The following is a 60,948-nucleotide window of genomic DNA, read 5'->3' on the forward strand; positions in this document are numbered from 1 at the left end:
GACAGAATAGGTACCCCTTTCATATACCTTCGACAGAAAATGGTATCTCCTAAGGGGGCCTTAACAAACCTACAGAAGGTTTACTACATCTTTTTTCTTAATTTTTCACTCAACCAAAACCAAAAAGTGAATAATCTCAAAATGCTTTTAAAAATAAACCATTTGTTCAGTGGGTCTGTTAGAGATATCTTGAAAGGCCCATTCAATACCTAAAGATATTTTTCCCTTCCCTATTGTAAACTATTACTTATGAAATCCCTACCCTTTTATATACCTAGAGCCTAAAAAAGGTACCCCTTTCAGGCAGAGCCTCATGACCCATATAGTACACTACAGGGAGGAATTCCTCCCCCCCCCCCCAGAATAATCTACTCCACTGACTTACCTGTCTGTCCTTGGACACTAGTTCAGTGTCACAGACACACACAGATTTAACATGCTCTGTTAAAAATCCATCTGTGAATTCTGTGAAGGTTGTGTCACCGTAAACTGCTGCCTCGTACATCAAAAACTTCCTCACATTCTCTTTTATAACACCTGGGCGAGCCGTGCTATAAACAGAAAGAAAGCTACTTCACAAACATGATCATTTATCATTTGTTTTCATATAAGCTTACTGTAGGCTTTATAAACGACAAAGGGGTATAAGATATATACACTGTCGTAAAACAGGGATACAGAGAGGATATTTAAAATTAAGTAAGCAAAAGCTGTAAGAAAAAAATAATACAAACTAAGATAAGGCTTATGATTAAATAACCAATAAACTTGTTCTACACAAAATGAAAGGACGTGGAATTGAATTTCTACTCACCTACAAGGATCTTGGAGAACTTCAACATGGTAAGTTAGAGGAGCTTGCAAAGGAAGAGCCTCTGAGAGATCGTGGACTTGCTCCATAACGTTAATTAGATCTTGTGAGTTTTTCTATTGTTCTTAACACAATGTACATCTTCAAATTTCAAACATATACAGCGAAAATTGTTCTTCGAGCGTTCAAATTTTTGCGCCAAGAGGAAATGAGCCCATGATAAAAACCAGCGGCTACTGTCAAAACTTACAGGCGTAAATCTGAAAAGCATTCCGTTTGGCCAGCGGTTAAACAAAATGGAATAAGCGCTAACGATTACTGCGCAGTTTCCGTTTCCGGAAGTTCCGCGCCATATTTTGAACGGAATAGTTTGCAGTGAAAACATGACTCTTCCTTCGGAAAAAGTACAGGAACTCAAGCAAATCATTCACAGCCATCTGTCGCAAATGAACGTGCATTCTAGAATTAAGGAATACGTAGACGAATCGTTTAGAGGCGAAGATCCAGAGAGCTCGGGAATTGACGAAGCGGGGTTGCTCAATGCATTGAAAGAACGAGGGATCGTTGATGATGTGATGAATACGCTAAAATTCGAAGGTCTTGAGAGAGAACCAAGGCGATCAAAAGATAGAAGGAGGACGGACGCTGTCGAAGAAATACCCACAAGAGGTAATGCAATGTTAAAATTTACGCACATAACCGACGACATAATCTTAAACCGGCTTGTACCGCTTGTTGCTTTGTATAAACAAACAACCCGTTCCCTTCGCAAATTTTACAGTACATGAAATAGCTTTGTTAATTTTCCTTTCTGACACCACTTTTAACGGCTAATCCATGTCCTTTCATGTTACCGCCGACACAAAAATGTACTTAGTAAATAATAATGATCATGTTTATTTAAATACAAATTGTGTTTTTGTTTGCACATCATTTTAATTTTTTTTGTTAAGGATTTAGTTTTATCTTATGAAGAAGGCTGAAGTTCTTGGTGCTTTGGGTAGAATATGCAATCGGTCAGATGAAGGAAAGTGGTGGGGATTGCATTAAAAAAGCATTTTGAAGAATAGGACAAACAGAAATATGCAACTCCGTTTTCACTCCTCGAATTCTCCCAATCCTCTTACTTAATCTTTTTTACTACCCCCCCCCCCCTCCTACTTTTTATACCTGCTTATACCCAGTTTTATAGTGGCATTGTTCATTCATGTCATTCATTTTATGAAATTGAAAGTATTATTTTTTGGTATGTTGCAGTTGGAGTGGATCCTACCAAGCGTTACCTATATCTACAGGTGCTTGGAGGAAAAGCATTTTTGGAGCATCTACAGGATCCTGAACCCTTGCCAGGAAAAGTTACATCCACATTTACTTTATATGTTCACTTTAAAGGACAACGATTTAGGTCCAGGCCTGTTCCTTGTGCCTGTGAACCAGACATAAATGAAGGTAAATCTAATATTGATTTTTAGCCAAAATGTCACATCTTCATCACTGGTTGCTTACAGTGCTATTGACTTAAATCCATTTTGTGTACCATGATGATAAGAAGCATTTCCACTCCCCCCTGAAGGAGTAAAAGTCTGCTTTTGAACATTTTTTGGCCCATCTGACTGGAGCTTTCGCAGTTTCGGTAGGTGTGTCCTGCCCAAGAACGCAACATAATGACCACAGCCAGGGCTCAAATGTGGAACACTTGATCCGGAGTCCAGTGCACTAACCATTAGGCCACCGCATTTAAAGAAAATTGAGGAACAGAGTAAGCCAAAAAAAAAAATCAGAAAGACAAGCATGTTCTCACAGGGGGCTCTCCTGTGAGATCTTTCTACCCAGACCGCAATCGGTTTACTCTGCTCCCTGATTTTTTCTCTCCATATCCCACATTGGAGCCTTTTGACAGGTTGTGAATTGTCTTGCCCAAGAACACATTACAAAAATAACTGATTCAGAAGTGAATCAAGCTCTTACTTTGGATCTTTGAATGGGCAGCCTTTACCCTTAAAAAAGCCTGCTGTTGAGCCAAGTGGCTCATCAAGACAAAGCTCATCTGGTTCCTGAAGCATGAAACGACTAGGAGTATTTTACTCACCCCATGGCCTAGTAGATGGGATGCTTGTCGACTGCTAGGGTTACCACCAGCAGTAAATTCGCTGGTACCCATTTATACACCTCTAGGGGTGGAGAGAGGCACTATGAGTGTAAAGTGTCTTGCCTGAGAACACAAGGCAGTGCCTTGACCTGAGCTTAAACCCAGACCAGTTGATCCGGAGTCTGGTGCACTAAACATTAGGCCACCGTGCCACCCATAACCATTACCTTTAGGCTACTTGGACATCATCTCCTGCAAGCACTGACATTCATCTTCTTCCATAGGGTTTTTATTGGAGCTGCAGAAAGATGGTGGCAAAATGGCTGACTCAGCGACTCTCTTATCGTTATCAGATCACATTCATCTAGTTCTTATTAAGACAGATCCTGCAGGTGACACAACATTGATTGGTTCACATTTTCTCACATGGCGAGATATCCTGTCTTCAACAACTGGACGACTGGCATGTCCTGTTGAAATTAATGGTGTAGGAGCTGAGGCTAAAGTACCCATGGGAATATTAGAAATAAAATTAGAAATAATTCCGAGATTGAGTCAGGTAAATGAACACTGTATCTTACATCGCCGTGTCTATTTGTGTTATTTATTTATATGGATTTTACTTTGAATTCCTGGTAGTTTCATGCTAGACTCAGGAGTCCTTGATGGACAGTCCCAACAGGTTTTTTAGGATATATGGCATATGTCATCATTATCGTTATCATCATCATCATCTTTTTTTCCCTTTCACTACCTGGCCTGGGAGATAGGCCAAACCTTGACCAAAAGACTACAAATAGACTCAAAGAAATACATACCGGTATTCAAATTTAATACACCTGCAAACTGACAACCTAGATACAGGATTCTATTCCTTGAAGCTTGGTGGGAAATAAATTTAAGTAAAAAAGTCATGTTCTCTTCTACAAAAGTGGAGGTTTGGGGTAAAATAATGTATGCGTAGGAAGTAATTTGATGGAAAAAGAATTATACAGATCTTTCTTCAAAATTCCATTCCAACATGTAATTTACATTTAACATGTACAGTCAATCTCTTCAAAATGGACGCCAAAGGGCCAGAGCTGAGTGTCCTTACAGTGTTCTCCCTAGGTATTTAAGGCCAGGCGGGCCGCCTAGCTTGATTCACAGTAAAATTGTTGCCGCCTGGCTTAAAATTGAAGATAAAATGCAACGTAACCTTAATTTGAAATGTGGATCTGGGAATTCCTATCCATGAGCAAAATTAATAAGAAATCACTTAATATTATAATGAAGTCGACGAAACTGACTGGTGTTTTTTTTACTGAATTTTCTCACCATTAATACGATTATAAAAGTGATTTATCCTCGCATTAATATGTTCAGAACTGTGATGCATTTGTTTTGTTGGATAGCAGCTATCTTTATCAAATTGTCATAGGAACACAACAGCAGTTTAAGCATGTTAAGGTGTTGTACGCAGGAAACTGAACGAAATTCCAGCGTTCCTGGAAAGTATGGTGAACTCAGTCGACTTGGGTTGCTCCAACCCTCCAAGTTTATTTTTTTCCTTAGTGGCCATTTGGCCACCAACTACTCAAGTTTTGGTCGCCAGTGAAACACTTTAGTCGCCAAATTAAGCTGATGCTTTCAATCATTCCTCTCAATTTTAGTCGCCAGGCTGGCGACCTTGGTTCAAATGTAGTTGCCAGCTCCAAAATTTTAGTCGCCATGGCGACTGAAATGGTCTTTACTTGGTGGGTTGTGCTCGGAACAGTAACAAAAAGCTTCTTAAAGCCTGACGCAAAGTAAATAAGTTCATTTCTTACTCTGGAAAAGAGACAAAAGAGCGATAGTAACGTGGGGGAACAAGTTCCATGAATCAGGTTTTGATAGTTGAAAATCACACTCAGAATACCCCCTGGCCTTCCCAAAATCCTAGGGAGAACACTGCCTTATTATGGAGATGTTTATAAGAAGAGTTTTGACTGTATAACATGTACAAGCCTGCATGCAGACATTTCCTATTTCATTCCTGCTGCCAAAAGGAAATGAGAAGTGTGCATGTAGGCTATCCTATTGCAAGACATGATACATCATGTTTGTAAGAAATATATGCTCCAGTCTACTATAAAACAAGCATGTGTTTAAAATTTCAGATCTTAACCAAAGATGTAATAGCAGCACAAGTCAACTTGGAACACTCCAGAATAGCTGAAAGAGAAAGACTTTTCTTGGTGTATGCAAAACAGTGGTGGAGAGAATTTCTACAGATTCGTTCATCTCATAGTAACAGACTCGTTAAGATATTTGCTCAAGATGAATGTGGTACAAATCGTCCAGTGTGCTCATTTGTTTGTCCTCTTCGTGCGGGACGATTGCTTGATAGTCCTAGACAAGCTGCGAGGTTTGTTAGCTTGCTGGGTTATGAACATGCACCGTCAGTTGGTGGTGGAAAGGCAGAGATGTGGAGCAGTTTGCATGCATTTCTGTGCAAAGGAAAAGGGGTAAGTATAATGTTTGAGGAAAAAAAGTGAATGTGATGGAAGTCTAAAATAGGAATTCCCCTACCAGAAGCCAGGCATTACAGAATTATCCAGGGATGAAGCTACTTGTAACAGCTGGCTGCCAGCTTATTTCACTGGCTGTACATTAGCAGATCTTTTTACCCTTTTAAATTTCACTAGAAAATGAAAATAGGAAAATTTTGCTGGTATAAAGAACAGAACAGGCGGCTGGGCTTGTTAATGAGCCGGCTTGGTTTTTTCTTAGCTACATCCCACGATTTGTGGCTGTGAATTCCACTGTCTTATCATTCTTTACCACAGCTGCTGAGAGACAGCTCATTGTAGTCTTGAAAACAAAATAATATATCTGACAAGTACATTGCACTTATTCTGCACTGTATACTGCGATACACTGTACTATTTTACATAGCTATTTTTGACCATTTAGTTCTAAACCCCATCCTTGAGAAAAGTATCAAGCTAAAAGTGGGGGGGGGAGGGTACAACACATGTTGCTTCGTTCTTAATAGCTTAACGCTTTAACGTCTTCATTGTCCTGAGAATGTTATCAAGTCGACCTCACTGTCAACCAAAAACCTTTCTAACTTACTCCTTCCACAATGTGGTAATCTTAAACTGGACTTTTTTGACAAAAGACAAATTTTTTGACATTATTACTTCAAGGACTGTGAAGACCATGCAGTTCTGCTGTGTAGTCTGTTGCTGGGCTTTGGTCTCAATGCGTATGTCTGTGTGGGCACCAAGGCTAAAGGTGCGGCCCACACTTGGGTCATGACAATCAGCCCCGAGGGAGAAGTCGCATTTTGGGAGAGTTTAACGGCACACAGGTATTGTACACGTTTCTTTATTTGTTGAGGGTATTATAGCTGTTTCTGCCTTTCACAGAAGTTCTAAAGATTCAATTTGTAGAGCTACTGTAATAAGCAAACGCATGTAACGCAATGAACCACTGGGGAGTTGAGGTAACTCATGTAGCCCACACGAAGCACACTAAAACACGGAAGCCACATAACGATTGTTTTTTTGCTCTGCTCCGGATTGATTGAAAACTTAGGTTTGCTCTAATTGGTTTAAGCACATTGCATATGCTTAACACGTGCATCCTTTTGACCAATTACATAGCTTAGCAAATACAAGGCCAAAGTGTTCATTGAAAACCGTTCTTTCGAACTTAACTCAGCGAAACCAATGATGTAAGTAGCGAAATAAAAGGAATATATTGATTAGCATTTGATTTGACAGGTATGCGCATCGTCCAATAAACCCAGATGACCCTCCTGCCCTGAAGCAGTCACGCCCTGAACACCCTTACAGAACAGTAGGATGTGTATTCAATCATCGCTCATTCTACGCCAACAGTCAGGTCAGAATGAAAGCTATCCGAAACTCATAAGGGTATTCTGGGGTAATGCTCGATTCCTTTTGGGTGGAAGAACAAAAACTAATACGATGTAGTAGGAAAGTTTGAAAACTGATGTCTGTGGCTACCACGGTTATGGAACAAGTATTATTTCCGAGCAATTTAGGCGGAGGGGTTAAGTACACACGATTGGAAAATCTTGCGCGTAATCTTTCCGCGCACCCTCCAAACTATGCGCTTGTATTTGCCTGTACATGTCCTTGTATCCGACATTTGTCAAGACTGAGCACCGTGATATTAATTGGATGTTTATTGTTTTTAGCCAACAGATTCCGTTGAGGTTTGTCAATTTGAGCTTCAGAATGAGACGCGGTGGAAGAGTATGAGTGAAGAAGCTATACGATCAGTGTGTGGACCTAAACTACTGGTAAGAGTTTTACACTTGCTTTTCCACTCCTTTAGGACAGAGTTTCAACATGGTTTATACGGGTACCATATCTTCTCGATTAAACGCCGGGTACCGAATAAACGTCGTGTCTTCAAGCTAGAGTTGAAAATAGGCCTCTCAGGTATTAGTTTAAGGCATAATAAGCTGTAGGTATACTAGAAAGATATATGTTTGTCAAAAATAATGAATAAAAACCATTGCTAAATGAAAACCGGGCTCGAATAAACTGCAAGAGTCAAATAAACGCCGGGTCAACCAGGCTAAGTTTAAAATAAACGCCGGGGGCGTTTAATCGAGAAAATACGGTATGTGCCGCTGGATTTCAATTTAAGTCTTTAGTGTGAGTTGGGGTAGCAATTTGAGGGGTTTTTTGTCTGAGGCAGGGTAGGGGTTCCTTGTTCCCAACGGAGCATCGCTACCCAATCTTTTTCCCCCGCCCGGGACCGGAGATCAGCACACCAAACATTAGGTCGTTTATTCTCTAATCTTTGTTGCTTGTTCCCAGATAAAATTAGGCTTTTTTTAATTCATTTTCGTTCGTTGCATGTTCGTGACGTTTGCCTGTCGTTTCCAGTGGGAGCTATTTTGCCAAAACAAAGAATCTGAATTTTCAGAGTACGTGTCATTTTAACGTCGTTAACGCAATGCATCTGTCTTTTCACTGCAGCCAAGTGGTCCAGTTTTCCCTCCTCTATATCCGCCCAGTGTGGACTCGGCCCTAGTTAGTAATGACATGGAGCATGAGCTGAGAAGCCTGGTGACGGATCATAGAAGGGTAAAGTAATCAACAGTTTATGCTATGTGTGGACTAAACATTGCCGATTGTTTGCGTAAAATTCCATACACGTGAAATGATTCAGAGATAAGAAAAATATACCCCTTTGGCGTTTTTCAACTTCCTTGACAGAGCGGACTAAGCTATAGGGAATGCAGGGATGGCGCAGTAGTGAGAGTGCTCGCCTCCCACCAATATGGCCTGGGTTCGATTCCCGGACCCGGCGTCAAATGAGGGCTGAGTTTGTTGTTGATTCTCATGATTGCCCCTCCGGCTTCTCCGGTTTTCCTCCTTCCACAAAACCAACACTTCTAAATTCCAGATCGATCTGGAACAGTGGACAAAGATCCACTCTGTGGAAGTGCCGCTGCAAATTCCCATCATTTATTTTAATTCATTTATTTTGATTTACTATAGAGTTTTCATTTGATTTTATTCCTAGGATCTTGGCTTAAACACTACTTGGGATGACGAGTTAAGTTATATTCTAACCCCAGCGCTTGCTGCGTATGAATTAGAGCACAGTACAGGAGTTTCCGCCGGAAATGAAGAGTTCCAACAAGCCATCAGAAGAGCAATCCCTGACGGGCATACCTTCAAAGGGTTTCCTATCCAATTTGTACATCGCAATGCAAGACGGGCTTTTGCCACATGTCTTAGGTAAGTAGTGTTTGATTGACAGCTTAAATGCAGGAATAACGAAGCCCGTGCAAAGTTTGATGGAAACCGAGCAAAAGTTAAAAACTCGAGCCTGACATTTTAAAATTTGCCCGTATTATAATCCATTTCCGTCTTTGTCATCGTTAGTCATCCTTGCTTCCTAAAGACTGCTTTTCACTCACTCGAAACGAAGTCGGAGTCGAGACGTAATCAGAAGCGCAGAGTGTTACGATCTAGTGAAAATCAAACCGATGAAGTAATAACGAGTTTGCGATTCCGCTTAGAGCGGTTTTCACTTGAGTGTCGAAAGTTAATTGCGTTTGCTTTGGTTTTGCATTGCTACGCTTAGTGATTGGTTTAAAAATCTCGCTCCACTTTCTCAGCCAATCAGAAGTAAAACCAAAACCAATCGTGACTCGCGCGCGCACGTTTTCCCGCGCTTCGTGCCGGCTACATGTATTTGCTTTGAGTTTTGATTGGTTCACTGAATTGTCTGTGTTTTTTGTGATTGGCTAAAGTAATTACTTTGGTTTTGGTTTTGGTTTTGGTTTTGGTTTTGGTTTTTCGACACTCAATTGAAAACTGCTCTATGACTCCATCGCTTATGATCCAATGAAAACTAGAATGGTCGGCCTGAGAACTAGCATTATAATTGGTTTGTTCTTCCGCTTCTGCTTGCAACTCCGACAGACAATCTAGTTTTTACTGGATCATAAACGACGAAGACATAAGCGGAATCGGCAGAAAATGAAACGTTCTGATTCTTCCGACTCCGATTCCGTCACACTGTTCTACCATAATTGAATCATTATTTTTGGGTTTCCTTTGACCTCAGTGTGTTCCTGGTTCGAATATTTAAGAGTACTGTGACAGAGTAATTTTTTATTCGTGCACTCTCCCTGTATGAATTGCGCGCTCTTTGAGAGCTGACTCTTATTTTTATGTTTGTCATTTCCAGGTCTCCAGTGTGTGAAGAGATCATTTGCTGCCGAGGAGATCACGTGAGGTTGGCAGTTCGGGTCCGAGTATTCACCTACCCTGAGAGCGCGTGCGCAGTATGGATCATGTTTGCTGTCAGATATCGGTCAATTTTGTAAACAATAATTATTTGTTTTTTCTATTATATCTTGTACTATAGTCTTTATCACAGAATTCAAGACCCTAAGAGCCCTGAATGGGGAACAAGGCTACTATTAATTAAGTTTAGGGATTCTTGTTCTCTTCTTTTTTCCATAAGGTTCATTTAAGTCTATTTCAGTCGAGGAAGGTGGATGGCTTAACGGCGGTTTTTGTAACTTTTAGCGGCAAGAAATATTACTACTTTTCTGGATGATAAAAAAAAAATAAAAATAAAAAATTTTTTTTTTTTTTTTTTTTGTGTTGGGGAGAACCCCCCATAACCCCCACCCCCCCCTGCCAGTCCATCGCTGTTAACCATTTGCTCAGTATTTTGCCAGGTTTTCCCCAAAGTTTCCCCGTACGGTACGGTACTACTTTCTCGCGTTGGGAGCTGCGGTGGCCTAATGGTCATAGGCCTGATCAAAGGTTTGCTTAAAGGCCCGGCAAAACGAGAAAACATGTTTCCATAATTGTTTCCTCTTTTTGCCACGATTCCATGCTGCGCGGAAACACGGAACGTTTCTGTCGTGTTGCAGACTGCAGACTGTAAGCAAAATAGCACCATCTTATTCGCCCCAAACGTAAACCATAAGGCGCTGTCTAAGCTGTGCAACAAAGAAGGTGGATTTCTGAGTATTTCCCACCAAATTATGCTACAAATTCTATCATTATCTTTGCTTGGCTGCGATCAGACTAATTTTTTTTCCGCGCTCTTGTGTACTCTACGCGGGTTAGACAAAAAATAAGGCTAAACATAATTAAGTGTCTACATTTTTTCGCGCGGCCGACGTTAAGGGAAAACAAGGACTCGAAAAAAATTTCTGACCAAAGTGTCTGCGTAAGTTTTGGTGCGACCCACGTGAAACGTAAACAAGTACACGGAAAAATAGGCCTGATCGAAGGTTTGCTTAAAGGCTCGCCGGCAAAACGAGAAAACATGTTTCCATAATTGTTTCCTCGTTTTGCCACGGTTCCATGCTGCACGGAAACACGGAATGTTTCTGCCGTGTTGCAGAAACAAATGTTGCTTCTTGGAGACAAAAATTGACGCTGGAAACAATGCTCTCCGTATGGCAAAACTGGATAACATGCGCCCGCTACGAGCGTTTCTGGAAACACATTTCCTCGTTTTGCTAGACCTTAAGTTATGACGTTTGCAATCCGTTTTCCGTCTTCCCCGAAGGCTTTCTTGGTTTTCTGCTATTTTTTCTTATCATTTAAAGCCATTCTTTTGAGATTTTGTTCCATTTGAAGAAAATTGTGTAAGTATCACAAAATCGACAAAATTAACGTGACTTATAAAATCCCTCGAAGTGGTGTAATTTCTATTTTCATGTTATTGTAAATAGTTAATACAAATAAAAAACGAAATTTCAGTAAACATGTGGACGTGTGCTATTTACGAACGTCCAAATATTGATAGCGCAATGAAACGTGATCTTTTCAATTAGAAATTAGAAAGCATTGTCGCTCTTATCTATTTAACAAGATTTTGACATCAGTTGGCTTTCCAACATTTTTAGCCAATCACAATGCAAATTACTGCAAGTGGATTTTCTTGTCTGACGTCTGCGGAAAAAGCTAAAGCACGTTCAACTTTTACCCCAGAAGCAATTTATTTTACGCGCGTAAATCATTTTGCCAGTTATACTTCACCTTTAAAAGTAAAAAACGTTTGGAATTTATCCACCAACTGTAAGTTTTATAAAACGATTTTCTTGGGATATTTCCATTCACATTTCAATTTAATGATATGCATATATATCTGCAGGTAATAAGTATGTCATTCTTCACGTCATGTGTCAAATTGAACATTATCGAAGAAGTGCAGAGGAACTAGACTTACAACAATTCCGTTAATTATTACGGTCGGTCACATTTCGGTCAATTTTTTACCCATAAACGCTCGTTATTTCCCACGATCGACTACCTTTTGGAGTTTTCAAACTTGATTTTCTTTATTTAAATAAAAATTCTAGAGCACAACCACTTGAAATGTCTAACAAAAGCAAGAACAAACTTGTATATTTTGTATATATTTTTTACAATGAAAAGCGTTGTTTTGTTCACAGTACTGCGAGTAAGAGTCGAATGGAATTTAACCCTTTCCCCTCAAGAACCCCCGAAAATAAGCACCCCCAAAAACTGATCTCAAACGGAAAAATGCTTCCAATCAACCCTCGTCTACCGAATAAAAGCCCATAACATTATATTCAGATTCAGATCAGTATGTCTTCTTCCAGGCGTTTATATAGTTCCCCCGAATACAAGCCTCCTTTGTACTGCTTGGGTTTGTGTTTTATTTTTTTTCGGAGTATAATCAGAGACTTGTAATGTTCACTTAGCGCAATGTGAATTTTGGAGTGTGGATTGAAACTTGTTACGATGTATCAAACGTTAACCGTTTTTTCTTTCTTTTTGCCTTTGCCTTTGCCGTTTGATGGTCTGACTAATTAGAATTTGCTATTTTACCATTTGACAAAAGTAAACATGCTAAATTTGGTATGGAAATGAAAACTTAGCTGAAGTCAAAACATCCTCGTTCAACATTTGAATATTTATGTTACATGGGTTCCTTTTGTGCTGAATGTTTTCTTAAAGGCAGGTGTCAGCGATACAGCTTGGAAACGGGCGACATCGTGAAATAAAAATTTGTCTCGAATTCGGCAGTCAGTAAATAATTTAAAATTGGAGTTATATGCCGAAAGCAGTTACTCGTAGAAAAAAAGGCAAGTTCATTTCACACCAAATAAAAATTAATGTCCTTCAATATAATTCGGGTATAGACTGTAATATTTAGTCCTCGTTAAAGGTCTGTCGGTAAATGAAGTAATTTTTCATTAACTCGAAATGCTGTTTTTATGACGTATCACGTGATAAAATAGTATTTTTGTTTACTATATATATGAGGAAGTTCAGCGGGTGGTCTTTTATCATGCCTTTTCATTAATTCCTTAACTTCACTTTAACTTGAAAATATCAGACGTCTGATACGAAAAAATTCGAACACATCACCGAACTGTAAACAACACGAAATGCTGCTATCGAGTGAAGAAGCGCTTGCTTTCGCCGGGGTTCTCTTGTTCATTTTCTGTTTTGGCCTGGTGGGAAATGTTTTAGTTTGTTTAGCTATTTACTGCGACAGAGATCTCCGTCGACAGCATTCGAACTATTTTCTTTTTAACCTCGCGGTAACAGATCTATTAACCGTCATATTTGTAATACCGTTCTGCGCCGCTGCGCTGATACAAGAGAACTGGCGTTTTGGCGACGCCTGGTGTCAAGCCACGGCTTTTGTGTACTACAGCTTGGCGATCGTTGGCCTTGAAAGCCTAGCGTTTATAAGCTGGGATCGTTTTTATGCCATCATCCATCCGCTCAAGTACAGGGCGAACGTAACTTCGAAAAGGATTTGCACCGCCATCGCTATAAGTTGGGTCTGGGCGATTATTTTTACAATCCCTTGCGCTGTATTAGGTTGGTTCAGATACGGACAGTACGAGTCAATGTGTACGTATAACTTCACCGGGACGGGAGATAAGTGGAAAACGCGGGTGATAATTTACAGTATTCTTACGATTGTGCTGTGTATCACGATACCGTCGGGGGTGATTCTGTTCTGCTATCTTCGAATTATTTCTGTTGTGAGACGTCAAGGAAGGCGAGTTGACACCATCACTTCAAGAGAAACACCGAATGTTAATTCCAGGCGTCATGCATGGAGAAACTACTACAGATTTAAAGGTCTCCGGACAATAACTTTAGTAATAGTTTTATTCATTCTTTCGTGGATTCCCTTCAGTGTAACACGACTTATAAAAACGATAACATGGAATCATGAAATCATTCCAGCCGTAGTGGACACATTCGCTACTGTGCTATCATTGTTCAGCACTGCCGCTAATCCTGTAGCGTACAGCTTGTTCAGAAAAGACTTCCGAAGAGCATTCAAAAGACTTCTTCAGCAAGCGTGTTGTTGTTGCAAACTAGGAACAGACCAAAATGAAATAGGTAGGGTGGAGTAGAAAATTATCTCTAATGCAGTGACATTTATCATGTTTGTTGACTTTTGATAAATTATAGCAAATTGTAAATCAGCAACTGAAAATGAGCTTTTCGTAGACGAAATAAAAAAAAAGACATTTTTTCCTGTTACGCACGCGAGTTAAATTGAACAGCTGGTTGAACCGTAGTTTTCTAAGCTCGTCAAACAAACCGACGTTCAAGCCAGTGTAAGGCTAAATAAAGGGTTTGCCCTCAAGCATACAAAACCGTTTTTAATTTTTACGGTGATAAGAACAGACACGTTTAATTATAACTGCTGCTATAAAACTTCAATTCTCTTTTGAAGTTTGTGTAGAAGCGAGAACTTCATAGGTTTTTAACGCCTTTTTTGTCGTAACGTACAACAATCGTCCTTCGTCAAAAACAGATCATTCTTTGCCTTCGCTCCGATTAAAAGCTGGTGTCGATGGAACGTTTGGAAATTTAGTACAGTTTATTTTGCTTTTTCCAGTGCTTGCGGAAATATTGTGCAATTTGTGCTCATCTCAAAATTTCACACGGTTAAGTCAAGATAAAATAGTGTTTGATGAGGAGACAAAGAACTTGTCGATATTAGTCTGTGTAGTTTGTTTTTCTTTTCAAATATCAAAATGTGCAATTATAACGTGAAATTAAACTGGCCCAGCAAGGTGTCCTTGAAGCTTTTACAATGGTTTGTTTTCAGTTTTTATTAATTTAAAATCTACTAGTATGAGATATACATCTCGGAAAAGAGCACATTACTTATTCAAATTACTTGAACAAAGTTTACTATTTGTCTGTGGCGATCAGTAGACTTAATAACATTTTACTCTGATGAAGGTGGACAGAGGCCACAGAAAATTTAGTGACTTAAAAGTAAGATCAGATGAATCATTCTAGTTATATGAACGAAGTTTGTTTCGTTCTTGTAAATTACAAGCTGTATTTTTAATTAACATTAAAATTGACGAAAGGCTGAAGATGCGATCCCTCATTTTCTGGGCATATTCACGGTTTTTACCGAAGAACATTAAAAATTTCGCTGTGCCTTAATAGAGCGCTGATTGGCTACTCAGACTCGGAATATCCTTTGCTATTCACCTCCGAGCAACGCGCGGGAGAAAATTGGTAATCTTTTTAGGGAAAACTAGTCAAAAATAATTCTTTCGAGCTATATTATCTCACTAAACAACTATTCACCTCAGTGTCGGTGGCTAGTGGTGATCAATAGTTGTTAACTTTTCATCTCCGAGCAACGCGCGCACGAAACTTGTAATCGTTTCAGGAATAAATTAGACAAAAATCATCCTTTCGGGTTATTTTATCTCACTTTTCGGTGGCTTGTGGTGAATATTTACCTCGCCGGGTAAATATCCACCACTTCCACTTCGGTGAATAGTTGTTAATTTATCTTTAATACCCACCGACACTGACCTCGATGTTAATAGTTGTTTTAGTATATTCTAAAACAGTGAGATAAAATAGCCCGAAAGAATGACTTTTGACTAGTTCTTCTCCTTTAAAGATTACCTTTCCTTTAAAACGGAACAAAACAAACACTATGAGAAAGAAAGATGTCCGTTACCTTTGTATGATTGTTGATGACTTCTAAGCGAATGTGGGAATCCTCTCGAAAATGAGAAGCTCCGGTGAGAAGAGAACTAAATAATGTTTGCTCAATCGATCTGACTGAGTTTCTCATCGATCGCCAAAACCGCCGTGTTTACGATCATTTCTAATGCCTTGAGAACCATCTCTTGAAAATATTTTCGGTCCAAAAGCCTTGGTAGTTAATTTGAAAAATTCCCAGTGTTTAAAATATCTAGGACTTGAACGAGTTTCTTTCAAATCAAAGAAATTTTCATTCAGCAAAAGCGGCCATGTTTACTTGCCTGGATGTCAAAGGTGGCATGGCTAAGTAACCAAGCCTTCAAAGCTATAATCACCTCGCGCGGGGTGAATATAGCCTCATAAGCCGAGCTTCTCGACCAATCAGAATGCTTCAATTCTTATAATCACCTCTGAAATTATACTAATAGGCCTTATGCGCGATAACGCCATATGCTCAAAATTCACCACCAAGCCTCGTTTGTGCGAATTATTCCTAACCTTCACGTAGTTTTCACGTGGGCATTCTTTTAATCTGTGCTGCTTTGGGAATTCGTACATGATAGAATTTACAAGTTTGCACTTCAGAAGCGAGGCTTGGTGGTGAAACTAGCCAGTCTGACGTGAACATGCATAACAAAGGATATTCCGAGTTTGAGTAGCCAAACAGCGCGCGCCAAAAACGCTATCCACTGTTTTAGTATATTCTAATAGACCATAATAGACCGCATGCAAAGTTCAGAACGTTTTTTAAAAAGAAATTAAAATAAGAAGAAACTTAGCAAGCAGCAAAAAAACCGTGGACGAAGATCCTGCTATTCCTGTCGGGAGATTGGATCTTTAAGTTAAGGGTCCACAATAAATCTAATCAACACAAAGGGAAACAAGGGTCTAGAAACCCGCCAATGTTGCGAACACATCTTGATAAACATGCCAAAAATATTCTCTCTTTTAAAAGGTAAGATGTTTAAGCTGTCTAAGAACAGCAAAAGTATTTTCAAAAACCCACTCGATTTCTTAGATTAACAGAGATTGGAACAGGCTACGACGAATCACTTCAAAACGAAGGTTTTCTATCATACGAAACCTCGAGTCGAGGCGCGCAATGCATTCCGGTCGACAGAGAGTCTCTAAATGAAAGTTCATATGATGAAATAACTGAAAATACCAATAATTTGCTTTGACATTGAATTTTGTTGCTATATTTAGGACAACAAAATGGTCATTTTGCTGCCGCGAGCGGCCATTTTTGTTTCCATCATGCAAGCAAGGCTATGACATTGCATTAGACAAGGAGTGGAAGATGAGTCAATATACATGTAAACAGCGATAAAAAAAAGTGAAAGCGAGTCGTCTCTCGTGCTAGAAACCGAGTCAGATGGAAAACCTCAAGACTACTGCATAGCTGATAAAACGAGTATAACATTTGTTTACATTATTTTCTTATGCCGCTTCTAAGGCTGTCGTCAACTCTAATAATTGGCATTTGACAAGTACCATGAATTTGGGATTGCAGGAGAAGCATGTACCCCCATATATAGAGGGTTTCAAATTGAAAATTAAAAATAAATATCAAATAAAAAATACGTTTCCACAAAAAAGAATGATTTAATAACATTTTATAAATGACAGAAATTTTTCTGCTCAAATTAATTAATTACTTGCTTGTGTAATTATGTTTGTATTCCTAATTGTAACTGTAAAACTACTGTACTAGCTAGTACAACTGCGAATAAGTATTGTTGATTAAATATCAAGTCAATAACAACAAAGTTTCTGTAATTTTTTAAAAAAATATTACCTTATAATTAACTAATAACTAGCATTGTCGGTTAGTTACTAATAACGGCAATTACGCGGCTGTTTTAGCTACTTTTTTTTCTTTTTTTTTTTGCAATTTTGAATTTATAATGAATACAGTCAACTCTCTCATAAACGGACACCATCGGGACCGGCTCCAACTGTCCGCCTTAGAGAGGTGTCCGTCTTATAGGGAGTTTTGTTACAGTACAATGACTGAAAAACGGCAGGGACGGGACTAACACAAGGTGGCGGTCTTAAGAGGTGTCCGTCTTATAGAGGTGTCCGTTAAAAGAGAGTTGACTGTTGTACACAGGCTGAGAAATGTAATTATGAGGGTCCTCCAGAAAACACTGAGTATACTTCTGATTTTTTAATTATATGCAATGTCCCATTTTTTTCAATCACAATGCCTTGATACATCCCTGGTATAATTTTTGTCTCCAGTTCCCAGGCAATTTTGTTTGATTCCAGGCAAAAAAATGCCCTGTCCTCTTTAAACAGTTTTTAATGGAGATTTTACTGGTTTACCCCTTCAACATTCAGACTAGTAACATTTGTTGAGTTAGGATCAGTTGTGAATAAAATAAACTAAAACTGACCATGCATGCAAAAGATGTAGAATAGCCTAGGATTCTTGGGTATGGCATTGGTGTCTCAGGGTCTGTTTAAACTAGAGTGTTTCCTGGGAAGAACCTGTTTCATGGCACAACTAGTTCTCAGTTCATTTACAGCCTGTAAACTGCGCCACTGTTCCCTAAGGTGGAGGTTTTCAGTCACTAGTTAGTGGACAAACTCTTTTAGTAGCTTTAGCTGGGATGCTTGGAAGTATGAAACCTGCATATTTGGTGGCAGAAATGAGGCTGTTCTATGCCATTTATTATTTCTAATATCAAAACACTCCACAGCACCCTGGTATGAGGTTTCATTTTCTCCTCCAAACACATAAATCATGTCATTTATACTCACAGCCCTACCAGCAGCTCTAGGACAACCAGTACTAGACACCAGGCTCCACTCATTTGTACTTGGCTCAAATATCTCACAGGAAGGTTCAATAATTGTATCCGTCATGTCACCAAATCCTCCAACAACAACAATTTTCTCACCAGCTGTGGCAGCAGCAGCAAACCGTCGAACTTTGGACATATTTGAAACCTTGGCCCACTGGCCAGTTAATGGATTGTAGCGCTCCACACTGTTTTGACAAACTTCACCATTATGACCAGCAATGACATAAATATGATCTTGCAGTACAACTGCACTGTGACTAGCACGGCCAGTTTCCATTGATGCTACTTGCCTCCATTTATCAAAGATAGGACTGTATATTTGAACATCATGCCAAGAACCCTCTCCACCGATCACATAAAGCTCTTCATTAAAAGCTGTGACTGAACAGTCTTTTACATTTAGTTTTTTATCATAGGAGCTCCATTTATTTAGTTTTGGGTTAAAACAGTACATTTTTGCAGAGTTTTTCCCACCCAGTACGTACAAGAGTCCACCACACACTGCGGCTCCATGATGACTACGAGGGTGAGGCATCATGGGTAGGGACAACCATGTCATGGTAGAGGGTACAAAACAGTTCATATCCATTTTTAAACGTTCCTCACTTTCTCCACCTGTGAGCACCACCACATGCTCATATTTATCTAAAGACAAACGGGGTTTCAGTGGCATGTCTTGGAAGCGGTCTGGGAACAGACAGAAATCCAGTGCATTAATTACTACCCTCATGCAAGTGGGGTCCTTACTGACCAACTCTTCATCGATAATTTTTCGTAGTCTGAACTTTGTCATTGAGAACAGTCTTACACATTTCAGTAGTTCAGGAAGTAAACACTCCCTTGATGGCAGATCATGTTTAACCCAAGCAATCACTGAATTATATACTTCCTCTTCTTCAGACACATTTATCTCGTCCATGGAAATCAGTTCTTTGACTTTCTCTGAATCAAGCCCTCTGAAATCTTCAGATTTCGTGACTGCAACGAAGTTTTCCAATTTATAAGTAGCTGCAGCTTGCTTTAGTGACTCACAGTTATACTGAGAAGCAAACGATTCTAAAGCCAAGCAATTTGAAGCATTAATTGAGCCCTTCAGGAAAAGTGACGCTCTCGTTTTCAAACTTGGAATGATCAAGTAGTCTGCGATCATTACCAAGTCTTGTGCGTTAGCAGAATCGATGCTTACTTTACCAGTGTAAATAAATTCAAGGACATCGCTAATCGTCGTCGATTTTGCTTCCTGTAATTCCACAACATTGCTTTCCGTTTCCTTCATTTGACTGGTAAACATAGCCCAGAAGTAAGGGCTTGCAGCAGATAGAACACATTTGTGGGCAGTGAAGTCTTGTCCCTGAGCTCGGATAGTTGTATCGCAGAGAATGTTCGTTTCTTTAAGTTCGTTTAGTTTATGAAGCAACTCGTCTCTGAAATCATCGTAAATCGTCTCATTCTCTTGCTTGTCGTCCTCACTATGCACGCAGTTGTCCATCTTTCCTTCTCTTCGATCTGATCAACACGCTTCTGGGAGAGTAGGTGCTTCATGTATGAGGACGCATTTTATACCTATGCGAGGTAATGTCACGCAATCTAGTAGTCGGTAACGTATCAGTCAGAAGATCGAAATGTCCCGGAAAATGTCCCGGAAAAAGGAGTTGCATAGTGTAAGATGTTATGCACCTAACAATGTTAAGGCGCAGATGGGGAGGGGAGGGGAAGGCCGGGTATAGGTGAAGGGGATTTTCTGTTTAAATGCTCCACCCCAGCACAAGGATGGCCAAAAGAATAAAATCCAAAAAACTCCACTACGGACAAATATTGCTGTCAAATCCCTCGTCTGCGCCTGTCCTCCACCGTTGAGGTCAAACATTGACGGGTGCGGTAAGGCGATGAAATTTTAAGAGGTCTTAAGAAGGGATAAAAAAAAGTTTTGGATCACCACCATTCGTGTAATGAACATAAAGCTTTTGAATTACTTAAAACGCGATCGGAATATTTGCATTTAACCTTCTAAGTTAATCGGTGGATAAACGGCGTTCAGGTATTCAAGAAATCCAAGATGTAACCGGCATCGAGCTATAAATAGATATCAAGAAATCCATCAGTTCAATAGGCCATTTTCAAAAATACCATAATACTCTTTGTTGTCCCTCCAAAATTTTGCATAATCATTGTTTTCAAGGGGTGTCGAATGGTAAACACGAGACTTTGCGAGACGGCCATCCTCAGAGACCCAGGGGCAGTTAGTCGGGACGACGGGATTTTCGGGCGAAAGTTTAAAACAAGCTTGGGAGAGCCCCTGGGCACTTTCTTTTTCCGAACCAGTTCCAGAAGCGTTTGACTCCTTCCTTCTGATTGGGCAGAAAAACAGTTTTTCTGGCCAATCAGCAAGGATGACCAGCTGAGCGGCTCTGACGCCTTCTTACACGAAGTTCTGGCAAAAATTTTTTACTCTTACAGAAGCCTCTTTACAACACTTAAAAGTACAATTATATTTAGTGACCCCCCCTTACAGACCATTTTTTTTTGGCTTGCCCCCCCTTTAAAGCCAAATTTTTTTGGATGGCCCCCCCTCAATTCCCACCAGCCCCCCCCCCCCCATCTCATAAAAAATGAACCGTCCCTTACACGAAGTTGTTTTCCTCATAGACTCGTCGTGGTTGCGTCCGTGCATCGGATGATTTTACGTGGAGAGTGTCAGAAAAGAATAAGCCTTACACGACTTCCAGTTTTATACTGTTAGTTGCGAGTAAACAACAATTCTTATTATTTTTCCTTGATTGTTAAACGACTTCTGAAACTTTCCACGGTGTGGGTGTCTTCGTTGCACGGGCCACGCAATAGCGAACATATCGCTGACGACACCTATTGTTATTTTGTTGCCAGCTTGACTATTAAAACAAAGGGTTTTTTGTTTGATTTGTTGGATATTTAAATAACCAAAACAAAACTTATAAACAGTGTAGAAAGTGGTGCATCGCTTATATAGCTATAAAAACTCATTTGTTTGCTTGCGCTATGCCACAGTTTGCAAATTCCCAGGCCTCATTGTTTTGTTGTTGTTGTTTTTTTTTTATCTGAGGCTCTCCACGTAAAATTATCCGATGGACGGGCTAATTCTAAACAACCACGACGATTCTATGAGGAAAACAACTTCGTGTAAGAAGGCGTCAGAGCCGCTCAGCTGGTCATCCTCGCTGATTGGCCAGAAAAACTGTTTTTCTGGCCAATCAGAAGGAAGGAGTTCAAACACTTCTGGAACTACAACACCTATGTAAAATGGTTGACACACTGGTCAGAACAAGCTATTAAAAATCAAATTATAGCAACTCCTAAAACATCGACTAAATTATCTAATCCCTACTCCCTCCATCTGGTTTAATGTTGCTACAAAACACAGATTTTAGGTGAGCTTCAAAACATTCTCGTCCATGCTGAAGTATGCTTATGATAAACATCTACTGTGAAAAGACTTACTTCAACACTTCAACGCATATCAGTCGAGTTTCAAGCTCATTCTTGTTCCCCAGATTCACTTGTCTCTCTTAGCCAGTGAAAGCTATGCATGGAAAACAAGTGATATGTTCATGATTTGATTGGCTACATTTTAACAATTAAGGGAGTTTCAAATCAAGCCAATCAAATCAACCATTTCAAACTCTAGTATAACAAAGGGAATTTAAAATGGCTCAATTGACTGGCTGTTCCTTTTGTAAAATCCAGCCAATCAAATCATGTGTCTCCAGAGCCTCTTGCTTCTCGTTAATTCTTGTGCACAGGCTTTACCAGCTAAGAGGGGCAAGTGGCTCTGGGAATGAGAATGAGCTTCAAACTGGAATATATATATGAGTAACTGCAAAGTAATAAGTGTTGAAATAAGTCTTTTGGCAGTAGATGTAAATCAAAAGCATATAATTTTCAGTATTTTGCCATCATCCTTAATTTAATTCTTATAAGGCCAGAAACCCATGCGCGCGCACAGCGTTTGAATATCCATTTTGCTTAGTACCATCTTTGGAAACAAGAATTTGTACGTGAATGCTTTACACACGCAACATAATTTTTGGTTTTGCGGTAAGTTGCTTGAATTTCGACCTAAACGCCGTAAATTTCTTACAGAAACTAAAGAAATATATTAAGTGTATCGAAGCGAAGTTCTCCAGATTACTTCAAGAAGATGAAACAGTAGAATTTAACCAAATTTAACTTTATTCAACCAAGCTTGGTTTAAAACAAGATTACGCCATCGAGCGCGAGCTTTTCCAAATATGGTACTTAGTGTAAACGAATGTGCAAACGCTTTGTACAATGCCAATCATAGGGAATTACACGTTTCAACCCTTACGGGTTTCTGATAAGGCGCAAAATTGTTGTGAATATGCTCTAATCATCCATGTAACTTAACCACACAACTACTGTAGAACAGTGTTCTTTTAGTTTGTAAATTAAATCATAGAGTTTTAAAATCCGTGTGGAATTTGCAGCACGAATGATTAGTTCCCAGTTCTTTCTAAGCCTACCCAATACAGTGGCTAGCAAACGTGAGTAAATATCCCACCCCTCCCAGGGAGAGGTTTTTTCAGTAACTAGCTAAAGCGATATACTTTTTTGGTAATTTCAACAAAGATGCTTGTAGTGATGAACAATGATTTGGCATATTGGCCATTTCATGCCATTTATTGCTCCTTATATCAAAACACTCCACTGTAGCCAAGCATTCTTCTTCATCTTCTCCTCCAAATAAGTAAATCATGTCGTTTATACTCACAGCACTACCACAAGCACGGGGGACACCAGGAATAGACACCAGGCTCCACTGATTTGTATTCAATTCAAAGACTTCACAGGACGGTTCTATGGTTAAACGTGACATGTCACCAAATCCTCCAACAGCAACAATTCTCTCACCAGCTGTGGCAGCAGCAGCAGACCTTCGGACTTTAGAGATACTTGAAACCTTATTCCATTGACCAGATAATGGATTATAACACTCCACACTGTTTAGACAAACTTCACCATTATGACCAGCAATTACATAAATATGATCTTGCAGCACAACTGCACTATGATCAGCGCGACGAGATTCCATCGGTGCTGCTTGCCTCCATTCATCACGAACAGGGTTGAATATTTGAACATCATGCCAAGAACCTTCTCCACCAATCACATACAGTTCTTCATTAAAACATGTAACTGAAAAGTCTCTTAGATTTAATGTAATGTCATGAGAGCTCCATTTATTTTGATTTGGGTTAAAGATACACATTGAATGTGAGTTATTCCCATCAAATTTCTCACCCAATACGTACAAGAGTCCGCCACACACTGCTGCCGCACCACATTCAGTGGCATAGGAAGGCATCATGGGTAGGAATCCCCATGTCATGGTGGAGGGTACGAAACACATGGTGTCCTTTAAGATATCCTCAGAGTTTGATCCACCAGTAATCACCACCACACGCTCATATTTATCTAAAGACAAACGAGGTTTAAGTGGCATTTCTCTGAAGCGATCTGGAAACAGACAGCAATCCAGTGCATTAATTACCACCTTTGTGCAAGTAAGGTCCTTACTGACTAACTCTTCATTGAGAATTTTTCGCAGAGTGTACTTCGACATTGAGAATAGTCGTACACATTTCAGTAGTTCAGGAAGTAGACACTCCCTTGATGGCAGATCATGTTTAACCCAAGCAATCACTGCCTGGTATACTTCCTCTTCTTCAGACACATCTATCTCGTCCATGCAAATCAGTTCTTTGAGCTTCTCGAAATCAAGCATTCTGAAAACTTCGGATTTCGTGAATGCAACGAAGTTTTTAAATTTGTAAGTGACTGCAGCTTGCTTTAGTGACTCACAGTTATACTGAGAAGCGAACGATTCTAAAGCCAAGCAATTGGAAGCATTGATTGAGCCCTGCAGGAAAAGTGACGCTTTCGTTTTCAAACTTGGAATGATCAAGTAGTCCGCGATCATTATCAAGTCTTGTGCGTTGGAGGAATCGATGCTTGCTTTACCAGTGTAAATAAATTCAAGGACATCGCTAATCGTCGATGATTTTGCCTCCTGTAACTCCACAACATTGCTTTCCGTTTCCTTCATTTGACTGGTAAACATAGCTCGGAAGTACGCGCTTGCAGCAGATAGAACACATTTGTGGGCAGTGAAGTCCTGTCCCTGAGCTCGGATAGTCGTATCACAGAGAATGTTCGTTTCTCTAAGATCGTTTAGTTTATGAAGCAACTCATCTTTAAAATCCTCGTTAATCATCGTATGCTCTTGATTGTCGTGCGCCCCACTCACGTAGTTGTCCATCTCTCCTTCTCTTTGCACTTTGCAGCACGGCAAGGCAAGGTAGGTACTTCATGTATGAGGTCACATTTTATATCTAAGCGGGAACTTGTCACGCAATCTAGTAACGATGCTGATCGAAATATATCGCCGAATGGAGTTGCGTTGCCTCTTGCATTAATAGTCATACGTGTCATTTAAAGATGAATTACAGTCCGTACTGCGCAATCTCGGCTGCAATGTTTATGTGAGCCTCACAAACAAAGCAAAACTAAAAATTACGTGACAAACTTACCTGTTTCTTCATTATTAACGCCAGATATCCTTGCAGAACAAATAATAACAAGTACAAGAACCTTGACGCTATTTCAAACCGACGTTTCAGCTCATCGGAAATTCTTGAACGATGCGAACTGTAATGGCGGACTAAAAAACTTCATGTATGCTGTCAACGAAGTGTAACGTTTCAACGAATTCAAAACAAAAACGAAAACAATCCCCGAGTCTGCGCAGTACGGACTGGAAATCAGCTTTAAATAAGCGCGGAGATGTTATTAGTCTGTTCCAGGCGTTCGGCTTGTGGGGATTAGTGCAAAGAACAGCAAGTTAGAAAAATGCGAGGGGTTTGGGGCGAGGGAAAGAAACTGTTGCGCTGCGTCAGTGGCCAATGGCATTTAATTACCTACTGTGAGTTGATAAAGCAATTTTATCATGCAGCAAAATTCTCGAATCGAATCCGATTGGCTCTTATGCCCTATTTTTCACCAAATTGGAGCGCATGCAGCTATAAAAGTGTCCAATAACAAAGTATTCAAGGTTTGCGTGCTGCACAAATGCATACTTCTTTATTTGGTTCCTATATGTGACTAAATAGTCCTCGATATTCCTAAAATGTTCAGATCCAAAAATGGCTTTTTGTCTGAGTGATGATAACCTGTCAACAGGCTTCACTTTGTCTATAATTTTCCTCAAATTTACCCTACCAACCCCTTGAATAGTTGCTCCCTTCGAAGTAATTGCCTCCCTCGAATAATCACCCCTCCCCTCTATTTACCTCTCCTCTCATTCACCCCCTCCCCGTCAAATTAAAAATTTACAACTGGTATCAAGAATGACTCAAGCTCTGACAACAAGGATATTGACACTGAAAAAAAGTCAATTCAGTGTACTTGATGTGATTATTTTATTAACAAATGGAATAACAAAAGAATGTAATAATGGGTCTACTGTACAGTATGATGGGGAGCAATCCACCGTATGGAAGAATTGTGGGTAAATGTACCAAACGTCATCTTTTTTGGTACAGTGGATTAGTGACTACTTAGCAAATATTTGAAACTGCACTCTATTTGCAAAAGTTTTCATTGCTTTATACTACTTGAAGTACAATGTTCAATGAGGATATTCAAAGTAAGTTAGCAAGGGAACAATTGAAGGGGTGGAGACTTCAGGAAGTGACTCTTTTTTACCTTTTTTAGGGGAGTTTGTAGGCAAGTGAGCTTAGGACTGGGATTATATGGCATCTTAAGCATAATCCAGTTGCTGCAAGGTGGGACAAAGTGATAAATCAGATGCTATATACTGGGTAGCCGGACTTTTTTCCAAGAGCATTCATTCTCATTGGCTTCTTTGAGGTCAGTGGGTAACACTGCTCATTTAGAGATTTCTTTAAATTTTAGCCTTTTCAGCCTTACGTGTCGTGGTGAATAGGAAAATAGAAATTATGAGAGCCTAGAAATGGCTGTTTCCAATTTCCAACAAGCATCCTTGTTGTCCGAGGGAGGCTCTGCCCGAAAGGGGTACCTTTTTCAGGCTTCAGGAATTTAAAATACCATTTCGAACACATGCAATTTATGGCTGTATTATTTCCATTTATTAAGCGATACTAGAATATGACAAGAAAACGTCATGTTTTAAATCTATACCATGACTTTCAGGTATATGAAAGGGTGCCTTTTTTCATTAAAAGGTAAACGAAAGGCGTACAATTTCTGGTAAAATGGTATATAAAAGGGTAAAGGGTAAGAGCTCGGGGCGGAGCCTCCCCGTACAAAACTTTTTTGGGTACCCCCCGGGCATCCTTGTCACTCCTCTTCTGTATCATGGGTGTCCTTCAAGCCCTTTCCCACCCATCCACCCTCACAAGACCCCCTAAGATGCCCAACCAACCGCAGAGTGTGTATAACCAGACCCAAGAGAGTATCCAAACATAAGAAAAATTACTGTTCCTAACACAAGTTGTTCATGAGCATTAAGGTTTGAGAAAACAACAGTCTCTCTCAATAAATATTTCTCCCTGCTAAAGAGAGGTCAGAGATAAGGCTGAAAATTCCGTACTAGTAATGTTACTCAGTAGAGTGTGTCTCAGATTAGTTGTTACTTGCATGCTATAAATTACCAAATAGACACTACATAAATATTTCTGTCCCCGTCAGTTATGAAATTTACTAGCCGAGACGGTAACGAGTTTCTCCATAATGATGTTCCAAACATGGAGCATTGCTTTTTACCAATAAGTATGGAATTTTTGGGGCTTGAATCTCAGACACCTTTGGAGCATGCAGGAGAGATGCCTGTTTGCACACTACAACAGGTCAATAACAGTTAGTTGGCTTGCTTCCTTATCAACCCAGCTCTCTTCTCCCCTCAGGGTGAAGGCATTAAATCACAGGTCAATAACTGTATTCACTGTGTGCATGTACTTTTTGGGCAGAAGCACAAGTGATGCTTGAAGGCAGTAAAGTCGCTGCGGCATCACACTGACTTCTTTCCATTCATTTTCTTTAGCACTGTAGCACTCCACACTATTCAGTTTATACTGTTCGTGGTTGGCATTCTCTCCTCCAAACAAGTAAACACAACCTTTAAAGCTAACTATGCCACAGGCAGCACAAGGAACATTGGGACTAGGCACCAGACTCCATTGATTTAAATCTGGATCAAACAATTCACAAGAAGCTTCTATATTTTCAAAGCGCATGTCACTGAAACCTCCAACAACAAGAATTTTCCCACAAATGGTGGCTGCAGCAGCATACCTACGAGGATGGGTAATGTCAGGAATCTTGTCCCATTTGTCACTTGTTGGGTTATAGCGCTCGACACTTGTGTGAAAGTGCCCTCTATTGTCATTCCCAGCAATAATATAAATATGGTCTTCCTGGACAACAGCACAGTGAGCAGTGCGACCGTACTCCATCAATGTTACTGCCTTCCATTCAGAAAAGACTGGATCAAATCTGTCCACATTGTGTAGGTGACCCTCTCCACCTATAACATACAGCTTCTCCCTGAAGGTGACCACACAACAGTGACTACGAGGGGGAAATTGGTTGGTTATGGAACTCCATTTGTTTTGTTTGGGATAAAAACAACATATTGGGGCTGGCTGTGCCCCACCCAGCATATACAACTGTCCACCACAAACATCAGCACCATGTCGGTACTGTGGCAAAGGCATCTTGGGCAGCGTCAGCCATTGCATTGTTGAAAGCACAAATGCAAAAGTTGTCTGAGAGGGTTGCTCCTTTTCATATCCACCAGTAAGGACTACTGCATGCTCATATTTCTGTAAAGACAAACGAGGTTTATGTGCTACATTGTGAAATCTATCTGGAAAAATAACAAAGTCCAGACCACCGAGTACAACACTCAAACATGTGTGGTTTTTTGTGACCAATTCTTCTTCCTCAGAAATCTTTCGTAGACTATACTTTGACATTGAGAATAGTCTCACACAATTCAAGAGCTCTGGGAAAAAACACTCTCTTGATGCCAGGTCATGTTTAACCCATGTGATGACTGCTTCATAAACGTGTTCCTCTTGAGACACATTTAATGAATGATTTGCCACTAATCGGATCCTGTGTTTTGCGTGGAGGATTCTGGGATCGCTAGGGGGCAAACATTGCAAGTCGCTAGAAGAAAATGTATGGCGAAAAGTTGTTTTGACGCTCAAAAATACGATTTTGGAGGGAGATCAACGCTTTTTCACCAGTATTTTACCAGAAATGGATTTGGGCAATGTTGGTACGTTGAAAGTGTTAGGTTTTGTTTGAATAACCGTGAGATATGCGATAAAATCTACCGCTTTTATGAAGGTTTACATGTATTGTGAAATAGACATCGCGTATTAAACTGGGGTCTCAAAATATTATAAAATTGGTATTAGCTCAATAAAGCCCTTTCAGTAGTTGAATAATATTTAACGTTTGCACAAGCTGTAAATTTATTAGTCGCGTCTTTTATAAACAAATAATTAGTATGGCTTCGTAATATTAAAGGTGACAGACATTCACAGCCTCCTACGATCGTGACTTTTATAAATTTCCCAATCGCTTTTGGATTTGGTCGTTTATTAAATCTTTTTTGTTTATTACTAGTTTATAACGGGAACTATATCCTGTCAGCTGTATTATTAAGAAGTGTTTTAAGTTGAGTAGAGCCCTATCAATGTCGCCAGCAAATGTGTAGAGTTCGAAGGTCTGCGTAGTTCCCCGGTAGTACATTTTTACACCTCTGCACTGTATTTATTGTTATATGAACTTTATGTATTGGCTATTGGAACTGTTGTGATTTATCTTGGCTCATTTATATTTGCAAAATGTGCTTTAAATTTGTTCTGGAAGGACAAGATCGTAAATTTTCCGTGGGGATGTTGATTAGTACAGTGTTGCGTGAATGTGTTGCTTCGTATCGCGGATGACATGTTTATTTTTGTTTAGCCAGAGGCTGCTAAGCTTTACTTCGAGAAAGATATGACCTTGTTTTAGAGCCGGCCATGCTCATGGCAAATCATCTTTCTTATTCTTGGGCGGGTAGAGTCTTAAAATTCCATCGCAAGGACGAATCTTTTGCCTCTCTGGGTACCTTCGATAGTTATCACATACCGCACAATGATGACAGTGATCGCTACCGGCCGGGCATATTACTAAAATTATTTGTATAACTTAGCATAGAAATAATCCTGTACACGCGTAAATGCAACCCAAAAGGCTTTATTACAAATTTCCTCCCGATATATACCTAACTTATAATACTTCGAAACCATTTTGAGATGTCAATTTCAAAATAAACCTTACGAAAGCAAGGAGGTTTATCGGTAAACTTGATCACATATTTCACGGTTATTCAAACAAAAACTTACACTTTCGAGTATCAACAATGCCCAAATCCATTCCTGATAAAATACTCGCGAAAAAGCGTTGATCTCTCTTCAAAATGGTATTTTTAAATGTCAAAACAACTTTTCGCCATACATTTTCTTCTAGCGACTTGCAATGTTTGCCCCCTAGCGATCCCAGAATCCTCCACGCAAAACACAGGATCCGATTAGTGGCAAATCATTCATTCGTCTTTGCAAAGCAGTTTCTTGACCTTTTCAAACTCAAGTGACTTGAAATCATCTGCCTTCACCACAGCAGTAAAATTCTGAGATTGATATGCAATTGCAGCTTGTTCTAGCGACTCGCAATGATACTGGGAAGCAAACGACTCCAAAACGAAGCAATTTGATGCATTGATTGATTTCTCCAAGAATTGTGACGCTCTTGATTTTAAACTTGGAATGATCAAGTAGTCTGATGCCACGATCAGGTCTCGTGCGGTGGAGAAGTTAACCTTTGCTTCACCAGTATACATGAACTGAAGAACCTGTTTGAATGCCTCACCTTTGATCTCCTTCAGCTCTATGACACTTCTCTCGTCGACCTTGTTTTGTTGGAACTGACTCGCAAACAAAGCTCGGAAGTACGGACTTGCAGCGGATAAAACACAACGGTGGGCGGCAAATTCCTGTTCTTGAGCTCGAAGAGTTGTATCGCACAAAGTGTTCGATTGTCTAAACTCGTTTAATTTGTGGAGCAAGACGTCTTTGAAATTCGGGTCAATCAGTTCGGTTTCTGCCTCATCCATCATGGCGACTTGAGCCCGAAAGGCCGAAACGACAGCCGAGGAGTACTAGAAACTAAAGCGGAAGGGATGCCCAGTTTCAGGTCGTCACGCAACGCTCCCTCCCACCTAAATAACAGACTGTCACACAAACCAACGTATCCAAGGGATCCTTTAGATGCGGCAAAGTCCGCTGCGTTACTTTCCCCTACATTACCGACGGCCGTACCAACTACACTTTTTCTGCTACTGGAGAGACTAGACCCATCCCTAATCATATCGACTGTGACTCCAAAAACCTCATCTACATGGTACACTGTCGACGTTGTAACAAACAATATATAGGAGAGACCAAAAGACGACTTAAACACCGCTTTAACGAGCACCGACGACCAGTAGACAGACCCACCCCCCCCCGGGGGGGTACTTCCTATAATGGCCTATACGGGGAGGCTCCGCCCGGAAGGGGGACCTTTTTCAGGCTTCAGGTAAATAAAAGGGTAGGGATTTCACGAGTTTTATATGAAGGGGTATGGAAATCTGTCATTTGGCTTTAATTAAAATATTTTGAACAGACGCAATTTATGGCTGTATTATTTTAATTTATTAAGCGCTACATAAAAATGACAAGAAAACGTCCTATTTTAAGTCCACGCCATGTCTCTTAGGTATATGAAAGGGGTACCTTTTTTCAGTTAAAGGTATACGAAAGGGGTACAATTTCTGTCAAAAATGGTATATAAAAGGGTAAGGGGTTAGAACTTGGAGCGGAGCCTCCCCGTATAAAACTTTTTTGAGTACCCCCCCCCCCCCCGGGACCCACCCCCAACTCCAGACCAACTGCGGTTTCAGACCGTTTTCTTTCCGACGACCATTCGCCTAACGACATAGAACTTATTCTACTAGAACGCATACATTCATCTCGTGACGCTATACGCAAAGCTAGGGAAGCGTATCTTATCGAGAGGGGTCAAACCTTAGAACCTAAGGGCATAAACAGAAGCCCAGAAGAGAAGGAATTTAATACAGCATATTATGTATTTAGAGTATCACCGTTTGTTTTACCTTATCTTGTAATTATAATCCTATTTTGTTTTCCGTTAGTTCTATTTCAACGGTTATTTTTGAATTGTAATCTTATTATCTTTAGCCTAGGTTGTTTAAACTGTAAAGATTTTTATTTAGTTGTTCATTCCCTGATGAAGTCAGGCCATGCCTGACGAAATATTGGAAGAAAATATACAAGTTCAATTCCTCTACCGTACGGTCAGCCTTTCTGTTTTTTAATTTGTTCGTATTTGCCATCATGTTTTACGAGCTGCAACCGCTCTATTAAATCCCCCTTTCCCTCCCCCACCAATCCGTCCCCTCTATTTACAAGCACCTCTAAAAAGTTATTGAAGATTTACTGTAGTCCTCAGTTTTCCTCGTGTCACGTGACACGTTACACAATGGGGTGAGCTTCTTGCATTCCTGTGTGAGGATTCTTCAAATTCTTATTGTAAGATAACATTAAAATTCTTTGTAAGAATGTTTTCGGATTCTAATCCGCTATTCAAATCTTTTAGATGAGATGAATCGATTAATACAACAACTAACAACAGATTTGACGTTCTCAGTTGAAATGAAAGAACGTTTTTGACAGTTTTCCGTAATGTGTAAGGTTACGGCCTCGTGCAACATCTTTACTGGATGAATTCGTCCCTTTTTTATTAATTACTCTTTTAGTAGAGAGTGGCATGTAGCCCTTTCAAGACCTTTCAAATTGTGAAATGACATTCTAGCCTGTGTGGAAAAGCTGTATTCTCACTTAGTCATGTATCAACACTTTCCTCCGCAGAGGCCTCTTTCGTGTTCCGTACTGGCTGGGAAATGGGGAGAGGTGAAAAGTAAGCGCGCGGAGCCTGGAGAGAATCGAAACGAAAGCGCGCTCCCCACCATTTTTCGTGCTTTTCGCCTTAGGGCCCGTTTATATGGCGGAAAGTTGTCCCTGGTAGGAGGGTTACCCTCCATACCGAGCCACCCCAGGCGAGAGAGCTTTTCATACGTTTCTTTATAAATAGCTGCGAACCGTTTATATGAGAAATTGCAAAGTTGGCTCGGGGGGCAGGGTGACCCTGGGTGGAGGGTCACTCGCTTTGAAGGTAGGGTGACCCTGGGGAGCGAGCCAACTTTTTTCCATATAAACAGTTTGGTTATTTTCGCCTCGCCTACCAGGGACAAGTTGACACATACAGAGCTTGCGCAAACGCTGCAGTCGACCAAAACAAAATTGCAGATACATTGAAATCGAAGTCGGCGGTAAATTTGTCCAAAAAATAGTCGTAGTCGATGTTTCAGCGTTCCTGATTTAAAAAAGGCAGACATAATAGATGTTTTAAAATAACTCTCGCCAGTCTTTTGAACCGAGAGGGCCAAGTTTTGGCTCGGTCAATAGGGACAACTTTTTCATATAAACGCTCGGCAAAAGATAGGACAACTCTCCTCCATATAAACAGGCCCTAAGAGAGCTTCGTCTGTATTTCCCAATTCCCATATGAAAGTTCTAGGTGACATTTTACTAACAATAATCTGAGAAGATAATATGCTTTCCGAACGATATTCACCGAAATGAGCCGTTGGGTGATACATTTTAAAGCTTGTAGGGGCGTGTACAACCAAAACTTCCCGGTTGTTTTGTCAACTGAACGCGCGGCTTGCTCATTTCTGTTTGTCACCGTGGGGTGCGGTTTCTAAGATATTTTGGTCTAAGAGATCATTGAGAGCATCACTGCGATAAAAAAAACAAACAACGCAGACCGAGTTTCAAACAAGTACTGTCATTCAGAGGCTAAATATGTCCCCTCCCCTACAAAGTTTTTACTGCATTTGATAGCACGCGCTGATTAATGACGTCACAATGCATAAGCGACAATTATCGAATCAAATCGGTTGTCAGTGTAGCGATGCTGAGCAGACGCGGGAATACAAAATGAATTTTCCCCCTCTTACTGTATCGGCATCCCCGCCCAAACGGGTTCAAAAGAATTCCGAAAGTTTTTCCAAGTAAGTTTGCGTTTAAGTCGTCCAAGCATTAGCTTGTAAAAACGGTTTGTTTTATTTGTTTTTCCACAACACGGTTTCACATTAATTGATTTTTTTCTCTTTAATTCCAGGGTTCACGATTATTCTGAGTCGTTAATCACCTCCAGCACCTTTGGCAACTTCAAAGGTTTCTTGAACTTGGGTTTTGTACTGTTGGTAAGTCACAAGAAAAGTTCGAAAAACAATCCCCGTATAACATAAGGCATGTATCAGTATAAGGTAAAACCTAGAGCGGGTATACATTTTGCGGGTGGACATTTTGTGCTCTGTTAGGTTAGAAAACTTGCTGAGGAATTCCTGCAGAGATATTTCTGTTTTCAGGACAATAATATTGCTACTTTGTAAAGCTCGCATCTGATTGGAGAAAACATAGCGTCTTCCCTCAAAGTTTCGCGCCAAAAAACGCGGCCGCCGGATCAGCTCGTTTCCAGTCTGTTTCACATTTACGTATGTGTCAAGAAAATCATGAAAAAAAAACAACCACCATGTAAAAGTAAAAACTGATAAAAGTTGACGGTTCGTATATAATTTCACGCAAGAAACAACAAAGGAAAGGATTAAGGTCGCGGGGGATATATACAGCATGAATAAATTCATGAAGCGAAATTTTGCTTGACCTGCATCTTTTAAAACGCTTATTCCTCGGCTGTTATGAATGCGATTAAGCTCAAATTTTACAGAGACATAAAGAAATGTTAAAAGATTATGTATGTCATCTTTTATTTGGTAGATTGTACCTACGGCGATGTTATAGCCACGATACTGCCAAATTGGGAAGAACATGATTTCGTGGCAGAGTTTTTAGAACGAGTAGGAGACAGCATACTGTGATCTTGTCAAAAACTAATCAGTCGATATCTCTAGAGTGTCATAACAGAAGCGGATTTTTTAATTTAAAGTTTTCCAGCAAGTTATGGCGGTTTAAATGCGCAAATTTTAATTGAATGCCTTCTACCTCTTTCTAAAAGCGCTCTTTTAAAATTCCGCCTCTGTTATGACACACTACAGTATTCCTAGTTTACTTCTCTGCAGTGGCAGCTCATGAAGTTCTATATCCGCGCTGAATTCTCTGCCACAAAATTGTCAGAAAAGTCCAAACTTTGAGATTTCCGAAGGTGTCCCGATCAAAAAACGGTTTCAAAATGGTAATTATGGTAATTATATTCCACGCTTTTATGATGAGAACAATGCGTTTTCAAAGAGACAAACAATGTCAGACGCAAACACATCAAATCACGCCCGCGTGCTCATATTTTTTTATGCAAATATCTCGTCGTAAAGTTCTCGATGTCAGTCGTCGAACTTCGTGCATACGCTTTAAATAAATGCATAATGATGAGCCTAAGGTGTCCCCCGCGACCTTAAGGTAAGGTGATAAGTAGTCTCACCCAGCCTGTAAAACCTCAACTGAAAGGTATTAGCGTACATTAAATGTAATGACATTTTTTACAGGCAAAGAAACAAGCGAGCCCCGTGAGGAATGCCCGGCCCACTTTTCGCTCGCCAATTTTTTTAGTGCAAATTTTAGAAATTTTTTCGTAGTTGAGTCAAGACCTGCAGCTCAATTAAAAAGCTTTGAATTTTAACTAGTGGCGCTGCCTAGAAGTATTTTTTTTAAAGTCGGAATATAAAGACATCGCTGTTTTTACATTGCCAAACTGTTTGTTGTGGCCATATAATAATGCATCAATTTGATGCATGCATTCGGCCCTCTTTTTTAACAAAGTATACTGTATGCTGTTTAAAAACAGTACAAGTTTGCAGAAAGAAAATAAAACAGTATTGCCTATGAAAAACAGCATTTCTGATCAAAAACTAGAATTAATATGCACAACTTTAATCGTGGTGGCTTTCTAGGGTGGGCAGGTCCCCGTCCCCCGGATTGTGACACACTGAAGGTTTAATAAAATTCCAGTTTTCATTCATAACTCTGGAAGTTGCTTGAAGTCGGTCATTTATACGATTTTTTCGAAAAGTTCATCTAAGAAAATTAACAGCCAAGCGAACCCAAGCGAGCGAGCTAGGTTGCCATGGTGCAGGCAGTCAGGCCGCAGTTTCTCTAACCAGCGGTTTCGCAAACATTCAATATGACCGCGTGTGGTGGGGGGTGGGGGCAGGGTAGTCGTGGAAGTGTGTAATTCTTCGGTTTGTCAAGCGAAGATTTTTAAATCGAAATTTTTTCTAATCAAAATGATTTGTAATTCGAAATTTCCTGCCAAAAACCAGCCAATTTATCCCCACCCTAACAGCAATTCAATGCATTGAATTGGCTGTCACGTAGTCGCTGTCACGTGCCGTGTTGTGAACGTCGCTGATCACTGGTCCAAAGCTGGGTGATTACTTTCAAAGGCAATAATTCAGTGAACAGAAAGTAACCTTAACTTCAGGATCAACGTTCAAATGAGTGGAAACGACTGTAGAAACACAAAATGGAGTGGCCGAACTGTTACGAACCCAAATTCTCTCAAATTCCAGACCTTTTAATCGATTTTAACATCAACGAGTGGTTTTGTCAATTACAGAGGGCTAGTTAACTTATGACTTATTCTGCTGGTAAGAGCAGGGGTTGATCCAGGATTTTTCAAAGCGGGTGGCTTTTTACAAATATTCTGTTTTCTTTTTTATTTTATTTTAGCCACTTATGTCCAGGATTGAACGCAAGTATTGTTTAATGAGTACTTCATGTTTGATTGCGCTATATGGCATTTCCATATTACTTCATATTTGACAAATTTTGGTGTGTTTTGGTGAACTTTTATTTATCAGGACACTTTGTGATGCTTGTCATGAGGAACGTGCATCTCATTAGCGTTCAATCCTGGACATATCTGGAAAATTTTGGCTTAAAGGAGTAGAAAATTATAATTTTTGTTTTTTTAGCTTGGCAGTTTAAGGCTGTGATAATATTTATTTTGCAAAAGGGTAGGGAAGGTGGTACAATAATCTTGTTTTTCTGTGGTACCTACATAAACGTACACTGTAGTAAAGATTTGTTTATTTATATTGCAGATTCTGTCAAATGTCAGAGTAGCACTGGACAATGTGCTTAAGTAAGTTTTTATTTAAATTCATAAATTAATATTGCTGGTTTGCAGCTGACATCACAGCAGCCATGTTGGTGGACAAAAACAAATCATTCCTCTCCGCTGGGAATTTAACTTTTTTTATCATGTATGCAAATTCTGGGAAAAAAATATAATTGTTTTGTTCACCAACATGGCCGCCTTGTCACTAAACTACGAGCAGTTCCTATTTTTTCGCAGAGTTCGTTGAGCTAGAAGCGGATTTTTTTTTTCTAAGAGTTCGTTGAGCTTGAAGCAAAAAAAAATATTTGTGGGGGGAGGAGGCCGGGCGAGGCGAGAAGCGAAAAAAAAAAAAACTTACTTTAGCACATTGTCCAGTGCATTAACACTGGACAATGTGCTAAAGTAAGTTGTTTTTTTTTAATTCATACAATCATGCATTACCAATAATCATAAATTAGCATTTGCTGGTTTGCAGCTGACGTCACAGCAGCCATGCTGGTGGACAAAAACAAACCGTTTCTCTCCGCTGGCTGTTTAACTTTTTTATCATGCATGCAAATTCTGGCAAAAAGACATTGTTTTGTTTAACAACATGGCCGCCTTGTCACATGGTTGCAAACCAAGTATATAATAGTTTAGCTTCTATATGTGATATATTAAGATATACCGGGTATTATTTTTAGTACTTCATAAAGTGGGTTCAACATGCTAAGTTTATATTCTGAGTGAAATAAACTTCACCTCTGAACCTTGTCAGTTGTGTCACAAAACTCAGTTGCCTTTGTTACGTTCTATGTAGATATGGCGTTCTCATTGATCCAATACAAGTAAAGACAATATTTCTGGAAGATCCTTACCGCTGGCCATCAGCATCTCTTGTGATCTGTAAGTACACTATTTAGATTAAGTGGTACATAATGTTCACTCTTATATTTGCTAAAAATGACATTAGCCGGCAGTCTCGACCTTGTTTAGATATAGCAACAAATAGTCATGTAGTACCAGTACATTATCAAGTAATATACATTTTACGTTAAGTAAATTATTTAAAAGTGAAATTCTCCTAAATATTCATTAATAAAGTCAGTATAAAGAAAATTGAGACTGGTATCAAAGTTTTGTGACATGGAAAGGTAGCTAATACTCCATACATTTAAGTATTAGCTTGTTATAAAATTTCTGGTGTTAAAATTGTTCCATACTATTCAGTGCTGTGCAGAGATTGATTGACTACACCAATAATAGTATTGCAATATTATAGTTACTGACCGGCCCTAAAATCCTATTCTTCTCTCTCTGCAATACATCAACGATTGCAGCCATGCATGAACCAAAACATCAGTGTGGAAGCAAATGAAATCGTTGATGTTATGCAACGAGAGAAAAATAGTTTTAAGGAGCAGTAGTTATAAAAGATAATTACTTCAGCTCACAACATTTTAAATATTATATACCCAATAATGCTGTAAGCCCCAACATTTTAAATAATATTGGGTATATTGCTTTGGCCTGCACCCTCAGTTGCCTGCAATATACCAAATAATGCTGTGAGCCTCAGTAATTATTTATCAAATATCATCCCCCTGTGTTCCTGTTGATCAATGATTGTACGGTGTATGTTACTCAAAATAAATGTTGTTGATTTTGTAATAATTTTGTTGTTGCTTTTCAGTTTTAAATGTATTTGTTCAAATCACGTTCTTCACTGAAAAATTGCTGGCTTCAGTAAGTACCATAACCATCATTATTTTACGTGTTGATTATGTTCAAATGTCGACACCAAGCTGGGATATTTCACATGTACCAGCTAGAGCAAAATAATCTGCACATGCTACTAAAAACCAGGAAACTTGTCAAGGCTGTAAATTAATATTTTTTCGTTGAAGCTGAAAGGACATTGGTCAGGCAAAACCACAGGCGTCCCAAACTCACGATTCGAGAAATGGATCCAATAAACGATTTATGAAATCATATGAATGATTTATGCGAGCGTATGAATGATTTATGTAAGCGTACGAGTGATTTATTTTTAGCGCATCGAGTGGGACGTGACTGCTTGAAGTCGCGCGGTGTTATGTTACAATTAAGACCGTTGGAGATTTGAGCGCTCTATAAGACTTTGTATGGAGTTTAAAATAACGCGGAATAAAAGCGCTCGACGAAATAAAATTTTAAATTTTTTTCAATGAAATAAAGAAAATGTACTTCGTCTTATGAAGGGTACGACTAGAACCTGAAAACCCCCCCAAAAACGATGAAATAGCCCAAAAGGACAACAGAATTCAAGAAAGGTGAGTACATTGAAAAAAATTTTAAATTTTATTTCGTCAAGTGCTTTTATTCCGCGTTATTTTAAACTCCATACAAAGTCTTATAGAGCGCTCAAATCTCCAACGGTCTAAATTGTAACACAACACCGCGCGACTTCAAGCAGTCACGTCCCACTCGATGTGCTAAAAGTAAATCACTCGTACGCTTACATAAATCATTCATAGGCTCGCATAAATCATTCATATGATTTCATAAATCGTTTATTCGATCGATTTCTCGAATCGTGAGTTTGGGACGCCTGTGGCAAAACAAAAATGTGGTCAGACATGACATAATAATGAACTTTATTTTTAATTCAAGATTACCATTCACTTAAGTTTAAAGTACATTAAAAAATGAGCAACATATAATCAAATCTCATGATCTCTTTCCATTCCTGTTTAGGGCAAAATATCTGAGCCTTTTGGACGTTGTGTCCATATTTTCTCTTTACTGTGCATGCTCATAGTGGCATGTACTGTGGTGTCAGTTTTTCGTCCTCCACCATGTGAGTAGAAAAGTTCTACATACGTTAAATTTTGTCCAACATTGAAAAGCTGTTTCTACAGCACTTTCTGCTTCATAGACCTTTTACTCCAGGTAACTTCTACCTCTCTTTTCCTGCCTTTGTGCTATGAAATATGGCAAAATGTTTCTCAATTTCTCTCAGTTCCCTGTAACCTTGGTAGCTTGGGTGCAAAGAAAGTGAATTTTCCAACTTGCTATTTGGGGAAGTTCCAATCACTGTGCGCTAGTCAAAAGGTCCTTTTTTGTGTCTTATACTTCAAATGCCAATTTTAAGTTCAAACATGTACTTGCTTATCAAGTAGAATTTCTTTGCACACTAGCTGCCTTGGAAATACCACTTCCTTCCTTCTCTCTAGTTAATATGTTTTCAATTTGTTGATTTAAAGATATTAAAATAATTTAACTATAAAAAATATTATGAAATTATTATAATGATTAAATATTTCAACTGTCTTTAACTGTGTTGTTGGGGCATAACTGATTGCCGTCACATTGTACACTGTAGTCTGGTTGAAGCTGGTAAGCTATATTAGTGTCAGTCTTTGTTTGACACTTATGTAACTAACCAGCTTCAACCAAACAATTGTACATAGAGAGTGGGTGGGGTTAAGGTAGCTGTCTGCAATACAGCACTTCCTGCTTTACATACCTTTTACTCCAGGCAACTTCTACAACATACCTCTCTCGTCCTGCCTCTGTGCTATGAAATGTGGCAAAATGTTTCTCAATTCCTCCAAATTCCCTGCCACCTTGGTAGCTTGGGCGCAAAGAAAGTGAATTTTCCAACTTGCCCTTTGGGGAAGTTCCCATCACTGTGTGCTAGTCAAAAGGTCTTTTTAGTGTCTTTACTTCAAATGCCAATTTAAAAGTCCAAAAATGTACTTGCCTATGAGTATCAAACAGAAATTCTTTGCACACTGCGTTGGAATACTACTTCCTTTCTTCTCTGTAGTCATTGTCCGTTGTTGATGCAACTAAGATATTAAAAAATCTAACTAAAATATTATGAAATTATTAATGATTAAATTAATTTTTTAACAACCCTTACTGTATTGCAGGGGCAGCACTGATTGCCGTCATGTGTTACACTGTTGTATGGCTGAAGCTGGTAAGTTTCATCAGCGTCAATCTTTGGCACAGGTCAGGACTAATGAAACAACCTGAGAAGGATGGTAAGTCAATTACCAGTCTACCCATCCTGTCATAATCAACGGCTTTCAGATTTTTTTGGATATTGGCTGTTGTGTTTAAAACATTTTACATACTACTGTACTAAGTTTTACAATTTTTCAAATGAAGAATACATACAGACACACACAGAGAGAGAGACAGGCAGACAGTCAGGCAGACAGACAGACAGACAGGCAGGCAGGCAGACAGACAGACAGACAGACAGGCAGACAGAGAGCAAGCAGACAGACAGACAGATGGACAGACAGACAGACAGAGAGACAGAGAGACAGGCAGACAGACAGACAGACAGACAGACAGACCGGCAGACAGGCAGACAGACAGACAGGCAGACAGACAGACAGGCAGACAGGCAGGCAGACAGACAGGCAGACAGGAAGGCAGGCAGGCAGACAGACAGACAGACAGACAGACAGACAGACAGACAGACAGAGTGAGTGAGTGTGAGTGTGAGTGATACTTTATTTAACCTCGGAATTCCATCAATTACATTGGTTTTCATGAAAGCCGAGTGAGATTTAAAAATTTAAATAGAGTTAAATAACACATAAATATTAGAGTGGGACAAGCTATCAATAAGAAGATAGTAACATATCAAAGTCAATATCTTCCAGTCCTCTTTTAAAGGCTGCAAGAGATTTAGCTGACTTAATTGAATTAGGCAAGGAATTCCACAATTTAGGACCAGCATAAAGAAAACTCTTTTTTAAAAAATCAGTTTTCGGTAATGGTAAATTAATATTTAATTCACTGTTCCTAATATTGTAAGGATTTCTTGCCTCGACTTTGCAAAATCTGTCAGTTAAATAGGATGGGGCTTCACCAGTAGAAATTTTAAACATTTGAGTGGCCTTATGCTTAGCTCTTCGGGTTTTAAGATCAGACCACCCAAGTTCCTTTAAAACATCCTTTGAGCTTACATCATAGGTAGCCCTTAAAATAACCCTACCAGCCCTATTCTGTAATTTTTGTAATCTGGTTGCTAGACCTTTAGATAAATTATCCCATACCAAATCACAATAGTCAAAAGATGGCTGGATAAGGGAATTATAAATAGTTATAAGAGTATCATCATTAACGAATTGCCTTATTCGTCTCAAGCCCCCGATTGCAGATGAGACCTTTTTTGCCACATGGTTAATATGAGTGGACCATGATAAACGATCATCAATATAAACACCAAGAGATTTAGCAGAGTAGACACGTTTTATACTTGTATCACCTAACCTGATCTCAGGAGAATAGCCAAGGTTGGCAAGATTGTAATTAGAGCCAATAATTAAAAATTCTGTTTTAGTGGTGTTTAAACTCAGTTTGTTTGCTAAGAGCCACTGTCTAATATTTTCCAAATCATGATTTGTACCATTCTGTAATTCAAAATAATTTTTACCAGAAATGGTTAAATTAGTGTCATCTGCAAACATTCTTGGGGCTGAGAAATTTAAGCAATTGGGTAAATCATTGATGTATAATAAAAACAACAGAGGGCCGAGGATAGATCCTTGAGGAACACCACAAGGGATATCTGAGAACTCTGATAGACAGCCATTTAAGTAGCATTTTTGCTTGCGATTAGAAAGATATGAATGAAACCATTGATGCGCTGTTCCAGAGATACCATACATCTCTAATTTGGCAAGCAAAATGCTGTGGTCAACTGTGTCAAATGCCTTGGCTAAATCAAGAAAGACAACAGAGTTTAAGAGACCATTGTCAATATTGAAGAACCATTCATTAGTAGCATCTAATAACGAAGTAAGAGTAGAATACAGGGAACGAAACCCAGACTGGCAATTTGATAAAAGGGAATTTACCTTAAGGTAATCATATAGCTGATTATAGATGATTCTTTCAAAAAGCTTAGCAATAACAGAAATGACCGATATAGGTCTATAATTGTTGAGATCATCAGTGTTATCTTTCTTATGTATTGGGGAGACTTTAGCATACTTCCACTGATCAGGGAAGATACCACTCGTTATAGAAGCATTGAAAATTAAGCATAAAGAATGCGATATTACAGGAGCAGCCTCCTTTAATAATTTACTTGTTATGCCATCTAATCCAGTTGCCTTGGCAACATCTAATTTGTTTATTAGGTCGAAAACGCACTTAGCTGTAATGGACTTTAATTTAAAATCACAGTCAACTGACTTTAGATAGTCAACAAAGCTATAATCAGAGTTGGACAACAACAAAAAAAAAAAAAAAAAAAAAAACGATGAAGCAAGCTTAGTTCCAACAGAAGTGAAATGAGAGTTCATTAGCTCACAAATTTGTTGCGAGTCGGTGACTGCAACACTATCAATCTTAATGCTATTAATACCGCTGCTTTTGGCATTACGACCCATTAATTCATTTAATGTTTTCCAGATTGCACGAGGGTTGCCAGAGTTTGAGTCAATATTGGTTTTATAATAATTAGCTTTAGTCTCCTTAATAATGCAATTTGTCTTATTTTTGACTTTCTTAAACTTAATCCAGTCATCTGGATTGCCAGTCTTTATTGCTTGTTTCTTAAGGCAATCCCTCTCTATAATCAGTTTACGAATTTCAGAATTTATCCAAGGTGAGTTCTTATTACGCACTCGTCCAGACTTTATGGGTGCATGTTTGTTAGCTACAGTAAGAAATAGTTCTTTCCATTTGGCCCACATGAGGTTAGGATCTGAATAATCAGCTAATATTTCCCAAGGCAGTTGACTCAGTTCCTCTCTAAAACTACTAGAGTTAAATTTCTTGTAGCTTCTGTAAGCTATATACCTATGCTTAAATTTTGTAGGAACTGAGATTTTTCTAATTAAATAAACAAGGCTGTGATCACTAATTCCCAAGTGGATAATTCCACTGTCAACTATATGCTTGAGATTATTAGTATATATAACATCAATTAAAGTCCTAGAGGACTCAGTAATACGTGTGGGTTCTTTTAACAGCTGGTGCAGCTGAAATAGCTCCGCAATATAGTTGAGGTTTTTGGTGTTGCTATTAGGATTAGAAGCCAATAAATTACAATTTAAATCACCCATCAAAATAATTTCATTTCCAGAAGAATCTAATTTGGCAATAATAGCTTCTAGCGAGGTGAAGAAAGTATTATCTGAGCTGGGTGGTCTGTAGCAACATAAGACGAAGAAAGACTTACAATTTTCTTTCCGAATATCTAAGCATAAGGCCTCAATGTTATTAAGATCAACAATAGAATGAAGATTATAATCAATACTATGCTTTATATAAATACAAACACCCCCTGCATGCCTTTTTCTGTCTCTCCTGATAATATTATAGCCCTCGATCATCACAAGTGAATCTGGTACGTGTTGGTCGAGCCTAGTCTCATTAATGGCCAGTAAGTCAAGATCTTCAATTTGCATAAAGATCCTAAGTTCATCAATATGTTTAACAAGACTGGCTATATTGAGAGAAGCCATTTTAAAACCCCTTTTCCTTGGGATTCTCCCCTTGGGTCTGGTTTCAACAGAGGCAGACTTTGGCAAAGCAGATTTTGTAGAATTTAATCCACTAGGAGCCCAAGATAGATTATCCCTCAAAGAGCATCAATTGACTTTAAGATAATTAATCATGTTTTTGATTAAAAGACCATGGCCTTTCTTGTTTAGGTGTAAACCACCATTGTTAAGACAAGAATCATTAATAGTTTTGTGATCAATAAAGTTCCAGCTTCGTTGAGTTGCAAAGCTCTTCAATATCTTGTTTGTTTCTTCAATCTTGGGTTTGAAAGCCTCACTATCCTTCCTAGTAATTAAGCTAGATATGGTTACCTTTGTCTGAGGCGATTCCTTTTCAATGAACGTGGCAAGATCTACAATTTTTTTCGGCGATGTGCCTAGCAGATTCCGCTTCAGGGATGTTATTAGTTCCAACATGCAAGATGATTTCGTCTGGCTTCTTCTTGATAGTTGGAATCGCATAATGACGCATATCATCAACTGAACTACCAGGAAAACACTTGGAGACCACACGAGCGGCTTTCGACATTTTCCAACCTTGTAAGTTTTTAGTCATCGAATCGCCAAGAATAATGACTGATTTTTTAGGCTTCGATTCAGGCGGATTTTCTTGGGGCTTGATACTAGCAGCTGCAGTCTCGGTAGGCGACGGCTTCTTCTCTCTGTTCTTCTTGGGATTGGAAGAAACTTCGATCCAGGGAATATTCTCAGTAGGAATATTCTCAGAAGGCGGCGACGTCGTGCCAGCATTGATGTGACCTTTTGCTTTTAATTGATCTTCCTGTAGAAGCCGAAGCGCTGTTAAAAGGCTATCTCTTTCCATTTCAAGCAATTTGTTGGCTTTTGCCTGATCCCTTAGTTCAGATTTTAGACTAGTGATTTCCTCTTTTAGATCGCTGATAGAATGTGAAGGAAACGGCGGGTCGAGGTTCGAAAATTGAGCAACTCGCTTCGACAGCTCAGCAATGGAATGCTTCATGGAGCTCAGCTCATTTAAAACTGAGTCACAACTGCATTTATGCAGAGCAGAAACATTTTCCTCAAAAGCAGTGATAGAAACTGAAGATGGGAAGGTATCATCTCCATAAGAAGTAGCAAATGGAATCGAAGAAGAAGGTGAAGCTTCACCATTAGTGGCGGCCATGTTGGAATTAACACTGTCTTGTAATTCAATTTGAGGTTTCAGGTTGAAGACTCGAAGCATCTTTTCTCTGAAACTTGCATTTCCAGCGTCTTGAATTAGGAGAGTTTTAGTAGCCGTATACCATTTGACTATCACATCTTTGGCTTTGTAGGTTATAAGATTGTGAGTATGATCTTCCGCAGTTGTTATTGAGGATTCGTCGATCTCATCGGTCAGAATGAATCGAATAAAGTTACTCAAAACGTCGCCCGAACCAGACCATTTTAGCTGGTTTTTCGCAGTGTTGTAGCCTAAGTGCTGTTGGTAAATGTTAACAGCATCTGGAGACGATAAGTGAGACATTTTCGTCAAATTTTCACAAAATTTCACGGAGCAAGTAAATACACGTGTATCCAATATGGCGTCACGTACGCAGGAAGACAGACAGGCAGACAGGCAGACAGACAGGCAGACAAGCAGACAGACAGGCAGACAGACAGACAGACAGACAGACAGACAGACAGACAGGCAGACAGGCAGACAGACAGACAGGCAGACAAACAGACAGACAGACAGAGAGACAGGCAGACAGACAGGCAGACAGGCAGACAGACAGGCAGGCAGGCAGGCAGGCAGGCAGGCAGGCAGACAGACAGACAGACAGACAGACTATAGGCAGAAAGACAGACAGACAGATTAATTTGTACATTTCATCAACATTATACTTAAAAAAAAAGGAAAAAAGAAGTTCAGGAACCAACTGCAGAAAAAGCATCAGTTTCAGTTTATTTGATAGTTCAGTATACATTAGCACTGGTGCTTAAAAACATCATGCTAGCATTGTTTTCTCTGTAGAATTCTTATACGACAATCAATGTGTCCAGTGTTTGAGCATTAGCAAACAGTAGAAGTAAAAGTAGACTTTCAATCTCAAAAAGAGCGGCCTCAATAAAAACTTTGACATCAGTGGAGATGTTTATTTCAGTTCAGATTCTGAAGCATTTATTAACTACATACATATATGACTGCATTCCTTGTATGGGACATTTATCATCCGTCTACTGTAGACCGATTATGAAAAACTGTATTTTAATTTGACAGGACACTTTGCAAATGGAAAACCTGAAACTGCTGCCAGCTGCTTGGTAGTCTATCCTAACAACCTCACACAAAGATGTAAAGATGAGTGAAACATGGGAGTTTTGTACTAATTGACATGCTATGGAGTAACAGTTTTTTAATACCGATGTATAGAGTAACTCCCTTGGAAATATGTGAGCATTACACGCATGTACAGAAAACAAAACAGTAGATTTTGTGAGGCCCATAAATCGACAAAAAATTTGTTTAATCGTCCGAAAGCTGTTTTTTTAGGACTATTTGCCACTCCTGTGTATAAACGTGCACTCTTTACACACTTAGCCCATACCTGTGATACTTGATTGTACAAAGATTCTTCCCACAATATGGCCCTTGCTTTTTTGTTAAGACAAGGAAACTAAAATTTAAGTCGCTCCTTCTGTCAGAAGAAGGGTTTCTGATGTCGATTTGTCGCTCGTATCTAACCCACCTGTCGTCTATTTGGTGAGGGAAACGTTGTCGCTGTCGCTAATATACACCCTTTTAGTGCTAGTTTCTGGAGCAAGATTGTCGCTACAGTTTTAGCTATTTTGAAGTAAGGAAGGCCTCAATAACTGCATGTGCTGGAAATACAATTGCCAAAATTCTCAAATTGATTGTATGTATTGGTTATGTTTCAGATTTGTATTACTTCTTGTTTGCGCCTACACTGTGTTATGAACTGAATTTCCCAAGAAACAAAAGAATTAGAAAGCACTTCCTCGTCAGAAGGATCATTGAATTCGTAAGTCTTTATCATTAATACTATTGCGCAATTATGTTCATGTGTGTAACAATTGTTTTGTTTCTATTGCCCTACAGTACCTTTGCTTGCAATTGCGCTTCCCATTTTTCCCCAAATTAAAGCTGAAAGTTGGTTTCAGAGACACATTCTGTATTGTAAAGATTATCCTTCTTCCGTTATTTTGATCGACTGCTTAAATGTCTTTTGAGCTGAATGTTTAGGTTTTTATTCCTCCTTTGTTGTGTTACGTTGGCACCTCATGATTCAAATATAGATTTGAAATCTTCCACGTGCAAGTCTGTTGACTGTTTTTTTATTCTTGTATTCCTTGGAAAATTTAGCTCATAATGAGGAAGCGCTTTCTTATTCTTGTATAATTTATACAAGAATAAGAAAGCGCTTCCTCATTAGAAGGATCATTGAATTCGTAAGTCTTTATCATTAATACTATTGCGCAATTATGTTTTGTTTGTATTGCCCTACAGTACCTTGCAATTGCGCTTCCCATTTTTCCATAAAAAGCTGAAAGTTGGTTTCAGAGATACATTCTGTATTGTAAAGATTATGCTTCTTCCATTATTTTGATCGAGCGCTTTGTCTTTTGAGCTGGATGTTAAGGTTTTTATACCTCCTTTGTGTATACATGAAAAATCAAAGAAATTCATGCAGCCTCTTGCATAGTTGTAGTAAATTAGCATGAGAATGGCTTGACATCAATAATCCTTTGGGGCTGCAGAATGTTAGTTGGAAATGGGGAACATTGCAATTCTTTTAAAAACGCGCAAAGAATTGCAATATTTGAGCTATCCAGCTGTTTTCATTGATGCGTATTATCTACCAAATTTGTGTTCAATGGTATATGAACTTAATATATACCATTGCCTGTTAACCAATCAAAGCTCAGGAATTGCAATATACCATAACTGCTAGTTTTAATAATATTTTTTTGTTGCAGTTCTTTTTAGTTGGAATTATGATTGGAGCAATTCAACAGGTATTCCATGATCAATGTCAATTTACATGTATTTCATGCTTCTGCCCCTATAAACAGTAAACAACAGCATCTTGTACATAGGGCGTATGACCATTGATTTAATATTCCATTTCTAGCGAGTCTGTATTCAGCGTATTCATGTACAAGTCTAGATACACCAAAGGTGATCGTTAGAAGCTGAGAAACGCAGAATACCTTGCTCATAATTTAATCATTCTATTTAACCCAATAATAAATTGCTTATTTTCGTATTTTTTTTTTCATTTTCTTAGTGGATTGTTCCTACTGTTAAAAATTCTTGGAAGCCTATACAGGTATAAATAGCTGGTATTCTTGATACAATTTTGAAATTTTTGTATGTGATATTTATACGTCGAATTATTTCTAGTAAATAAACAAATTGTGTTAAACCCAACGCATTTTTTTCTCACAGGATATGGACCTTGCTAGGGGCCTTGAAATATTAATGAAACTGGCTGTAAGTACAAACTAATCCACACAGTTAACTATTCAGAACTTTTTAGTAGTTATGTATGTACATATTTATAGACTATAGGGTGTAAATATGGGATGCATGGTGGCCTAATGGTAAGTGTACTGGACTCTGGATTGAGTGGTCTGGGTTAGAGCCATGGTTGGGGGTCACTGTGATGTGTTCTATGGCAAAGCACTTTACTCGTGGTGCCTGTCTTTACCCAGGTGTATAAATAGCTACTGACATTAATGCTGAGGGTAACCCTGCGATGGGCTAGCATCCCATCCAGGGGAGGGTAGAAGTACATTAAATCTCTTCATGCTCCAGAAACTGGGATAAGTTCCAGTCTGATGGGCCACTAGCTAGGCTCATGCACAGACTTATAGGGTGTGCATGAGGGTGTGCAAATACAAACTGGTTGGCTGGATTTTTGAGCAAAATCCTAAAAGGGGAAGGTCAGGGAAACTTTAAATAGAAACTTGAGTTAAATAGCCACCTGCTAAGAAAGCCAGGCCTGAAGACAAAATGATGGTTTATACTTTGACATCTTTTCATGGTAATTCAGTCAGAAACAGCTTACGATTATTAGGGTGTAAAAAGAAATCAAGTCATGAACTGAGCATGAGCCAAGCATCTTAAATAATATTAATTCTTTTTTGTCTGTTGTTGCAATTCAATTTTATAGACAGGTGTAATTCCAATTTACAATCAAGTCAATTTGTTTAACTGTACTGAATTCATGATTTTTCTTACTGATGCGTTATCATCTTTTTTTTATTTTTTAGGTTCCAAGTCACTTGATTTGGCTCCTGTTTTTTTATGCCTTCTTTCACAGCGGGCTTAATATTGTTGCAGAAGTGTTGAAGTTTGGCGACAGAACATTCTACAGGGATTGGTGGTATGTATGTAATAAGATATTTATCAGGGTTCATTAAGTTTTGGAATAGGAGGGCACCTATTTTAATTAATGATAATGCATTTATATAGCGCATTTTCCATATGTTTATGTTCAAATGAGCTTTACATATACTGTAATTTGAAGAAACAATTGTAAAGGCCAGACCACAACACCGGGAGCTTCATGCCCTACTCTTTGCGAATAGTGTGTGGGTTCTTTAACGTCCCCTGTTAGAGGACTGAAGATACAGGAGACGGGACCTACGGTTTATCGTCCTTTTCCGAGAAGAATTAACAGGGCATTTCTCTGTGTCCAATTTCAAAGTATATTGTAGTGACTCTTTTGTATCCAGATACTGGTCCCCAAGTATCCTAAACCTCATTAACCATCGAGTCCAGTTTTCAAAGTGATGAAAAAACAAGCTGGATGATTATATTACCTTATTAAACGACTACATAAAAACAAAGAAAAACTGAACTGATTGCATATGACAGAAACAGAAACAAACTGCTGTTTGCTCTGTTTATGTAGGAACGCACCTAATATTGCCTACTTCTGGCGGAAATGGAACATTCCAGTACATCGCTGGGCACGACGGTATGTTGTTATCTTGTATGCTTTTAAATTTTTGAAGGAATTTTAAGCCCTGGTTCACTTATTGACTCCAACATATTTATTATTCTTTTTATTTTGACAATTACTTTTTTATTATTTTGCAGACATCTTTATTTGCCGATGCTGAAAGCTGGCTTTTCATCCCTTCAGGCGCAGATTGCAGTTTTCCTGCTTTCCGCCTTCTTTCACGAAGTACGTACCTTGCATTTGCATTGTGTGTTTGAAATGTTTGAAATACCATTAGAGCATCTAGCCAAATAACACAATTACAAATTACATTATTTTGTTTGCAGGTACTAGTAAGCGTTCCACTGAGGCTTTTTAGATTCTGGGCTTTCTTAGCGATGTTGGCACAAGTAAGTTTACTTTGCAAGTAAGGTAACACGCAATTTTTATTGTCCAATCGAGACTTCTTAAAAGGTCAAAAAGATTGAACCTAGGTTAAAAAAACTAACCTGAATTTAAATTTGACCTGTAACGTAAACATGGTTCAAAAAACGGTTCAAGTGTAATAGGAATTAGTGAAAAGGGTATGATGAAACAACAACTTTATTCCTCTAATTTAATGTACTGGCACAGAAAGATAGAGAAACGAAGAAAAAAGGTGACAATCCAGGTCTGGTCAGGCTAATTAACAAAACAGAATGCGGCAGAGAACGGGTCAGTTGCAAGCCAACAATAACAAAATACCGTAAAATCCCAATTATAAGCCCTGGATTTATACAACTTCGTAAGACGTTTTGGATGGGCCTCTAAACGGGAGGGGTACATATATCCGAGGGGCCTATAAGTGGAATTAATAAACGTTTCGAATTAAATTTTTAATAAGGGTGGCACTTTGTTAGTCTCCCTCGCAGCCGAAACTAAAAACGGCTGCGAGGGAAACTAGCACTTCGTAGAAACCATTTAAACAGCGATGAATAAAAAGCAAAATTTCTTAGGGGGAGATTTTACTTTTGACTCATTAAAGATGTTCTTTTATTTTCTACCAGGTACCACTTCAGTTGATTTGTAGAAAGCTTCTAAAGGACTGTCCAAATTATGGCAATATGCTGGTGTGGCTTTCAGTTATCCTGGGCCAGCCATTAGCGATTCTCTTTTACGTCCATGACTATTATGTCTCTAATGGCCAGGTTTGTATTTTGATTTGTTATTTAGCCTACCAGATAACTGCCTGTGAATTTGGACATAATCTTACATTACTACATGAACGTTCTCGGTAGCTTTTATTCGGATGGTCTCACTTAGGGTTTGGCCGCAGACTTAAAAGTTATGCCCACCTTTACAAAATAAAAACAGCACCACATGAAAGTACTGCTCTATAGCTTTTATTTCAATGGTCACAAACTAAGGCTTCAGCCACAGCGTTAAACATAAGAAGGTTGTACAGTGTAATAAAAAGTGCCATATAAACAGTACTTCCTGAAAGTACTGCTCACACACTACGAGTCATATGGAAGTACCTTGCAAAGAATCTCATATTTTTGTAGTTGTTTTATTACTGTGGAACCTTACAACAATGAAATTAATCATGTGCCTTCTTTTGTTTTGCAGTGATTTACGATGTTATTTTCTGACCTTCGCCGCTCGCAAACAAAAACAATACTGTCACGCATATTTGATTCAATAAAAATTAATTTACACTGTACGGTAAAACGGTTCGGGAAGGATAGATATTGACGGGGACGACAAACTGTACACAAATACGTTTTTGTCCAAACTTGTGTTTGTTAAAAGGGAAGGCCTTTTTTCGTCCAGGTCGAAACAAGCGGCTCTGCCCTGCTCGGGTCACTTTTGTTTCAGGGTTTTAAAAACGAGGGGCTAGTTTCGAGTGTGCGCTGTAATACAGAGGCATTCGGGCAGTGGCCTTGGAAATGCGAGTGGTAAATATGAGAGTTGCAGACCTCATTGAAATGACAAGCGCCTCCCAATTCATTGTCGCAGAATTGGTGGAGGCACACGTACGGTAACACACGGATTCTCGGCGACTTGTCATTTTAATAGAGTGGAGCGACAGTCATATTTACCCTGTGCTACGGTGATGTAGTGGTGTTATAGGGCATACTTGAAACTACCCTTAAGGCAAAACTGAGAGCGTGGCTGTAACACAACGGCATTCGGGCGGTGGCCTTGGAAATGCCAGAAAATGGTAAATATGATAGTTGCAGACCCCATTGAAATGACAAGCGCCTCCCAATTCATTGTCGCAGAATTGGTGGAGGCACACGTACGGTAACACACGGATTCTCGGCGACTTGTCATTTTGATAGTGTGGATCAATTGTCATATTTGCCCTGTGCTACGGTGGTGTAGCGGTGTTACGTGCACAGTGCTATTCAGCTTGCCTTCAGGGCAAACTCGTTTTGTCCCTAGGAACGGGAATCATGGGATAAAACAAAACTTGTACGGATAAGCGTGTTTAAATTTGACAAACAGTTAGTTATCCTCGCCGATTTCATTCTATCCTAGCCGTTTAACAGTGCAGTGTAAATGACGTTTTAATCTACAAGTTTCAGTATTCTTGTTTTTAAATGGTGTAATTTGTGAATAGTAATAGATTCGACGCAAATCGAAGTTATCGTTGGCAGGTGTCAAAATTACATTTCACGGTACCCGGGACGGTACCATTGTCACATGTTTGATAATGCGTCCAAGCCGTACTATGTTCGATCAAAATCACAAACGGCCTTTTCCGCGATCAAAAGTATTACAAACGATTTTCAAAGACGGCCTTTATCCTCTAGTCACAGGTATGTGCCACAGTCAACTTTTCGTACCTTACACATTGACCAGTTAGATGGGTTTAGCCGAAAACAAATTAGAGGAGACTCTGTGACAATCTTCTTCGTCGTGCACGCATTTCGCCAATCCTTCACGCGGTTGTGACTGAAAAAAAATTGTGCAACGGAACAACCTTTATGGCGAGAGACTAGGGTAAAAATTTCTAATAAAAGGGGGGGGGGGGTACTATATTTAACAGGCATTATCTATCAAATCCGTTCAGCCCCCCTCCCCTTCCCCTCCCCCGCCCCACCCGATATAAAAATGAACGGTTCCTATGTGTCGCTAAATTCAGAGGACAACTCAAAGCAAAAAAAAAAAACAATGCTATAAATGATAATTGTTGCATAAATCTAAGATGCGTTCCAAAAAAGAACTGTATCTCAAGGCGAAAAAAATTATTCGTGCAAAGCTTGGAACCCAGAAAAAAAATCCTGCACACAAGGCCTTTCCTGCACCGGAAATTTTTTACCCCTCCTCCGGTTATTTCTAATGGTCCGTCCCTTACGGCTGATGGGCTAGGATACTCAAAATATCGGCCTTGGCCAGAGTTCATATTCTTGGTGCTGACCAAAGAAAAGCGGGCCCTGGGGACAAGATTGGCTCTCACTTTTTTTTAGAACTGCCCTCTCCACCAGTCGTGCGCAAATGAAAAAAAAAAAAAATGAAAGCAACGGTTACAGTGACGGACCCAACGGAAACCAGGAATTGTTTTTCTAGTAAGGGGAAGGTACAGCAACTACTTCTCTTGGTTTCAAAGGGGAGCTCTACCTCCTAACCCCTATATAACACTCTTTCTCGTCTCCGCCATCCATGTTTGCGCGGCGTTTGTCTTCCATGAAGTTTACTGAATTTCATTTTTTTTTTTTTAGGGGTGGACCATTTGATTTTTGATGGGGGGGTTGCAGGATTTTTAGGCTGCTAGATATTTTTTTTTATTCTTCCAGCCCTGCAGGATTTTTTTTTTAATCTTCAGGTTCTTGCACGATATTTTTTTTTAATGGAAATTTGGAACACAAATTTTGAAGTTAACTTGACCGTCACCAGCCACTCATAATTGACATAATTCACCCTATTAAAAACCACTTAACACGCAATGCCTTTTAAAGTTTACATTTTTTTTCAAAGCAGTAAAAAGTTTCATCTTTATTCAATGTACAAAGAAATGCATCTCCACTAGCCTGGGGCTAGTGGATTTTACTGTCAGGCTAGTGGATGTTATGAATCACTTACCCACTGGGCAAGCGAACGTTTTTTCCTGCTAATTACGTAACACTACTCAGAAAAGCCTCCAGACTTGCTATAATGGTTCCAACTTCTTGGGCATCCAGGATTCTAACAAGGGGGTTCAAAAAATTGGGCCACCGAAGGCGGACCCTTCTAGGGGGGTACGGGGGCATGCTCCCCCGGGAAATTTTGAAATTGAAGTCCTCGGAAATGCGGTTTCCAGCTTTAATTTTTGAGGGATGATTGTGGACGGTTTAATACCTTAACAAATTTTATTAAACAAGGACTACGTTTAAGACTTTACAGTACAAGATCAACTGACTCTTAGAAAATGAAACTGAAATCACTGTAATATATTTGTCTTCGCCATTTCTATAATGTGCAAAATGTGTTAACATTCCTCAAAAATTGGATCAACGAGTAACATTCTATGAGGTTGTTGTTCGGCAAATTTCTGAACTATAGCATTGTAATCGATAGGCTTTTCGTAATGGATACTTATTAAAGCCAGGCCCGAGAGTCTCGGTTGTCATCGTCGTTCGAAGGTGGCCCTTGACTAGTTTTAGAGTGCTGTTTAAGCACTCGTTGTCTGCTGATGTCACTGGAATTGTACATGCAATTCGCAACAACAGGTGGATGTTCGGAAAGATGTTTTGAATCTGAATGCATGAATATCTTTGAATCATAATGTCCTTCTGGATCAGAGGGTTCACTTTAATAGGAAATCTAATTGGTAAATCACGCGTCACGCGCTTGCAAAATACCAAATCACACATTAAATATTGCGATGCCCAGTGTGACTCACAGCTACTTCAGGGGCCGTCATGCGTCACGCAAAATCCTTTGCCACGCCCTGATTACGGCTGCTCGATATTTTTTTCCTTCTTAACAATTCTGCATGATATTTTTTTTAAACCAGAAGCACATGCTCGATATTTTTTTTGGGATTTGCACAACCCACCCATCAAAAATCTAATGGTCCACCCCTTACATCGCCAGCGTTACACGTCGATCGCGTAATGCCATTTTTTCACGCATGCGCAAGCTTTCAGCTCCAGGTTGATTCGGCGACTGTTAACTCAACAAGCATCAGTTGTTCTGCTGAACATTCAAGCGCTATTTCAGATTTGTTGAAAAGCTGACCTTTAATTAATCAGCACTACATTTTTAAACAACTTTCTAGCCTGAAGCTAGTTGATGTGTAATGGTTGCCGGTATTGTCAGAAAGCAGAAGATCTATATGTGTGAAAAATGGCGGCTCGCGGGAATTTTAAAAGCCATAATCTCTTCCACTTTTTGTTGTTGTTAAATGTTATTTCTCCCTTGTCCTGCATTATTTCAAACAATTCAACGTCAACTTGAAAGAGTGGAGGCTCCCTTTGAACATGGTATCTTATAAAGATTTAAGTTTGTAATAAGTTCAATGAGATGGGTAAAATTAGAAAATACTTCATTTGTGAAGCGGGAAAAATTGTGTTTCCAGGCTTGGGTTTCCAGTTGGTTACTTCTGGGGATGTTTTTAAGCCTTCCGTGTTTATTTCTATTGTTCTGTGAATGACCAACAGAAAAATGACATTTTTAAGGGAGAAGATTATGGTACGTGACATCTTACTTGCATGGAATAAAATGTGTACCTTATTATACAAGGGGAAAGCCCTGGGAACAAGTTGCTTAGTTACTGTAAAATCATACTGTAACTGTTTCTGAATTAAGCTTTTAAATCTTATAATAAATCAAATACTAGTACATTTTACATGTAATATTTGTAACAATATTGGGAGAGGAGGCTTATATCTGGGGGGGGGGGGGTGGGTGAAGCTTATAATCGGATGTATTCTTTTGTCTACAGGTAGATGGGGCTATAACCAGGGGGGCTTATAAGTGAGTTTTACAGTTTTACTTCAAGTAATTACCGGTAACCAGTTAAATTGCTGACAAAAAAAAACATCCTGTGGATTTATTATTCCACATTTTCAAACTGAATTCTTCTAACTAAATTGTAAGTTTAATTAATTTTTACACTGATTACTTTCTAAGAGTTTTGTCTCCCAAGTAAAGGGTAAAGAAAAGTTATATTGTTCTTACCATGCTTCTGCTTTTATCTTATTAAAGTTAAATAATAATAATAATAATACTAATAATAATAATAATAATGTAATAACAATTCTCATCACAAGGTCTGAAAATTAAAGTAAACAAAGCTTTCGACCAAATCTCAGTCTTCTTCAGCAACAGTAAGCTCCCTATTGCCACATGCTTTCATGGTGGGTAATTGGTCCCCCTCCCCCCTCCCACCCGTCCACCACCCGCAATCTCCATTTTACTAATAATTACAAATTACCCACCATATTTTTAAACCACTTGTTGTCACGTGCCTAGACAAACATGGAACCAGCTCACTTTGCTGAAGAATCCTGTAAGACTTTGTGATGAGAATTATATTTTAAATGAACCCAAGGTCAAAAATAAATGTACAACGTTATCACTAAGGTAGTTGAGTTCTGATTTTCATACTGCTGAACCCTTAATGCAAAATGGTCTTCAGAAAAAGATTTTCGAAATCTTAACTGTGGCAACTTTTTAACATATTTTCAATGTTATATTAATTACACCTCCCAATTCATATTAAAAACATTTTGACATTTTTACGAACTTTTAAGCTTGCATAAACCACACAAGTGCCTCATTCCTTTTTACAGAGAACTGAAGGCTCATAAGCCTGTCAGTACACCCACTGCCTTATAACTTTAAAAAATAAGTTTAGCATTGAGATGATCTCACTGCATATAAACTTCACCAAACAACTGTTGTAATATAGGATTCTCCATAAGGTATAATTGACACCCAAGTGGGCTTCTCAAAAAAGTTTTATACAGGGAGGCTGCCCCGAGGTCCAACCCCCTAACCTTTTATATACCATTTTAATTTGACAGAAAAAGGCACCGCTTTCATATACCCTACATGACATGTACCTAAAACAGGAAGTAGTACTAGTGCCATACCTAGGATTTTTTGTATGCGGGAGCAAACTCCACACACCTTTAGTTTTTTTAGTTTTAGTTTTTTTTTTCTTCAGTTTTCTTACCGTTTTTAGTTTTCCTGGCAGGGCCAACTGTCCCCCTGCCCCCCCTCCCACCCCACCCTGCTAAGTACGGCCCTGCATTATCATTTTTTTTTTCATAAATTAAAACAATTCAGCCATAAGGTGGGTCTGTTGGAAATATTTTAATTAAAGGCCCTTTTAAATACCTAAATGACAGATTTTGCTACCCTTTCATTACCTAAACTTGTGAAATCCCAACCTTTTTAATACCAGAGGCATACCTTTTAGGGCAGAGCCTCCTGTAAAGGCCATTATAGGGAGTACCCCCACGATACAGCACTGGTGATTCAGGATTTGTTTTTTATGTTGTAGGTTAATAAACCATAGAGTGTTTGCTAGCTACAAAGTTTCATGGCACAATTAGCTCCAAGTTCTTAATATTTAGCCTGTCTGTATGGTGACTACTTAAACTGTAGTAAATAACCCACCTTAGTACTCTGAGGTTGGGTTTTCAGTAACTAGTGAATAAACATTTTTGGTACTTTCAGCAATGTTGCTCGCAGAAATGAACGCTTATTTGGCATGGCAGATACTTTACGCCATTTATTACTTGTTATATCAAAGCACTCCGCTTCAGACAGGTATGATGTTTCACTTTCCCCACCAAACACATAAACCATGTCGTCTATACTAACAGCACTACCAGCTGCTCTATGAACACCAGGACTAGACACCAGGCTCCATTGATGTGCTCTTGGATCGAAGATTTCACAGGAAGGTTCTATGTTTGTATTTGTCATGTCACCAAATCCTCCAACAACAACAATTCTCTCACCAGCTGTGGCAGCAGCAGCAGACCTTCGGACGTTGGACATATTTGAAACCTTGGTCCATTTGTCAGTTAATGGATTGTAACACTCTACGCTGTTTAGACAAGCTTCACCATCATGACCAGCGATTACATAAATAAGATCTTGCAGCAAAACTGCACTATGACCAGCACGGCCAGTTTCCATTGATGCTGCTTGCCTCCATTCATCAAGAGTCGGGTTGTATATTTGAACATCATGCCAAGAATCCTCTCCACCAATCACATACAGCTCTTCATTAAAACATGTGACTGAACACTCTTTTAGATTTAATGTTATGTCATGTGAGCTCCATGTATTTAGCTTTGGGTTAAAGCAAAGCAGTAAGTTTTTCTCACTGCCACCCAATATGTACAGAAGACCACCACACACTGCAGCACCATGGTGAGTACGAGGGCAAGGCATCATGGGTAGGGATCCCCATGTCATGCTAGAGGGCACAAAACAATGAGTGTCCCGCTTGGGGCCACCTCCAGTTCCTCCACCAGTGATCACCACCACTTGTTCATATTTACCTAAAGACAAACGGGATTTAAGGGAAATCTTTGGAAAACGAGCTGGGAATAGAAAGAAATCCAGTGCATCGATAATTACCCTTGTGCAAGTAAGGTTTTTACTGACTAACTCTTCATCGAGAATTTTTCGCAGATTGTACTTTGACATTGAGAACAGCCGTAAACATTTCAGTAGTTCAGGAAGTAAACACTCCCTTGATGGCAGATCATGTTTAACCCAAGAAATCACTGCCTGATATACTTCTTCTTCTTCCAAGACGTTTAACTCGTCACTGCAAATCAGTTCTTTGACTTTTTCTGAATCAAGCATTCTGAAATCTTCGGATTTCGTGACTGCAACGAAGTTTTCAAATTTGTAAGTGACTGCAGCTTGCTCTAGTGACTCACAGTTATACTGAGAAGCGAACGATTCTAAAGCCAAGCAATTGGAAGCATTGATTGAGCCCTGCAGGAAAAGTGACGCTTTCGTTTTCAATCTTGGAATGATCAAGTAGTCCGCGATCATTACCAAGTCTTGTGTGTTAGTAGAATCGATGCTTGTTTCACCAGTGTAAATAAATTCAAGAACATCGCTAATCGTCGTCGATTTTGCTTCCTGTAACTCCACAACATTGCTTTCCTTTTCTTTCAATTCACTGGTAAACATAGCCCGGAAGAACGCGCTTGCAGCAGACAGAACACATTTGTGGGCAGTGAAGTCCCGTCCCTGAGCTCGGATAGTCGTATCGCAGAGAACGTTCGTTTCTCTAAGTTCGTTTAGTTTGTCAAGCAACTCGTCCTTAAAATCCCCGTAAATTGTCTCATGCTCTTGCTTTTCGTCCTGCCCTTGCACGCAGTTCTCCATCTCTTCTGGCTGCTTTTGACTGGTTTTCGATCTGCGCACGTCTGGGAGGGTACTTCATGTATGGGGACACATTATATACCTAAGTGAGGACATGTTACGCAATCTAGTATCTCGTCCAATGTATCCGTAACGTGTCCGAAATGTACCGTTAAAAATGCGAGGGGCTTGGGGCGAGGGAAAGAAACTGTTGTGCTGCGTCGGTCAATGGCAGTTAATTCACAGGGAGCCGAGACAAACTGTTTGTGTATGAACTGTGCACATTTACATTTTTATAACGGAGCTCCTAAGCGTTGCACCATAACCATGAAAGAAGGAACACTATCGAAATGAGTTTTCATGGTCAACATGGATAGCGGCATGGACTTTCCATATTAGATGTATAGTAAACAGCGAAAGCAAACGACACTACACAAAAGGTAGTAAACTTAACATTTATTCAGCACAAATTTGTCAATGTTTTGCACCATTATAGGCAATTCTACAAACCATTCGGTGAATTCCATACATTCTCTATAAAAATGTAAATGTGCACAGTTCATACACAGTTTGTCTGGGTGCCCTGTGGTTAATTATCTACTGTGAGTTACTAAAGCTATTTATCATACAACAAAATTCTTAAATCAAATCTGATTGGTTCTTATGCCCTATTTTTCACCAAATTGGAGCGCACACAGCTATAAAAGTGTCCAATAACAAAGTTAGTTTACAAGGTTTGTGTGCTGCGCATAAGCCCGGGGGGGTACTCCCATAAATTTCGGATAGGGGTGTGCCGCCAAGGTTCTTAAACCCTGACCCTATTTAAGGATAAAGAAAGCGAAAACTGATACCCTTTTTAAGGCCCAAAACCAAAAAATGACACCCTATTCAAGGGGAGGAGAAACGTTCCGTGACGACCCAAATAACGGCTAACCGCGCACGGCAAGACACAAATCTTTATAAAATCGCTTTTCTAATACCTGAACAGAAAATTCAGTTTTCAGATATTTTTGTCGTTTAGCTGGGCGTTTATTTTAGCTAATAGAATTTAGGTACCCTATCTAAGGATCACACCGGGAACACATTGCCAAAAGGAGCAAAAATGATACCCTATTTAAGGACCGAGAACCTCAAAAACCATACCCTATCGGGCGGCACATACCTATATAGGCCACATATGGGAGTACCCCCCCCCCCCCGGGCGCATAAGCGTGCTTCCTTATTTGGTGTCTTTATGTGACTGAATACTCCTTGATATTCCTAAAACGTTCAGATTCAAAAATGACTTTACTCGCTAACAGGCTTCCCTTTGTCTACAATTTTTTCCTCAAATTTTGTTAAACCTATGATTAATAGGTAAAAAGGCTTAATTAACCCTATTTTCTCCAAAAATAGCCCTCCTTCGATTATTTACCACCCCCTCCCCCCGAACAATTGCCCCCTTTGGTGAAAATATTGAAAGTAATTGCCTCCCTCGAATAATCACTCCTCCCCCACAAAAAAGACTTACCTGCCTTTAACAGAATCCCCTCTATTTGCTTCTCCTTTCATTCACTTCCCCCCTCCTGTCAAGTTAAAAATTTACAACTGGTATCAGGAATGACTCAAGCTCTGACACAAGGGATATTGACGCTGAAAATAAGTCAATTTCAGCAACATGTTCAGTGTACTTGATGTGATTATTGCGTTCGACGAAGGAGAACGCTGTCCTAATCCGTTTG

General features: G+C 39.3%; 8 protein-coding genes across 8 annotated transcripts in view; 3 read left to right on the forward strand and 5 right to left on the reverse strand.

Moving 5' to 3' along the window:
• LOC144651512 (pachytene checkpoint protein 2 homolog) overlaps positions 1-1,011 on the reverse strand; it is a 7,844-nt gene extending 6,833 nt beyond the window's left edge. Inside the window, exons 1-2 of the mRNA XM_078511473.1 lie at positions 815-1,011; positions 386-551 (exon numbers count right to left, since the gene is read on the reverse strand). Of these exons, the coding sequence (XP_078367599.1) occupies positions 386-551; positions 815-900 (252 nt within the window). The 5' untranslated portion in view covers positions 901-1,011. The remainder of the gene's footprint in view (positions 1-385; positions 552-814) is intronic.
• Positions 1,012-1,153: 142 nt separating this feature from the next.
• On the forward strand, positions 1,154-9,979 carry LOC144651461 (centrosomal protein of 76 kDa-like). Its single transcript, XM_078511401.1, has 10 exons — positions 1,154-1,480; positions 2,069-2,260; positions 3,185-3,459; positions 5,039-5,386; positions 6,071-6,234; positions 6,650-6,770; positions 7,090-7,194; positions 7,883-7,990; positions 8,433-8,650; positions 9,609-9,979. Exons 1-10 carry the CDS (start codon positions 1,195-1,197, stop codon positions 9,745-9,747), a joined length of 1,956 nt encoding a protein of 651 aa, XP_078367527.1. The 5' UTR covers positions 1,154-1,194; the 3' UTR covers positions 9,748-9,979.
• A 2,557-nt stretch (positions 9,980-12,536) lies between these two features.
• LOC144651527 (rhodopsin, GQ-coupled-like) lies at positions 12,537-13,882 on the forward strand. Its single transcript, XM_078511491.1, has one exon. It carries the CDS (start codon positions 12,805-12,807, stop codon positions 13,792-13,794), a length of 990 nt encoding a protein of 329 aa, XP_078367617.1. The 5' UTR covers positions 12,537-12,804; the 3' UTR covers positions 13,795-13,882.
• Positions 13,883-17,754: 3,872 nt separating this feature from the next.
• Positions 17,755-19,949, reverse strand: LOC144651478 (kelch-like protein 12). Its single transcript, XM_078511420.1, has one exon. The coding sequence runs from the start codon at positions 19,703-19,705 to the stop codon at positions 17,987-17,989; it is 1,719 nt and encodes a 572-aa protein (XP_078367546.1). The 5' UTR covers positions 19,706-19,949; the 3' UTR covers positions 17,755-17,986.
• Positions 19,950-22,472: 2,523 nt separating this feature from the next.
• On the reverse strand, positions 22,473-24,539 carry LOC144649558 (kelch-like protein 24). Its single transcript, XM_078509071.1, has one exon. The coding sequence runs from the start codon at positions 24,527-24,529 to the stop codon at positions 22,793-22,795; it is 1,737 nt and encodes a 578-aa protein (XP_078365197.1). The 5' UTR covers positions 24,530-24,539; the 3' UTR covers positions 22,473-22,792.
• A 1,131-nt stretch (positions 24,540-25,670) lies between these two features.
• On the reverse strand, positions 25,671-30,797 carry LOC144649559 (kelch repeat and BTB domain-containing protein 3-like). The gene is made up of 2 exons (XM_078509072.1): positions 29,856-30,797; positions 25,671-28,344 (listed from the first exon to the last, which is right to left on the reverse strand). The coding sequence occupies exons 1-2, from the start codon at positions 30,419-30,421 to the stop codon at positions 27,171-27,173; spliced, it is 1,740 nt and encodes a 579-aa protein (XP_078365198.1). The 5' UTR covers positions 30,422-30,797; the 3' UTR covers positions 25,671-27,170.
• A 2,514-nt stretch (positions 30,798-33,311) lies between these two features.
• Positions 33,312-52,491, forward strand: LOC144651509 (diacylglycerol O-acyltransferase 1-like). The gene is made up of 18 exons (XM_078511470.1): positions 33,312-33,439; positions 33,550-33,634; positions 36,488-36,528; positions 37,304-37,389; positions 38,177-38,229; positions 39,220-39,322; positions 40,401-40,514; positions 46,228-46,302; positions 46,887-46,990; positions 47,946-47,984; positions 48,257-48,298; positions 48,418-48,462; positions 49,245-49,357; positions 49,889-49,954; positions 50,077-50,164; positions 50,266-50,328; positions 50,965-51,105; positions 51,527-52,491. The coding sequence occupies exons 1-18, from the start codon at positions 33,366-33,368 to the stop codon at positions 51,527-51,529; spliced, it is 1,335 nt and encodes a 444-aa protein (XP_078367596.1). The 5' UTR covers positions 33,312-33,365; the 3' UTR covers positions 51,530-52,491.
• A 3,341-nt stretch (positions 52,492-55,832) lies between these two features.
• Positions 55,833-59,252, reverse strand: LOC144652392 (kelch-like protein 12). The gene is made up of 2 exons (XM_078512407.1): positions 57,508-59,252; positions 55,833-57,473 (listed from the first exon to the last, which is right to left on the reverse strand). The coding sequence occupies exon 1, from the start codon at positions 59,249-59,251 to the stop codon at positions 57,542-57,544; it is 1,710 nt and encodes a 569-aa protein (XP_078368533.1). The 5' UTR covers position 59,252; the 3' UTR covers positions 55,833-57,473; positions 57,508-57,541.
• Between the last annotated feature and the right edge of the window lie 1,696 nt (positions 59,253-60,948).

Source organism: Oculina patagonica, chromosome 4 (genome assembly GCF_052425735.1).
Source record: "Oculina patagonica isolate OP01 chromosome 4, crgOcupat, whole genome shotgun sequence".
In the NCBI taxonomy this organism is placed as follows: Eukaryota; Metazoa; Cnidaria; class Anthozoa; order Scleractinia; family Oculinidae; genus Oculina; species Oculina patagonica.

Coding starts and splice junctions, on each gene's coding strand:
- LOC144649558 (XM_078509071.1), bottom strand. CDS start 24,529: ATGGACAACTACGTGAGTGGGGCGCACGACAATCAAGAGCATACGATG.
- LOC144651509 (XM_078511470.1), top strand. CDS start 33,366: ATGAATTTTCCCCCTCTTACTGTATCGGCATCCCCGCCCAAACGGGTT. Junction 38,230..39,219: donor CTGAAAAATTGCTGGCTTCA/GTAAGTACCATA, acceptor ATTCCTGTTTAG/GGCAAAATATCTGAGCCTTT. Junction 47,985..48,256: donor TGATTGGAGCAATTCAACAG/GTATTCCATGAT, acceptor TCATTTTCTTAG/TGGATTGTTCCTACTGTTAA.
- LOC144651527 (XM_078511491.1), top strand. CDS start 12,805: ATGCTGCTATCGAGTGAAGAAGCGCTTGCTTTCGCCGGGGTTCTCTTG.
- LOC144649559 (XM_078509072.1), bottom strand. CDS start 30,421: ATGATGGATGAGGCAGAAACCGAACTGATTGACCCGAATTTCAAAGAC. Junction 28,345..29,855: donor AAACTGCTTTGCAAAGACGA/ATGAATGATTTG, acceptor GGCAAATCATTC/ATTAAATGTGTCTCAAGAGG.
- LOC144651461 (XM_078511401.1), top strand. CDS start 1,195: ATGACTCTTCCTTCGGAAAAAGTACAGGAACTCAAGCAAATCATTCAC. Junction 6,771..7,089: donor CATTCTACGCCAACAGTCAG/GTCAGAATGAAA, acceptor TATTGTTTTTAG/CCAACAGATTCCGTTGAGGT. Junction 7,195..7,882: donor TGTGTGGACCTAAACTACTG/GTAAGAGTTTTA, acceptor TTTTCACTGCAG/CCAAGTGGTCCAGTTTTCCC.
- LOC144651478 (XM_078511420.1), bottom strand. CDS start 19,705: ATGGACAACTGCGTGCATAGTGAGGACGACAAGCAAGAGAATGAGACG.
- LOC144652392 (XM_078512407.1), bottom strand. CDS start 59,251: ATGGAGAACTGCGTGCAAGGGCAGGACGAAAAGCAAGAGCATGAGACA.